This window comes from Zingiber officinale, chromosome 6B (assembly GCF_018446385.1).
Source record: "Zingiber officinale cultivar Zhangliang chromosome 6B, Zo_v1.1, whole genome shotgun sequence".
Lineage (NCBI taxonomy): Eukaryota > Viridiplantae > Streptophyta > Magnoliopsida > Zingiberales > Zingiberaceae > Zingiber > Zingiber officinale.
Genome location: NC_055996.1, coordinates 92,361,253 through 92,433,341, shown reverse-complemented (window position 1 = coordinate 92,433,341; position 72,089 = coordinate 92,361,253). Strand labels below are relative to the sequence as shown.

The 72,089-nt window shown below is 35.8% G+C and overlaps 4 protein-coding genes and 1 pseudogene across 6 annotated transcripts in view; 1 reads left to right on the top strand and 4 right to left on the bottom strand.

Annotated features, from left to right (window-relative positions):
* The window catches only part of LOC121991239 (U-box domain-containing protein 4-like), an 8,684-nt gene extending 8,397 nt beyond the window's left edge, over window positions 1–287 (bottom strand). The window contains exon 1 of the mRNA XM_042545250.1: window positions 48–287. Coding sequence (XP_042401184.1) covers window positions 48–287 — 240 coding nt within the window. The remainder of the gene's footprint in view (window positions 1–47) is intronic.
* LOC121993192 overlaps window positions 1–9,896 on the bottom strand; it is a 10,929-nt pseudogene extending 1,033 nt beyond the window's left edge.
* An 8,927-nt stretch (window positions 9,897–18,823) lies between these two features.
* On the top strand, window positions 18,824–20,753 carry LOC121990421 (zinc finger protein WIP2-like). The gene is made up of 2 exons (XM_042544555.1): window positions 18,824–19,365; window positions 20,127–20,753. The coding sequence occupies exons 1-2, from the start codon at window positions 18,910–18,912 to the stop codon at window positions 20,628–20,630; spliced, it is 960 nt and encodes a 319-aa protein (XP_042400489.1). The 5' UTR covers window positions 18,824–18,909; the 3' UTR covers window positions 20,631–20,753.
* An 8,653-nt stretch (window positions 20,754–29,406) lies between these two features.
* Window positions 29,407–53,375, bottom strand: LOC121993191 (separase-like). The gene is made up of 27 exons (XM_042547883.1): window positions 52,574–53,375; window positions 52,320–52,494; window positions 52,130–52,237; window positions 51,010–51,144; window positions 50,491–50,930; window positions 50,225–50,339; window positions 50,014–50,139; window positions 46,274–46,567; window positions 46,084–46,203; window positions 45,778–45,999; window positions 45,588–45,698; window positions 45,317–45,463; window positions 44,833–45,204; window positions 44,651–44,740; window positions 43,424–43,681; window positions 43,222–43,345; window positions 42,299–43,132; window positions 41,921–42,161; window positions 41,726–41,828; window positions 41,401–41,571; window positions 32,364–32,419; window positions 32,038–32,267; window positions 31,704–31,950; window positions 31,080–31,476; window positions 30,548–30,787; window positions 30,276–30,363; window positions 29,407–30,206 (listed from the first exon to the last, which is right to left on the bottom strand). Exons 1-27 carry the CDS (start codon window positions 53,329–53,331, stop codon window positions 29,683–29,685), a joined length of 6,726 nt encoding a protein of 2,241 aa, XP_042403817.1. The 5' UTR covers window positions 53,332–53,375; the 3' UTR covers window positions 29,407–29,682.
* A 10,523-nt stretch (window positions 53,376–63,898) lies between these two features.
* LOC121993189 (glycerophosphodiester phosphodiesterase GDPDL4-like) lies at window positions 63,899–69,962 on the bottom strand. Of its 3 annotated transcripts, none has more exons than XM_042547881.1 (10): window positions 69,833–69,962; window positions 69,505–69,773; window positions 67,703–67,996; window positions 67,508–67,617; window positions 66,900–67,401; window positions 66,561–66,599; window positions 66,180–66,467; window positions 65,190–65,329; window positions 64,543–65,023; window positions 63,899–64,400 (listed from the first exon to the last, which is right to left on the bottom strand). In XM_042547881.1, the coding sequence occupies exons 2-10, from the start codon at window positions 69,620–69,622 to the stop codon at window positions 64,123–64,125; spliced, it is 2,250 nt and encodes a 749-aa protein (XP_042403815.1). In that variant the 5' UTR covers window positions 69,623–69,773; window positions 69,833–69,962; the 3' UTR covers window positions 63,899–64,122. The 3 variants fall into 3 exon arrangements, with proteins under 3 accessions (XP_042403815.1, XP_042403816.1, XP_042403814.1); XM_042547882.1 differs by having other exon boundaries at window positions 69,849–69,949; XM_042547880.1 differs by having other exon boundaries at window positions 69,505–69,909.
* Between the last annotated feature and the right edge of the window lie 2,127 nt (window positions 69,963–72,089).

Here is a 72,089-nt window from a genome sequence, read left to right as displayed (position 1 = left end):
TCCAATACCATTATCTACATATTTAGAGAGGGAATGAGTAGGTTAACCACGTAGTTCCTTCGCAACTCTAAAGGAAGATTGAACAACACATCAATCTTGTCCTTATCTACAGTGAATATATTAGCTGCTTTGAATACATCACCACTAGGAAAACTAAGGTTCATTAGCTCAGCAAGCACATCTTTCATTCTTTCTGAAGTCATTTTTTCTCGTAAATTCTCTTCTACCATGACATTTGCAAAATTTGCATTGAAACCATCAACAAAAGTGCGAAATCCATTGTTCATGTCTTGTAGTTGTGTCCCAATATCTAAGTGTGTTGTTGATTTTTTTTTTTAACTTTATCTCCAGATGTTAATGGTTGCTTTTGTTTTGTAGCTGACTTTGTCACATCAGTGTTGTGCAAAGCAGTGGGGGTTGATTCTGATTCAAAATACACATTATTATCTTCTTCATACGCATTTGAAGAATGATAGAATGTGCCCAAATTTTCACCTCCACTTTATCATTTTGATTAACTTCCAAATTGTAAATAGCATCTACATAACCTTGAACAACAGCGCCAGTGGCTCTATCCCTTCCATAGACTAATTCAAGTTGGTTCAAGTATGGAAATTTAAAATCCCACATTCCTTTTCCCTCTTTGTGAGGTTGCAAAATATAAAATATACATGATTGAAAAAAAGCTAAAGGAAGTATGTAATGAAAGATTTGAGAGAGTAAAAAATGTCGTACACTAATATATAAAATTACCTGACAGTAGCTATCAAACCATTGCTTTTCACATGCTATTTTTTTCTCCACATCATTCCATTGACATCCACTTTGTCTACACATGTCATCAATAATATGAAATCTTATCTTTAATCACTTGATCTTTGATTCAATATGAGGTGTAACTTGTTTTGTAAGAGTAGGTATCTTGCTTAGCATTCTCTTATGCACCCTCAGCCATGTAATTGCTTTTAAAACCATCATCTGTCTTCCATGAAGGATCACAAGCCATATCTTGAAGAGTTGCAATTAATACTTGGACCTCATTTTCTGTCCAGAAGCATTTATTTCTTCCGCGTCATCAAACTATTTGATCTTGCTCCATCCTAACATATAATAACGATATCCCAAATTTTGCAAGTCAAATCATTAAAATTCACGAGTAATATATAAACCAAAATAAAACAATTATTGAAATAAATGAATAACAGTTACATTCACAGAACAGATGTCTTCTTAAACATGACAAACATGTTGAAACATTCATGAAAATGCAATAACAAAATCATTAACATATTCCCTTTCCCATAACAGTTGATGATGTGATCTTTCACTCCAATGATTAAACATTTCAAGTACCAATGTATTTTAAAGTTGGTCCATTCTTCTGTTGGGGTGATACTTGTCACATATTCATCATATTCGAAGTGTTCATCTTCCATGTCATATTCTTCAAGTGGTTCCAACTCTTGTGGATTAAAACTCATGTACTTTCGAATCAGATTGTGTAAAAGGAAGCACGCTAAAATAATGCGCACTTGAGTTTCAATTGGGAAAAATGAGGGGGAAGCTAATATTTTCCATCGCCCTTTTAGCAACCCAAAGCATCTCTCAATCACATTTCTAACCTTTGAATGTTTCATATTAAAATACTCTTCGGTTGTATGTGGTCGATGACCGTGAAACTCATTTAGATGGTACCATTGTCCTCGAAAAGGAGCTAAAAATTCATCCGCAATACAATATCTAGAATCCACCAAATAATAACAACCTTCAAGAATACAAAAAAAAATCACATTAATTATGAGTTTGAATGAAGTTTTATATTGAAAAGCTAACTAGCTAGTGCAAGACCGATTGTACCTTGAGGAACTTTAAGACAGTCAAACCTAATCATAGCATCTCTAAGCACACGACCATCATGTGCAGAACCCTCCCATCCAGGTAAAACATATATAAACTGCATGTTTGGGCAGCAAGCACCTAATACATTTGAAGCTATATTTGCGTTTCTAGTGTGATATCGAGGTTTTTGATCAGAAGGAGGTGTGACTTTGATTAATGTACCATCCAAAGCACCTAAACAATCATGTTATTTAAATATTTTGAAAAACATAATAAATAAGATGGTTTTTTTATTTCTAATAAATTATAATTTTAATAAATATAAATGCAAAGTACCTTGAAACACCGCCAACGATTGTCTTGATAATCTTCAATAATAGGAACTGGTTTTTTAAGCAAAATGGAATGCAATTTCAAGATAGCTAGAAGACAACTATTAAAGTGGAGACTGATAGTTTCTCCACTTCGTAAAAATAATAGACTCATTGTCCTATTTTTTTTGTGGTGAGCCAAAACATACACAAAAATAGCAATTACTTCTTGTAGAGACATATTTTTGGTGTCTTTTAAATCTCCAATATCTCTTACCATGTCACATAATATTCCAAAAGTCTATCTATCCATTCGAAGCTCGCTAATACAAGCAGTATCAGAGTCTTGAGTGAGTCTAAACACCCAATTCATCCTCTTAAGTATTTTCTCTTTTTGTGTTTTAAGTGGAGGCCTCATAATATGCAAATGTAACAACAACAATCGGTACCACATCACATATATAACACTGTACACGTTCACCATTGATGCTATAATTCGAATATTTCGAATGATTTTACGTCTTCTACTAGTAGTAGGAATACGGGTCATTATCTTCTACATAGCAATAAGAGAAATTAACATAAGGGGTTACATACAAAATAAGAAAACTCACTCAATTCTAATCTCACTTATCTTGAGCAACGAATCATAGGTAATGAATCAAGAATTAAAAAAAAAAAAATCCAAGGACTGTTTCTGGGAAGATTAAAATCATAAGCTTTTGTAAAGACTATTTCAAATCAACAAAGGATCTAGAATTAGGAAAGAACAGAAAAGAAGATGTGATTTTCTGTAGTTCAAGAGTAACTGATACAAAAAGGCACAGAAATATCATTGGAAATGTAGAACGAAATTGTAATTTACCTAATGCAAAACCATCTTCTTTTCAGTATTTCTATCACAATGACTTGAGGATTCAAATTCTAGTATGATTGCCCTAATTTGTTCGTGTTGGTAGAGAAGTTCAGAAGCAATTTAGGACAAGAAATATAAACTACATGTAAGGAATCAACAAGCGATTGCGTTCTGTTAAATTGCTTCTGATAAACATATTTGCTTATCATTCCAAATATAGTTCAGAAGCAATTTGCGTTCTGTTAACAGAATCAAGAATTAAAAAAAACGAAACAAACAACAAGCGATTCATCAAGGTTTAGGGTTAAGGATTACCTGCTTACTATGCAGTGCGACAGCAAGGGAGGGAGTCGAAGAGGTGGTGACGGCGAACCCACTCGAAGAGCCGACGATGACTTACGTCGGAGAGGACGCTGCTGTCGCACGAAGTTGGGAGCGTTGTTGTCGCGGGGCGCTGTTGTCACAGAAAGTCGAGGATGGTGGTGTCGCACGAAGCCGGTTAGGGGAAAATAAAGGAAAGAAAAAAAAACAAAAAAAAAAATATCAGGAACAAAACTCATCCACGGGAATGAATTCTAAACCCACCTAGTTAATTGGGTTTTGTTCATTCCCAAATATTTAGAAATGATTCCCAAATTTTTATTCCCAAACTCATTAACCAAACACCATATATTTCTATTATTCCATTCCCTCATTCCCAAACCCCTAAACCAAACACCTCCTTAATACACAAAAGATCACAATTCAATAATATTTGCGCGCCTTTTTCATTAAGACCAAGTGCATTATACCTAAATCTTATTCACAGAATAGACCATCTGCACGGATGAAACATCTTATTTCCCTATTGTTAGATTTTCAGTATACTGTTTCATGTATCCTTCAAATGACATCTGTTCCAAGCATTCTAGCTCAAATCTCAACAGAGCATAGACCTTTCCACTCTGTCGGTGGGTTCAAGTATCCATCTTGTTTCTTGCACTCTTAGTGTTCAAGTAGGATTGTCCAGCCTATTATATAACTGATTTGGCTTAATCGGGGCTAAATTTAGGCTTTGTTACTTCACAACGACTAGTCCTGCTTTGTGAGGACCACGGTGATTTGTGACCAACTCCATAAGGGTTTTCTTCAACTCGTAATCAGTTCCATGAACATTGCACGATCTCCATGAGTGTTTTCCTAAGGACCAAAGTTTGGAGCATCTTTCATCAACTGAGAAGAAGCAATGGAATAACTCCTCACCTCTTCTTTTATTTCTTCTTCTTCTTCTTCTGCATCCTGACAATCCTACCCTACCTGTATTTTGTCATTGACAATTGGCACCATGTGTTAAGTGCAGTGCCGAAACTGTCTTATCTGAGCTGAGCACCGAATCTCCAGAAGGAACGAAATCTTAAACTTTATTTATGACAGTATAATTTAAAAGACTTTGAAAATAATAGGGAGTGAAATTCGGCTGTTACAGAAATGAAGACTACCTTGATATTACTGTCCCAATGGCATGACAAATCTCTTACGGTGCTGATGGAGTCAGCACAACAAACTTCCTTGGAACACTAACATTTCCTACAGTGCAACGGGAATAGTCAGCTTATGAGGAAAGTTTTCAATAAAAAAGTATATAATAATATCAAATATGCAATACTATTCCACAGCTCCACCATTGATCATAAGAACCATGAAAGTTATAGCGAATAAGAAAAACACGAACGCTCCCTTGTAATTCAATGAAAAATTCTTCACAATAAATTCCATTAGAAAGGATGGATGAATATATGATCATGATTTTATCTGAAAACACAAACTACGGAAAAGAAATTACATTGAACTCTATGCTTACATTTTATTGTACACAAGCAATTGAATCTACAAACTTAAGTTGCAGAGGAAGTCAGATAGCCTGACAAAACAATTAAGATAAAGGTGACAACTAGAAATATATTTGTGCAACATAAACAGTTAAAAAAATTGGAAATCATTGTAAAAACCTTATATTCTTAGCGATGACGGTGCCGCCATCGTCAGCATCGAGATGGCGTAACACAACTTCTTCTAGACGACCATCTCTATAAGCGTGCTGTAAAGATAGGTGGCATTTGTGCAATGAGAAACTCAAAAGGAGTATCAAAAACTATATGATTTAAAATAATAATCTAATAATGACGTTTAGATTTTTCATCGCTGATTTATGAATGAACAAATAATGAAATACTGGAGATATCAATATTGATAGAGTTTGAGGGGGGAAAAAGGCAAATAATAGAATACTGGAGATAACAATATTGATAGACTTAAGGGGAAAAGGCTTCATAGATGAGATAATCATAATAAAATTGTACATTATGTTCCATCAAATATCATATCAATCACAATATAATAAATAGATAGTAAAAATTGAACTAATGAAGATAGATTAATAGTATATAAATACATTCTCACAATCTCATTTTTTTTTTTTTGATAATTCAAGTATCCGGCTCTTACAATCCAAATAATTCTGGAGGTAATCGGCTCAACTCTACGGAAATTTCCACTAGCCACCAGAGTAAATAGAATAGTGCAAATGGATCATGGCGCCCAGCGTCACAAAATTTTCAAACTCCCCATGTATTATGTATCATGGGTGAGATTTGAACCCTCGTTGTCTAGGGAGTCCGTCCCACCTCTTACCATCACCCATAGCCCCGGGGACAACAATACCATTATTTATAATCGAATAGGAAATAGTAGATCAATAACATTAAATGGATATGTATTAGATCATAAGTCGTTAATAAACCATAAGTATTAATATATAAAAAAAAAGGCAACCCAGTGCACGAAACTTCCGTCATGCGAGATCCCGGGGAAGGATCCATTGTACGCAGTCTTACCCTACTTTTTGCAAGAGGCTGTTTTCAGGATTCGAACTCATTACCTTTTGGTCACATGGCAACAACTTTACCGTTGCGCCAAGGCTCCCCTTCATAAGTATTAATATGAAAACAATAAATAGTAAAAATGTATTAAAAGCTGGTTGTTTGATGCATTTTTCAATAGAGTATAACACTCATATTTAGCAGGTATAAATTATGTTCATTATCTTAATATCCATTACAGTTTTTCCAGCTACAGAATTGCGGATGTATTCCTACATTCATTTTATAATGTATTAGCATGATCATGTTATTTTGTAAAAATGTAAGCTATCAACCACAAATAAAAAAAATGACTGAAGGATGCAATATATAAGCACGTAGAAGTCAGTCGATGTCTATAATCTTCAATGAGCAACATTCAACCTTGTAGAAGCGGCTTGTTCCAAAGGGGCATGTCCTATTTCCAAAATCAAAATATTTGCAATTAATTGACCTGCAAAATTAGAGTTATTAGGCTAGAGTAAGCTGTAAGCAAGTCCTAGACTAGAAGGAACGCAGGGGGGAAAAAATCAAAATGTAAAGCACTTGTGGGTTAACATTTTAAGAACGCTAGAAGATGGGTTCCTGAAGAATATTCTCCATATATAAACAATTCAAAATGTGAAGCATTATGGGTTATCATCCTAATTCAGGAAGAAAATTGTCCGTATATAAAGAACTTTGAATTTGCTTCAGTAAATAAAAATAGCTTATTACTGATACAAAAGGGAAATAAGAAATACAGATACATAGACCTAAGAACAAAGGTTCCATTTAAGAGCCAAAGGAAGGGAATAGAGTAGCTGAATCTAGCTTTAACCCTATTTAAGTATGTCCCCTATATCATGCGAAATAAATAATATTGCACCCACTGTATGCAAAAGAGAAACTTGACCCTGAATTTTGAAGCTTTGTACGATCCTAGACATGGAAATGGCAAGATAGAGGCAAGAAAGGCACCATACTTCAAACAATAATAGATGCAACTTCTGCACGAGGAATAATCACAAATCATAGAGATGCTTATGAGTGAAACTATAGCTGAAGAGTATAGGGCAGATTTACTTCAATGCTCTAATACAGTAATTTGACTACTGGACTTGCAAAAGCATGCCAATTGATTTGAACCTAGAGAATAAATATCTTGGTTGGGTCATATCACACCAAAATTCTCAAAACACGAGCAACTTATAAAAAAATTTTATTAAAAAAATGCATAACCTTGCATTGGGCCATCAATCTCCTAGCCTGACATATGTACTACTTAAATTAAGAAAAGATGATTAGCATGTAAGAGAGTCGTATAACCAGGAAAGCAAAAGTAGAGCTAGCTTTTGCCATCAATCATGAGCCATTAAACTAACTTTTCCAAGCTAAAACAAGGAACTAGGCACAACAAATTTTACAAAACGTTGCATAAGTTGCTATAATTCTCAGAATAACATACTTTAGTTTGATTTTATAGCTATCAATGATCTCCCGCTTTTCCTCCTTTGTGGAAAACCAGATGACGCCAGGGATGACAAAGTATGACAGCTTTCAGCATATAGGGCAGGCCCTTAATGCAGAGTTGATATCCATTCCAGATGTTGAAGAATTGTTACGCCAATTCCGGATACATTAAATACAGAATGGATGGTCACACTCTGAAAGCAACCCAAATTTTCTCGCAGCTGCAGTGGGTTTAGACAATACTCGATCAAGGCAAATACTGCATTCTATTTCTTGACTGTATTTCAAAGTTTCCAGGTGCTGGTTATTTTTTTGACACGTCTTTATATGATCTTCTCTTTCATCATCACGGAATGGATGCAAGCAATGCTTCCCACAAATGGTACACAAATCACCATGAAGGCGAGAGCACCTTTCCCCATAAGGGCATTGACCAGCAGCAGCAAACGAGCAGATGGGTCGGTCAGCATCTCTCAAAGATGTCTGATGGGCTCTGGGCTCATCATTTAAACAAGTACTAGATTCAGAATCACTTGTTGTCCAGGCAGATGTAACAAGAAATATGTCTGCTGACTTCATTGCCAATACATCTATGGATGTGCTTGATTGCAAATTATATTGTTTTGTTGAAGGGACTACAGAAGCATGACTGACTTGTTGAGAACCTGATGTTATGTAAGGATGAGGGTTTGTTGATAAAATTGCGCGGTAGGAGGATAGGCCAGATGCCCGGGCACGAGAAACTTTTACATGATCACATCTGCAGTGACTACCATAAGAGCAGACACCTTTCTGATAAAAAGTGCACATCTATGACAGGAATGACAATAAAAATCATTTGCACATCCTAAAATAAATACATTTCAACATGGATAACAAAGTAGAATTTACATTGTTGGCTTGATCTTGCCAATCATGGGAAAAATCGCAGTGATCCCCCTTCAAACATGCTCCATGCATATAAAACTTGCAAAGAGTCCTAGATTAACCAAAGGAATAAAGGTCGTATTAATTGTTAAAATCCTTTTAAAAAGAGAAAATACTAGGCATGTAGATGCAAAATTCATGCTAACTGTGACATACAAAATAAATGATATTTCTGAAATTCTCAAGGGATAAACAAATATGTTAAGTTTGGAAAAAAAATAATAATATATTCTATTGTATTATCGCGAGATAAACCTAGCACAAGTACACATATGGGACTCATCATAGAAGCTGAAATTTAATAGTACAAATGTGGGCCTAAACCCACAACACCTAATAACCTATTAACTTAAATGTTCTTAATTAAATACATAAGCCTTCGAGATATTCACTAGACCTAATTGGTATACAATTGATGAAGTACCAATTTTTCTTTTTTCAAAGTTATTAATATTTGGTTTAGAAGGGGAGCTTTGGCGCAACGGTAAAGTTGTTGCCATGTGACCAAAAGATCATGGGTTCGAATCCTGGAAACAGTCTCTTGCAAAAAGCAGGGTAAGGCTGCTTATAATGGATCCTTCCCCGGAACCTCGCATGGCGGGAGCTTCGTGCATCGGGCTGCCCTTTTTTTTATTAATATTTGGTTTATTGAAAGATGTTTTCATTTAGTGGGATTTGTGGGTAGTTTTAGTTCTTGCCAACTGTCTATTTTTTTAAAAAAAAAATCTTATATTATTTATGATTAAATTTTCCAGCCTGGTATATGATTGTAGTGCAATGTATGGGTTACATTCTATTTTATTTTTATTGAGGTATTGATTTTTTCAAAACCGTAAGTTTCATGGAATGAAATTCCGTAGCTATGACAATACCAAATTCCAGTGTCAGTGAGCAACCAGAATGGGAATTATGATTCTATTATCTGAATAATTCATTTAAAATCTCAGGAATTCATGAAACTAGAACACTCTACAATATTCATATAATAACAAACAGATTCATAATCTCTGCTACCGAAATGTAAGTCCCAACACAAAGAATCGAAATTGGAATTATTAGGGGTTCTTTTCAAACAGAAATGTGTTCCAATAAAATTACCGAAGTTCTTAATTACAAAAAGGTTATCTAACATGGCAAAAAGTTGGAAAAATAATCAGCGTCTAATGTACAAATGCTAGATCAGGGGGACAAACGTATTGACAGTTTGTATGAAAAATTAAATGAAATTCAGGTCTAATATTACTTATGCAATTTGAGTCATTTAGGAAATTTAAACAGAGCCACACTAAGTAGAATAGAAACAAGGAATCGGCCGATAGACCCAACATTGAAGATCCCTCATGTACTGCTAGTAAAATGTGTCATAAGTACCTCATTTCGGTCAGATTCCACCGAAATTGATTGATTATCGGTTGGATTGAGCGGCCAACTCGAGATCGCTAAGCTAGGGAGGTCGAACGACGAAGCTGGAGGGAGGTCGAACGACGAGAGCCTTCGGACGCGCGGTGGATGGCGGAGCACGAGGGGGATGGGGGCGGAGGAGGCGAGGGCAGCAGACGAGACGAGGATAGAAAAGGAGAAAATGGGGGTAAAAGGAAACAGCAGAGGCGGAGTTACAGCGGCGATAATTAGGCGATATCCTTTTAAATATCAAAGAGCCTAGAGAAAATTTTAAAATGCTTCTAAAAAATTGCCGTCTAAAACTTACTAATTATTTTTTTTAATGTCTCTAATATTTAATTAAGCATAGAGGAAAAATATCTTGGAAAAAAAAATTTAATGATAAATATAAAAAAAAAAGTCATGGCTCGTCATTTTTATATTTTTATAGGTCCATCACTTTATATGTCTATTTTAAATTTTTATCTGAGATTCTTTATCTCATATCATTTTTTTATTTATGATAATTTATCAAAAGATATATCTAAATTTTTAAATTTACTCAAAGGCGCATGTTATTTTATTATTTATCAAAAAATATACCGTTTTACAGTACTTTTTTCATTCTACCCTCCTGATTACTTTTCTTTTTATTTTCTCTGTCATTTCTCTCTCTTTTCTTTCCTCCTATGCATGCAATGTTTCTTCTCTTTCCTCTCTTCTTTTTTCCTCTCTTTTGTACGTTGATTCTTCTAAAAATATTTTAACACCTCTAAGAAGCCGAAATAAACAATGGATAGCATATTTGAATTTCTTGCAAGCCCAGAAATCCACAGGAACTAAAATGGATGCAATCGAAGTTCTCTAGATCCATCAGTGGGTTTTGGTTGAAATTCACTGATGGATCTAAATAATTCCGATGGTATCCATTTCAGTTCCTATGGATTTCTCTATGTCCATTAGTGGATTTCGACCAAAATCCACTGATAGACCTAGAGAGCTCCGATTGCACTCATTTCAATTCCTGTGAATTTCTGAGATTGCAATGAGTTCAAATATGCTATCCATTATTTATTTTGGCTTCTCAAATGTGTTAAAATATAATAAGAAAGAATCGTCAAAATTCTCCATGTTGGACTTGATATGGATTTATTATTATGGACCAAGCCCATACAACAAAAGAGAATCTGGAGCCCATCAAATATAAGAGATACACGCACGACAAATTTAGAAAGGATGGTGCAAATCAAGAAAATTGGTTCGGCTATAATTATTTATAGTAATCGATTTATTTAAGTCAAGTATCTTTTATTTTAAGTAGAATTGAGTCAAGTATCTTTTATTTTAAGTAGAATTGAGTCTAGTATCTTTTTATTTTTAGTAAGAATAAAACATTTCTTATTCAAGGGTTGTCTTCTTCCTTCGTTGAGAAAGAACTCCCTAGTTGTATTTAAATGGTTGCAATAATGCAATAAAAATCATTATTGAGTTTTACAAAAGAAAGAAATTAAATCCATAGATTGAGAGGTTTTCATTTGGCTCGGGGGATTCCAGCCGGTCGGTCGATGTCGGTCGGCCCTCTCAGTCCGGTCGGTCGGGTCTCAGGGTTGCATCTCTTAACCTTTGACCTCCACGTGTCGTTGACCTTCCGCCAACGAGGGTCCCCCGACCTTATCACAACAAATTAGAAAATGTCCCATTACGCGATCCATAGCCAAGGGTCTCAACAAATTGGTATCAGAGCCCATCGTAATGGGTGACTCACAAGCACTTCAACAACGTTTTGATGCGTTTCTTAAAATCTACCAGGAGGATAAAGCTTCCAATGAAAAACGACAGCAACTTATCCATGCTCAACTAGAGGAATTGTCAAAAAGCTTTTCTAATCTACACTCGCACAACAGCCATCGAGGTGAAGAAAGTAGCAATCATGCCGATCCACAAAGGCACCGCTCAAAAGGGTATCATAACCATGAGGAGGGATCCTCATATATACCACGATATTCGAAACTGTATTTCCCACGTTATGATGGTGAGTTTGATCCTTTGGGATGGCTCAATCGATGCGACCATTTTTTTCGCCATCAACGCACTTTGAGGAAGAAAATATGGGCCTAACCTCGTTCCATCTTGAGGGAGATGCCCAACTATGGTTCATCAAACTCGAACGTGATCAACCTCATATTCAATGGGAGGAATTCAAAGATCAATGTAATTTGAGGTTTGGGCCATTTATTCGTAACAACAAATTGGGCGAGCTTGCAAAACTTCAACAATCAGGATCCGTGGAAGACTACCAGCGAAAGTTCGAACAATTGGCGGCACGGGCGAGTTCCTTAACCTCAGAACAAGAAGTGCAAATATTCATTAGTGGCCTCCAAGATCACATTACTGTGGAAGTCGAGCTTCACCACCCAGAAGATCTCCCTTCGACTATGAGTTTTGCTCGTCTTTATGAACGCCACTCCAAACGATCTGAATCAACGGTCACACCGCGGCGCACCCCCGTCCTGCCACTGAAGCAACCATTTATCAAACGATTAAATCGAACGGAAATGGAAGAACGGCGTACCAAGGGCCTTTGTTTTAATTGTGACGAACTTTACATTCCCGGTCACCGTTGCAAACGTCTTTTTTAGCTTGAGGGATTAGAAGATTATGATGAACAGAATCACGTCGAGGATGTTGAAATTTCCCTCAATGCGATCACTGGCACCCGTGCTCCTCAAACCATGCAAATTCAAGGACGAATTAACCACACCCCCTTGCTGGTCCTCATCGACTCGGGAAGTACTCATTGCTTTTTAAATTCAGCATTTGCATCAATCTTGGACTTATCTATTGACAAAAGTCTTGCGCTCTGGGTGGCAGTAGCTAATGGGCGACGACTACAATGCCTTGGGGTCTGGTGCAATGTATTAATCCATTTGGGTGATCACAAATTTAATGTAGAATTCTTCATTCTACCATTGGGGGCATTGGAGCAGTGTTGGGAGTCAATTGGCTTCGCACCCTTAGTCCCATCCTTTGGGATTTCTCCCAGATGCGCATGAGCTTTCAACATACCGGCAACACCAATTATTTACAAGGATTGGGTGCTACTCTAACAGCAGAAGTGGCCTCTCTCGCAACAACTATCCTTCCAAAAGTTCATGAAAAATAACTACGACGTATTCTGGAAAAGTATGCTACAATTTTTGAGGAACCCAACGGCCTTCCACCTTTTCGTAAGTGCTGCCATAAAATTTTACTTGAACAAGGAATCAATCCTATCGTGGTGCGTCCTTATAGATACCCCCATACGTAAAAAGATGAAATCGAGCGTCAATGCAATGACATGATTGCCAAGGGCCTGATTAGACAAAGCACATCTCCTTTCTCTTCGCCAGTTTTACTGGTAAAAAAAGCAGATGACACATGGTGCTTTTGTGTGGATTATAGGGCTCTCAATGAAAAGACAATTAAAGATAAGTTTCCTATCCCTGTGATCGATGAATTGCTTGATGAATTACATGGATCCTTTTATTTTGCTAAGTTGGACCTCATATCCGGATATCACCAAATCCGAATGGAACCGGACAGCATTTCCATGACGGCTTTTCGCACTCACCATGACCATTTTGAATTTGTAGTAATGTCATTCGGGCTCACCAATGCCCTCTCAACTTTTCAAGCTCTTATGAATAATATCTTTGGCAATTTTCTGAGAAAATTTATACTAGTTTTCTTTGATGATATACTAATTTACAGTGCTTCTTGGGAGGAACATCTCCACTATTTGCAGCTCATTTTTAGAATATTACAGCAGCAACACCTATTCCTAAAAAATTCTAAGTGTTTATTTGCTCGGACGGAAATTGCCTATCTTGGTCACATCATTTCTCATTCAGGGTGGCCGTCGATAATGGAAAAATTGAAGCAATTCTCCATTGGCCACAACCCACTACTCTTCGTGCCCTTCGTGGTTTTCTGGGGCTCACAGGGTACTATCGTAAATTTGTCCAAGGATATGGAGTGTTGGCGTCCCCTCTAACTAGCCTCTTGTGAAGGAACTCTTTTGAATGAAATGAGGTGGCGGAATTGGCATTCCAAAATCTAAAGGTTGCCCTTACTTCCACACCGGTACTTGCCTTGCTCGATTTCTCAAAGTCATTTGTGGTGGATTGTGATGCTTCAGATATGGGGATTGGTGCAATTCTGCAACAAGAAGGATGCCCTATTGCTTTTTTTAGTCGTCCCTTGGCCCAAGGACACATGAAACTCTCTGCTTATGAGAAAGAACTCATTGGATTGGCCAAAGCCATACGTCATTGGCGTGCTTATCTTTGGGGACACAAGTTCCTGGTTCGAACTGACCATTATAGTCTAAAATTTTTATTGGAACAACGGATTACCAACTCGCCTCAACAACACTGATTAGTAAGCTGCTGGGTTTTGATTTTCTCATTGAATATCGAACAAGCCGAAACAATGTGGCAGTAGATGCACTTTCATGTCGTGACAACAATATTGGACAGTTGACCGCTATCTCCATGCCTAAATTAAATTTAACAGAGGACATTCAATCTGAATATTCTACTTCCCCATAAATTCAGCACCTTATTCAGGTGTCACAGCGAGGCGAAGGTCGCATGGAGTACAAGGAAGGGCTTTTATTCTTCAAAGGCAGAATCTAACTCCTTGCTACATCTCGTCTAACTTCTAAAATAATATCCATGATATATAATGAGTTTCACGAAGGATATCAGAAGACATTATATCGAATTACACGAGATTTCTATTGGTCCGGGATGAAACAGCAAGTTCACATATTTGTGCGTGAATGTCCAATCTGCCAACACAATAAAGTGGAGCATTTGAAGCCCGCGGGATTACTACAACCCTTGCCTGTTCCTCACCAAGTGTGGTCGGACATTTCCATGGATTTTATTGACGGGTTGCCTCTATCTCAAGGTAAAACTGTATTGTTTGTGGTTGTGGATCGCTTCTCTAAGTATGCCCATTTCATACCTTTATCACACTCATGAACAACTGTAAAGGTGGCTCGAGTTTTCTTTGATAACATTTTTAAGCTTCACGGTCTTCCAGAAACCATCGTCTGCAACTGTGATACAACCTTCACTAGTTCTTTTTGGAAGGAGCTATTTCGCCTTAGTGGGACGTAACTTTGTTTCTCGTCCGCTTACCATCCCCAATCGGATGGCCAGACCGAAGCCGTGAACAAGGTTATTGAGATGTATTTGCGTTGCTTTACGGGAGAATTTCTAAAGAAATAGGTAAATTAGATCTCTTGGGGATAATTTTGTTACAATACCGGTTATCACACGTGGTTCGAACTGACCATTATAGTCTAAAATTTTTATTGGAACAACGGATTACCAACTCGCCTCAACAACACTGGATTAGTAAGCTGCTAGGTTTTGATTTTCTCATCGAATATCGAGCAGGCCGAAACAATGTGGCAGCAGATGCACTATCACGTCGTGACAACAATATTGTACAGTTGACCGCTATCTCCATGCCGAAATTAAATTTAACAGAGGACATCCAATCTGAATATTCTACTTCTCCATAAATTCAGCACCTTATTCAGGTGTCACAGCGAGGCGAAGGTCGCATGGAGTACAAGGAAGGGCTTTTATTCTTCAAAGGCAGAATCTATCTCCTTGCTACATCTCGTCTCACTTCTAAAATAATATTCATGATATATAATGAGTTTCACGAAGGATATCAGAAGACATTATATCGAATTACATGAGATTTCTATTGGCCCGGGATGAAACAGCAGGTTCACATATTTGTGTGTGAATGTCCAATCTGCCAACACAATAAAGTGGAACATTTGAAGCCCGCGGGATTACTACAACCCTTGCATGTTCCTCACCAAGTGTGGTCGGACATTTCCATGGATTTTATTGTCGGGTTGCCTCTATCTCAGGGTAAAACTGTATTGTTTGTGGTTGTGGATCGCTTCTCTAAGTATGCCTATTTCATACCTTTATCACACTCATGCACAGCTGTAAAGGTGGTTCGAGTTTTCTTTGATAACATTTTTAAGCTTCACGGTCTTCCAGAAACCATCGTCTGCGACCGTGATGCAACCTTCACTAGTTCTTTCTGGAAGGAGCTATTTCGCCTTAGTGGGACTCAACTTTGTTTCTCGTCCACTTACCATCCCCAATCGGATGGCCAGACCGAAGCCGTGAATAAGGTTATTGAGATGTATTTGCGTTGCTTTACGAGAGAATTTCCAAAGAAATGGGTAAATTGGATCTCTTGGGGAGAATTTTGTTACAATACCGGTTATCACACGTCCCTCAAGGCCACCCCGTTCGAGGTCGTGTATGGGTGATCGCCTCCATGCCTATTATCATATTTGGCTGGTACTTCTCATATTGAATCAGTAGATCAGGAGCTACAAACTCGGGAACAACTTCTGAAGCATCTACGAGGAAACCTTCTTGTTGCCCAAAATCGCATGAAACTTCAATATGATTCATCCCATCGGGAGGTATAGTTTGAGATAGGAGATATGGTGTTGTTAAAGCTTCAGTTTTATCGTCAAGTAAGTTTAGCGTCCAAGAAGCATTCAAAACTGTCTCCTCACTTTTATGGGCCTTTTAAAATCATTGATCGTGTGGGTCATATCACTTACAAACTCCAATTTCCGGACCACACCAAGCTCCACCCAGTTTTTCATGTGTCCTCTTTAAAGAAATATCATGGCGGCATCCCTAGCGACCCCACTCTTCCCCCGATACATCAGGAAGATTACATTCCTTCTCCTCTAGTAGTTCTTGACTATCGCTCACATCGTGGACGCTCTCAAATTCTGGTTCATTGGGAGGGCTTATCCCCTGCCAAGGCTTCATGTGAAGATACAGTGGCTATCATGGAACATTACCCATCATTCGTGTTTGCAGACAAACCCGTTTCTAAGGGAGGGAGTAATGTTAATTATGGACCGAGCCCATACAACAAAAGAGAATCTAGAGCCCATCGAATATAAGAGATACACGCACGACAGATTTAGAAAGGATGGTGCAAATCAAGAGAAGCAGATTTAGAAAGGATGGTGCAAATCAAGAAAATTGATTCAGTTATAATTATTTATAGTAATTGATTTATTTGAGTCAAGTATCTTTTATTTTAAGTAAAATTGAGTCTAGTATCTTTTTATTTTTAGTAAGAATAAAAAATTTCTTATTCAGGGGTTGTCTTCTTCCTTCGTTGAGAAGGAACGTCCTAGTTGTATTTAAATGGTTGAAATAATGCAAGAAAAATTATCATTGAGTTTTACAAAAGAAAGAAATTAAATTCATAGATCGAGAGGTTCTCTAATTTCCTCGAGCCTCAAATCCCTCCTACCACCATAGGCCGTCAAGGTCGTAAAACCAAGAAGACGAAGATTGATCCTGCCGACCAGCCGGTAAACCGTCCCATTATACGATCCATAGCCAAGGGTCTCAACATACTGATATTGCTAACATGCGAGAATTTTGAAGTAATTCGGATTATTAATTTAACAACTAGTTTAGTCGAAATACCGAAGATAGTACCAATTCATCTTCAGGATGGATTGAGTATTCTTCTCATTTAAGAGAGATTCAAATGATAGATCTCGAGAGCTTTGCTTGCACCCATTTCAATTCTCGTGAGTTTTTGGGGTTGCAAGAAGTTCAAATATGCTATCCATTGTTTATTTTGGCTTCTCAGAAGTGTTAAAATGTAATAAGGAAAAATCATCAAAATTCTCCATGTTGAGCCTGATATGAAATCATATCAGGCTTAATGTGGGTCTGATATAGAATGATATCGTGCTCACGTTGGACTTGATATAGAATCATATCATACCCAACGTGAGCCTGATATCATTCCATATCGGGCCCAACGTGGAGAATTTTGATGATTCTTCCTTATTACATTTTAACACATCTGCGAAGTCGAAATATATTGATATTGATCAACATAAATTCACAAGACAAATCAAAACAACGATTCTCAGATCCATCCATTTTGACCAAATTACTAATAAACACATGCCTGTTCGTTTATTTCAAATATAAATCAAGATGTTGAACACATTTGTAAGTGACTCTGATAGAAAGAGAGCATAGCGAAAAAAAAAAAAAACATTGCGAAATTGATCAGAGAAAGAGAAGAGAGAGAGAAATAATAGAGAAAATAAAAAAGAAAAGTAATCCAGGTGATATAATAGGAAAAATATATAAAAAGATATATTCTTTGATAAATAATAAAGTAGTATGTATTTTTGATAAATTTAAAAATCTGAATATGTCTTTTTAGTAAATTACCGTTTTATTTAATTAATTTATTTTTCTAATAAAATTATAATATAACAAATCTTATCCATAAATAACTTAGAAATATAGAAAATCACTAAAATAAATTTTTAAATTTTTTTAAACTTTTGTAATCTTATATTTAATTATTATTACAGTTAAGTCATCTAACAACATAAATAACAAAAACAATACATTACACCTCATCCGTAAAATACTAAATAATAAAATGTTAGCACTTAGTAATTATAACGGGCCCCGGTAACGAACCATCTATCAGTTCAGTATTTTTAATCATCGTTTATTAAGAAAAAATTATATATTAATTGACTTATCGATGGATGTTTGAAAAAAAAAAATAGGAATGATTTTTTAAATATATATATGTGTATATACATTTAAAAGTAGAAGAAAAAACAAACTTCATGCTTTCTTTTTTATACAAAATCATTAAATTTTACCGTTTTACACAATGAAGAAAGCAATCAGCGGTTAGGGATGTGCAACCTGCTCTCTTGGTCCACACGCTTTCAGACCGTCCGGCTCGACCGCCCACGCCATTTCCCCCGTGAACCCCAACATCATCCCCACCACACACATCATATTTTAATCATTCCAACGCAATATTACAAGACGAAGAAGAAGAAGAAATGAAACAATTTAAATTAAACATTATGAAACACAATTAATATTCTGAATTAATATCTACACAGACAACATATCTAACCCAAGTCTCTCAGTATTAGACTACTGTTCCAGCCAGTTACCTTCAATTATTTCTCTACTATTGACTCAAAAATCACCATCCTTCTTTTTCTTCCTTTATTACGACCTTTCTTTTCTCTCTCTTTAGAAAAAAGAGATTAAAAGGCCTCCTCCTCTCGTTTCTAGCTTTGCCTTGCCCTTGCCTTGCCTTGCCTTGCCTTGCTTTCCTTTTGCATGCCATGGCAGATCACTTCACTGATTTCTTCACTCCTTATTATCTGCAGTGCGCCCGCTGTCCTCCTCTCCGGGAGGAGGCCCTCCCCCTGCTCAGCCTCCGCCCGCCCGACCCCGACGCGGAGGGAGCAGGCTGCTGCGCGGAGAGCGATCGGAGCCGCGAGAAAGCACTCGCAGTGACTCTTCACATCGGCCTTCCGAGTGGCAGTAGCACTGCGTCTACAACGACTATTACTGCTGCTGCTGCTGCAGATCGAGTGGAGGTAGATCTTAATGATAAGCATAGTTGTGACAGTGAAGACGAGAAGGAATTAGGGCACCCTAATTCGATCCAGATAGGGATAGGGAGGCTGAACAAGGGGCAGTACTGGATCCCTACCCCTGCGCAGATTCTTATTGGACCTACGCAGTTCTCCTGCCCTGTCTGTTACAAGACTTTCAATAGATACAACAACATGCAGGTGTGCTTCATCTTATACATGTTATATATATGGGTGTCCATGAAAGATCCTTCTTATATGTCACTATATATTTCTGTTTATATCTTAATTATTTTCTGTGTTTCTTTAAGGGCAAATTGCTTAACCTTGAAAGACTCATCATGTCAGGAATATTTCTTTATTGATTCGATGAGATCAGTGGCCGGTGTGCCATTCATAGGATTATATATATATCATATGAATCGATTAATGGATAGCATGTTAATTTGTTTCCCAAATCATAGAGAAGGAAAAAGAAATCGATATATAAACCCTAAATCCCACAAGTTTTTTCATATTTCTCTAATCCTTCTTTCTGTTGATTCTTTAAAATTTTGGCGACCTTAATAATTAACAAGTTGATGGAATTTTTCTGTCTTAAAAAATAGTTGTAATAATTTTTAACGCAAAATTATCTATTAAATTTCAAATATGTATTGGGGTATATGTATATATTTGTTAATTAATATCGATCTTGATCAATTCTCCCAGATTTTATCTGTTTTTTCCTTTTCAAGATATTCTCAAAACTTTCAAAATGTCATCGTCTATTCTCAAGGATTGTATAACAGTACTGCAATATGAGAATTAAGGGTAAAAGGATAGCGAGTTGAAAAATTAGAGGGGGTTTTCTAAATTTTTCCCAGTAATATCGCTTGGAGTATAAGACATTACCTTAATTACACAAAAGCACCTTATTTTTCCTTAATTAATTAATGATTGACGGCATGTAATATATATAGATGCATATGTGGGGTCACGGATCGCAGTACCGGCGGGGCCCGGAGTCGCTGCGGGGGGTTCAACCGACGGCGATGCTCCGGCTACCATGCTACTGCTGCTCGGCCGGATGCCGGAACCACATCGACCACCCGCGCGCGAAGCCGCTCAAGGACTTCCGCACCCTTCAAACCCACTACAAGCGCAAGCACGGCGCCAAACCCTTCGTCTGCCGGCGCCGTCCCAACGACTGCCGCAAGGCCTTCGCCGTCAAGGGCGACTGGCGCACCCACGAGAAGAACTGCGGCAAGCTCTGGTACTGCGCCTGCGGCTCCGACTTCAAGCACAAGCGCTCGCTCAAGGACCACGTCAAGGCCTTCGGCCACGGCCACGCCGCCGTCGAAGGCGCAGCTCCTTTCAATCCTCTGGAGGCGCCGCCGCCACTGCCGGAGGAGGAGGAGGAGATGGAGGAAGAAGAGGAGGAGGAGAGAGAGCCATCGTCAGGGGTCGAACATGCACCGTTTTGATTGGTTAATTAATCAGTTAATTCTAATTAATAATTAATAATTAGAAGCATGCTATATATGATTAATTAGTTTGCTTGGTTTTGTAATTGTATGTCTTAATTAATGTTGCACTGAAATCAAATATGCATGCATGATCATGTTTTATAATCAACTATATATAAATTGATAGCTTGAAAAGATATATAACTTTTGTATATGTTACAACAATAAGTTTAGGCAAGATTAATATTGGATATGGCTCATCTACCCTAAATTAACCTTAGCAAACACAATTAATGCATGCAGAGGAATTGAGTAAAGATAGTTTAAAGTATGGGCAACTGCAAAAACTCAGTATACACAGCAATGCTTCGTTGAACATGAAAGCAGTCAAGTCGAGAGGAGGCATGTCATATCAGTCCAAAATGAGTCCATAATTATATCAGAAGCCCTAGGAGTATGTGTATATCAATAATATAGTTGTATATATAAGCTAAGTGACCAGTAGGAGTCGTACTGTAGCACTACTGGGAATGCCACTGCCATAGATGTGGCATATATATCAACGTGAGAGAGGCTCCACCATGCAGATCATGCAGAGGTCAGATGAGGTTACACCAAACTTGATCCTTACGCTTTGTCCACTTGTCCTTTTCAATACTTCCTCTCAGTCTCTGCAACATTAATTATTTATATATATTTATATTTATGTTCTCCGTTCTCTATACGACTATACCCATATCCGATTTGTGTGGCCACGGGCTTTTAAGTATGTTAAATGTATATAATATATAAAAATATTATATTATAGGATGTATGTAGTTTAATTTATTTATACATTAGATTTTCATGTGTGAATAGAGTCTGGAAGTTAATGTTGCATGATAGAGTGAAGGCTATAAAATTTGTTACTGGATGTATGATTTGATAGTAAATATGTAAATTTTAAAAAATAACATGTTAAATGATGATATTTTTTTAAAACAACCTTCGCACCTTGACATTTGAAATTATAATTTTTTATCGAATCACATAATTAAGTTTCTAAATATTTAAATTATATACTAACTTTCAAATGACTAAATAATGTACCTATACTTATTTTACGCCTCTCATTTACACTTGCAGTCGATTGTTATAACTTTATTAAATAAATAGATTTTTTAAAAATCTATTTGGATTAATACGAATTAGATTTTTTCTAATTCCTATTAATTCTCGTGATTTATGTATTTCTACCTAGAAATCTCGAAATGACATGAAACTAAATCTTATATGTTTTTTTAATTCTCCTAATTTATTATATCCATGATGTTAAATATCAAATTGACACAATTATTGAGAGTAATAATTTTTTTAATACGAATTAGATTTTTCAGACACATTCATGTTCAAAAAATTATTGCTCTGAATATATTATGTCAAATTGATATTTAAGAATATGAATATAATCAAGAAATCTAAACGAACACATATGATCTGGTTTCATAAAATTCTAAGCTCCCTAAGTCTATCAGTTGATTTCGATCAAAATCAGCTAATGAACCTAGAAAACTCAAAATTACATAAAACGAGGTCTTATGTGTTCGTCTAGTTCTCTTGATTATATTTATGTCCTCAAACATCAATTTGGCACAATATATTGAGAATAGTGATTTTGTTAACATGAATTAGATTTTTTTTTAGACACATTCATGTTAAAAATTTATTTCAATTTTTTGACCGAAACTCTGTAAAAATCAGCTAATGGATCTAGAGAGAGTTTAAAATAATATGAAATTAGGTCATCTGTATTCTTCTAATTTTCCTGATTATATTCATATCTTTAAACATCAATTTGACATAATATATTGAAAATAATGATTTTTAAATATGAATAAATCTTAAAAAAATCTATATTTTTTTAAAAAATATTACACCAATCAACTGTTATACCGTAGAGTAGACTGGTGTAAATGAGAGGCGTCAAATGAGTATAGGGAACATAATTTTTTTCATTTTACAAGTTGGATACTTGATTTAAATATTTAGAAAACTTAACTACGTGGTTCGGTAAAAAATAATTAAAAATGTATGAGTATATATATAATCTTCCAAAACTTATAATATATTAATTGATACTAAAGTTATATTATTAATTTGGATAATAAAATTTTGAATTTCGAAAATAGTTAGCAAAATCAGTATATAATTATTAAGTAATTTGAATTATAATATATTGAAGATCATGTCTCCATTTTTGAACGTGGAAGAATTCAATCTGGTGCAGTTTAGGAGACACTCAAACCCAAGTGCCCCCTTGGAAACTTTACCATTAATTAACTATTTATTTACAAAGCAAAGAATGAATCAAGAATAAAATCCTCAGGCAAAGGTGGAAAGCATATATATCCATAGTACAATTGACAGACATGGCAATTTACTGCCTTAATTCCCTGGGTAGTTGAAGTGTCAAGATCCCAAGAGCTAAAGCCTTTCTCATTCTTGTCTTCTACCTGCAGCATCTGCATATACATATCTTGTACACATTCCATGACTGCAAGTGAAACTCACAAAAACAAAACTTGGCCATGCAAAGAGACATGAATGAAGACCCCACAGGAGAATATATATTTGTGCCTTCTGAAAAAAAAACAAATCCAAATGGAGTTCCTTGTTTAGTAGTAGCATTTACCTTTTTTTAATTAATATCCCCTTGTTAACTGTCAAAGTTCTCTAAATTAATTAGGCATGCATGAAGCTAGCCATTACTTATACTTAGATTTGAGGTATTATGTCCTCTTGATATATTACATACATCTTCATTCTTCAGTAACATAGTAAACCAAAATACATATATGATGATAATGCTTCGATCAAGAATTCACTCAACAAAATGAACAATCCATTGGAATTAATTAACAAGCTCATGATGGTTAAAAGATATATGACACAAAAAGAGCAATCATCGATCTCCTTCCTTAGCCTTCTTTTTGACAAGAACAAGGTTCCCCTCATTATGACATGAATGAGAAGAATGGTGGTGTGGGAACAGCTCCAAACAGTGCGATCGAGAAGCTCTATTTGATGAACACAACAGCAAAAGGGAAGAAGAATCTTTACTTTCTTTACTAATTTTTCCCTTTTCTGAGAGAAAGATGGCCATTTCTTCAAAAGCAGATCCACTACATGTTACCTGAACAGCTTTGGAGAGCTCATAAACTGCAGCAAGAAAAACCCAGCTATATATAATCACTGTTTCATATCAGATTGACCAAAAGAGACTACTCTAGTTAATTAGTATTAAATTTTTAATATGTAAATCTATTAGACTTTTTCTTAAATCTAGCACAACCTTTTTAATATATTGTGTGCTCATTTAATTGACAACTCTATCTAGCTAGATTAAGAAGACTTTTAGTTGCAACACAAGGTAGTTTGTTCCTTGGCAATTAATAAACTATGAAATGCACCATCACATCACTTTGTCTTTTGTTCACCTAACTAAAGGGCAACTCTCTCTCCTTAGCTTGCTCATGAGTTTAATTACTTGTTTTGAAAAATTCTCTTCAATTGCAAAGATGGATCATATGTTCATCCTTCCCTGCCCCTTTGCTTTTGTTTTAGGGCATGCAAAAGTGTGGTCCGTGCTCTTTGTCCATGAACAAAGAGAGGAATTTAGCACTGCACCAAACAGTAGTAGTCACCTGATGATTGCCTTGCTGTGGTCCTCTGCTCAAACTCTGGTTAACTGCAGTGGGAGTTCAAGAACATTGATGGATATGAGCAATTTTATAAGGGCCTAAATAAAGACCCACATTTTTTAAAATTTTGCCTTTATTAGTTTTTTTTTAAATAATTCAGACTTCTTTTCTGATTCATCTAACGGATAAATTTGAAATATAATTTATACACACTTCACTTAGAGATCAACCTTTCAAATATTAGTCCCTATTAAGATTTAAAATTTGATAATCTTTTTATAGTTTTACCTTTGTTGTAAGAAGCTATAGTAGCTTGCCAAGGGAATAGCACATCACCTTAGCTAAGTCCAATTGCCCCTTTGGACACTTCCAATACAGCACTTCTACCTTGCGGATCCCAAATTTAATTTAGTGGAACTGGAGTCTACTTTAGACAAGTTACATTTGGTTTGATCTTCACAAAGTTTGATCCCTACTCATTTAGTACAAACTAGATTAGTATAAAGTATGTTGTTTAAATCCAATAAGATGGATGAAATCTATAGGTAACTAATTAACTAACTAGAGAAATTTCAAAAAAAACTTAATTCTTTATTATGGACAAAAGATAAAGAAAAGACACACCCTAATCATAAAGTAGACTTAATTGTTGTTCTTTTTTTTTTCCTTTAATTAACTTTTCCTCCCTTCCCTTTCACTTTTAAATTAAAGTGATAATATGTCATCACCTTTACCCTACCATCAATTCCATCAGAAAAGCCTAAAGGACATGATAGGTCAGAAACATTCATCTACTGAAATCTCATCTCATTCATGCATAGGACTAAGTCTTTGTTTTGTTGCATGAAATTCTAACAATTTTAATAATATAAATATATACTAAACTTCTGTATATACAAAAATCTACCTGAATTATTTTCTAAAATTTATTGATTCAAAACCAATTTTCAAATAGATTTACATTAAGTATGAAAGCTTCTCCTCTCTTTCTCTATTTCTCTTGTGGTTAGAGCTCTCAATGAATTTTTTTATAATCTCAATATGTCACATCAATAATGTGAAAATTTATTAAAACATCTCCGAGCTCTAAATGTACTTTTTTATAATCCAATTCATAACATGAAGTTACATGGCTCCATGCATACTACATTAATTTTAAGACAAAAAGGTAAGTTTGAGTTTTCACTACTACTCTTAAATTAAAAATCTCAAATCTCACATCTACAATGGTTCAAGGTTTTTTATTCAACTTTTTGATTCTACAAAACTCTCATAAACCTTGCATTAGATATGCCCTTAGAACATCTCCAATGATTAAAGCTCTAAATGATTTTTTTATGATCCCAATATATCACATCAATAATATGAAAACTTAGAGCATCCACAGTGGAAGCTCCGAAGAAGCTCCCACTGTGAGCTGACATCTCTTAAAAACCTCCCTCCCATAGTGGAGGCCGGAGGGAGGTTTTTCAATTTAATCGAAGAAGCAGCTCCGTAGTTACGGAGACACTTCTTCAACATTTGTCTTTTTTATATTAAAATATTTTTTTAATAATTGCAAAAAAAATATAGAGAACACACAATGGCTAAATTTTTAGCTATTGTCTACCATTGAACAATGGCTAACTTTTAGTCGTTGTTCAACGGTTAAAATTTAATTTTTAAATTTTTTTACAAATATCTATAAATACAGGATCGATTTCATTTTTTTTTTATTCATTCCATTGTTATCTTTGCTCTCTACTTATTTCTTCCTTTCATTCCCTATTTGTATTCGAGATGGATGAAAATCTCAATATTTCATTTACAAATCTTTTGAATTCTTCAAATACAGAAGGAAATACATCTTCTCAAAATACTCGTATTCCTCCAAATATCCAATATCCTCATATTTTCTCTCACACACAATATCCTCTAAATTTTTAAAATATTTCATGTTCCACAATATCCTCCAAATTTCTCAAATTTCTAAAGTTCTCAAAATTTTTTGACAAATCCAAGTAACGTCGCTCCAGCTCCATTTGGTATGTATCCACCCCAAAATTGATCAGTCATGGGTAGCCAACTTGGGATGCCTTATCTTTACGTATTTTCTCCCACTCAACCACCGATCATACTTTTGAATGAATCAAGAAAGGCTATTATTGATCCATCTATCAGAGACAGAATCTCTAACACCAGCATCTGTTCCAGCAACTCAGTTGCCACCACACTCATCACAAGAAGAGCGTGAAGTTGAGCTGGAGAAAAATGAATCGAAACGAAGATTTTGGTCTCTCGATGAAGACATAGTCCTTACAAATTCATGGACAACTATCAACACCGATGCAATTATTGGTAATGACTAGAAGGATCAAGGTTTTTGGAAACATATAGCTGATTACTACAACTAGCATCGTCCCACTGGATCTATAACGAGAAGCTATATCAACGACTGAAATCATATTATTATAGGTTTGTACAAATAGTAAATGAATTTTCTGTAACCTATAATATTTTTTATACTCATTATCAAAAATGGTTAGAGTGACGAGAATGTGTTGGCAAATGCATTGAATATGTGGAAAGCCAACAACAATAACAAGGATTTTAAGTATATGTATGTGTGGAGGGTTCTCAAAGAGTATGAGAAATATACTACAATCAGTTGCTCATTACTCTAATAAGAAGGCAAAGACATCCGAATCAGGAAGAAACACTTCAACATCAAATCCACATACGAGTGTTGATTTGGATGACTCTGAAGTTCGCATTCGTCCGATAGGAACAAAAGGCAACGAAGTGGAAGGGCAAATCTAAAGTCGGAGAGAGTGACACAATGGAACATAACATCGACAAAGAATGACAAGATATTAAAGAATATCACATACAAAAGATACTAGTGAGATGACATAAGGATAACTTTATTTACCTGAGAAAATGGTTGAAAAATTAAACAAAGACATGGTCTAGTATAGATGTGTTTAAGTTTATTTTTATAAATTATTAGAATTTATATCTTTTTATTTGATACACTATAATATTTATGTATTTTTTAAAATTATTAATGTTAATTAATGTTAGGAATTTATGAATTTAAATTTTATAAAAATTTAATGGCATATAATGTAAAATATAAAGGAGAGATAAGAATTATACATAATGAAAAATGTGGGACTCATGAAGGAGTTGTTGAGAGGTTTTTTGATACTGGAGAGCGATGTGAGATTTTTTACTTTTGATGTGGCGCAGATGTGGTAACAAAGGAACTCTCAATAAGCTCTAACAACTGTGGATGCCCTTATTGAAACATGTCCAATGGTTAAAGCTCTAAATAAATTTTTTTATTATCCAATTCATAGCATATAGTTACATTGCTGCATGCATATTACATCAATTTCGAGACAAAAGAACAAGTTTGAATTTTACACTATTGTTCTTAAACTACAAATCTCAAATCTCACCTTTCCAATGATTCAAGGTTTTTTTTTTTTCATCTTATTCGCCCTTACACTAGCATTGTGAGTTCATCGTACACCTTGTTTCCATGTCTACTATTCTCAAGCTCATTGCGTATAAGGTGCATACATATTTCTTTAGGCCCACCTCTACCAAGAAGCCATTTACAGAGGAAGAAAAAAACAACATATAACACATTATCAAACAACCTTTCTGATGATCGACGTAAGTAAACAACAAATATTTGTGCCAAAATCTTTGGCATAACTCAAAGAATATGCCTTGGCTGGAATCTTATGCATCAATGAGTAGTACTGCCCTGCATATATACATTCAAGCCCACTCACGGGTGCATGTCTTCCTAGCTCAGAACCCTGCAGGGCTCCACCATTAACACACACCAATTCTCAGCTGATTCAATTAAACTTCACATGCACACAATCCAAACCTTGTGCGAATGCTCCGGACGTACGTGACAGAGTATATAGATATATACAGCCATTAGTGAACAGGGAACTGATCGAGCAAGCTGCCATGACAAACAAGTAGATTTATCTCAAATTTTTTTTATTGCTTTCCTTTTAATGATTAAAGCTGGGAAAAGGCAAACAGTGAGAAAACATCAAGTTCGTCTCGAGGCTTTGTACTTTTGGCCTGCTGGCAATCACTAAAAATTAACGTGGAATAATTCCATATGTTTGTCATGACTGAATGAGATATAATATATCTTTGCATGGCTTGAAGATTGAGAGAAATTTTTTAAATTTGTTTGGGGAATTAACTGTCTGTCCCTTGCACATGAACTGTATGAAGAATGTAGGACATTTTCAGAAGGATTTCTGAGCTATATAAAACGGTAAGGTCTTGTGTGATTTGAACAAGTTGTGCTTATTATTTCATCTGATGAGTCCTTGTCAAAAGGACATAATAAACCAAGAATGATTTGAGGGTTAATTAATTCCCGGAAAGATTGTTGTTTCTTGCAGTTTGTTGCTGTGCATGAAAAAAACTAGAGCACTGTCAAACTCATCTCGATCGTTCTTCGTTTAAATAAAGCGATTTTATAAACAATCGATTGATAATTTTAAAAAATAAATTCGAGATAAAGTATCATTTTTATTTTAATATAGTTTAATAATAGACACATTAAAAATTAAAAATATAGATTTAATATAACATATAAATTCATTATTCTAGTTTTACATCAACGTGAAATACGTTTAATTTAATTTGTACTGTTTTGCTTTTTATTATTATAAATAAATTTAGAATAATGTAATAAAAGATAAATATATATTTCTTATGATGTGAAATTTATTTATGTAGAATAATTTATAAAATTTTTATCATTTAAATTTATAGTTCAGAAATAAAATTAACAATTATTCAATGTGAATCTGAACCGAAGTCACGTAACTGATTAAATGTATCGACATTCACATGAGATTCAAATAACTAATCCATCAACTCGTAGCTTTCTGTATTGCAATATAAATTAAATATATCCCTCTTCGTTGAAATGAGCGCTTACTTTCTTGATATACAGCGTTGAAAGAAAAAGAATAGATCACAAATCCACTGAAGGAAATACAACTAATTTGGATTTCACAAAACCAGTAAAGTAGTAATAATAATGGATTCACTAATGCATGAACAAAGATACAAGGCAAGGCTTGCATTTGTTAGCAATTTATATATATGTGAAGAAAAAAAAAAACTCAATCCCACATCCTTTGACATTTATGGGAAGAGGCATCGGCACATTCTGTACAACTCGATAAACGATGATAAAAATACAACAGACGTTTGAAAAATTCAAAGCGTACATAAAAAATTTTAGGATCTGCCTAACTATCAAAACCAAGGTGACTCGAGAAATAAGCCCTTGTTTAGAATTGGGAGCATTCATGAAAGAACTCCATGCAGCTGAAATCATACCTCATGATGGTTAGTTAACTTTCTGGCTGCAATTTCTTCCAAATGACTGTGGGTACTCCATAACAAACAGGAGCTGCTCCAATTAGCATCGGGAGTCGGCATGACTCTCGTGCTTGGCTCATGAAGGACACTATCCTGTTCCTCCTGCAACCTTGCTTACTAGCTGATAAATTCTGCAAATTTTCATTGGCCTGTTTCCTTCTAGTCTTTACAGAGGTGGTGGTCACCTCTTTGTTTATGTTCATGCAACTCAACCCTTTCACTAATTGGCCATCCCTTGTGCAATTGTCAAGAGGTTCTGAATCTTTGAGCAGCCATGAATTCAGCAAGGCCTTCCCAAACCGATCAATATCTTTATCCGTTACATCCCAAAGGTTTGCAATGACACAAGGGGAACCGCCTAACAGGTAGGATAGGGGCGCACCTTGCGGAGCATAACACCCTTTATGAACGAGTGCCCCACTGCTGCAGCCCATAAGAACAGAGGCAGCACAATGATCTAACTTCCGAATTTCTTTTTCAGGCATATATTGTGTTCCTGCACCATACATAAATGTTTTAGACTCAAGTTGTTAAAAAGATTGAAAATAGTCTCAAGTCAACTTACCACTTCCATGACCAAAATACAGGAAGAGATCACGATTTTGCAAGGCGAAACTCAGTTCTTTAACAGTAGGAGTTACTCCAGCTTTACCCTGTAGGAATTTAGTTGGATAAGAAAATTATCATATGAACAAATCATAAGGTGGTAGTAATGAAAGCAATTTAGGTGAGGTCATCAAGACCTTTAGTAATGCAATTCCATTTTACAAGATAAGTTTCACATTGTAGATTCATATACAATTACCAAAAAAACTGATATAAGATTTCAAGAGTCACCTCCCATTCTTGGCTTTTGAACCATTGCTCAAATTCCACTTGTGTATCATTTAGATCTCCACTTGGGTTTAACAAATAGTAAGCATTAACAGGGTCGACAGCAGGGATGATGGTGCCAAATGCCTCATCCTTTTTGTGATGAGAACAGCTTTTGTCAAGTGTTGCAAAGATACTGCCAATGGATGGCATGCGATAAACCTCCTGGTTCCTTAAAATTGGTATGTTCTCCCATGGCAGCATCTGTGGTAATAATAAACAAACGATGATAAGATAAAATAATTAGTTCTTCAATGAATCATATGATGAAAAAGGTTGAATTTAAAAGTCTACTGAAGAGTGTTAAAATAGTAACCTTTCATGAATGGCAAATGAAGACAATGGGCATCTAAAATGCATGTATTCAACACAAGACTGCAAATTGAACTAAGATTCGGAAGTTGAATTTGGCAAATTTTCATAACATTGCAGAGTAATATTCAGATTAACTTGAAAATAATTTCAAGTTGGAAATAACATGACTGAGATGCCTCACCTGAACATCAGAATCCAGCACTAGAATCACTGGTTCTCTGTCAACATGTTCTCCATATTCAGTAAGCATCTCCCTAACCAAATCATGAATGAAATTGATTGCAGTTTCTGTCTCAGGAGCTGCAGGAAATACTCTAAATCTCTCTTGACCACAGCAGGCACCTCGGCCAAAATAGCCATTGTATAATAATAACTGATGGATGCATGATTCTGCATCAATTATTGACTTTGAACCACCAATGATAGAGCTAATCAAACTATAATTTATTCCATGTTTACTATGGGATTTTAGAGCATTGATTAATTTGTTAATCCTTCTGTCAGTATTCCAAAAAATTGATGAATGCTCACCCAGAAGCAAGCAACCCCAGGGTCCCAACCATGATGTTTCGATGTTTCTGTTCAAAATTAAATAAAAAAAGATCAGTTTAGTTTGAATTTTGATAAATATAGAAATGCAAATCCTGATATCTCATAAAAACTAAATTAAAATGTAAAAAAAAAAAAAAATCCGAACTAATCTTGCAAGATGTGAAAGAATATAATGCACAGGATGCACGATAATCAACCCCAATAAAAAAGTAGCAAATAGAATTAGGCAAACCATATCATATCAGCATCTTACCTAAGCAATTTGTTTAAACAGTTGTCAAGTCTGATTCTCTGAGACCACCAAGTAGCAAATTTTGTTTGTGTATCAGCTGGTGAAAAGGTTGAATTAAATAGAAAAAGAAAGTTCTCTTCCAAAAGCTTTCTAAAAGATGGTAATACACAATCTACAACAGAGTAATCCCATGGGCAACTCCATTGTTTGGCAGATTCTATATCAGCACCACTGAATTTTTGGCATGAAATGCCAACATCAAGTTGGTCTGATGGAAGAAAAATAAGATGATTCAGCATTTAAAAAATAAATAAAAGAACTGTTAATGTTAGTAGTTTCATTTGAAAAATATTACCTTCTTCAATGAGATTCACAGGCAGTAACATAACAACAGGTTGATTGTTAGCAACTAGTCTTGATACAAGTATCCAAGCAGGAAAAAAAGAAGGCAGAAGTAGCATTTCACCAATGAGGTTAGTATAATCTCCTCCAAGCATGCTTATACAAATTATAGGAATATTAGGGAGGCTCTTGAAGAAACCACATACATGTTCTTCAAGATCTTCAAGACATTCTGGAAAAAGTCTAAAAGCAAAAGAGATATATCAAAGAGAGAAGATATTATAACCATGTCAGTGTTGGTGTAGATGCATAATAGGTTGTTGCAAAAATATCACAAACCTGAGGACTTTGGATAATTCTGCAGTATCATCCATCATATTAGCATCAGAAAACACCTAAAAACATACAATATGCATTTATAATAGTTAATCCATAAGTAGTAAAAAACCATTACTATCCTGTAGTGAACTGGCAAAGGAACAGGTTTACTATGTTTACACATTTAATTAATTTAGTTCACTGAGTTGTCATGCCTGAAAATGTGATGGATTAAAAAGGTTGTCCTTGGAAATACAAATTTGGAAATTAAATTCTGATCTCCATGTGTCTGTATAATTTGAGATAGTTCCTTAAAGATCTTTCACAAATTATATCTAATTCTAGCAATAGGTGTGAAACATGTAGATCAGAAGTAAAAACAATCATATCTTTCTATGTATGGATGTCTTAGATTAGATAGAGAAAGCAATCCACAATTATCCTTGAAATGATATTGCCACCTCACAAAACATGAGTATAGCGTTGTGCACTTGTGTATGAAAAAAAAAATATCTCTTCGAGAAACAAAAAAAAAAATGGTAAATGTCCTAGTCCAATCTGTTAGAAATAATTCTTTATTTCTTATTAATGCACATATGTATGATTTATTTCTCTAATCAATTGCTCATCTGTCTTGATTTATAACATGATTAAATAACCACAATTATTATTAATGGTTGCATTTATATTGGTCAATGAAGAGACAATTCCCTTCATATTCATGCAAATGAATTTAAAGAAGATGAAAAGATTATTCTCATATTCATGCAATATGAGAATAAACATATTGCATTAAGAGACAATTGAATGTATACATTGATGGAATGTGTAAATTAAAGGTCACAAAATGGTCCTCCCTCTACTCTATATATAGACCTTTGCTCCATCAAAGAGGCTATGAAAGTAGAGAGGTCAAGAGGGAGAAACACAATTGTCTAAGGGGTTCTAGTTTCTTCATACTTGAAGGTCATCATGAGCCAAGGTATGTTTTACTTTTAAGTATCATATTGTGAATATCATCTAGTTCAAAACCTTGGGCATTAAGGAATATGCAATAACTTAATTTACATATGCATATTCACATTCATGAAGATATATATTAGACTTACATGTGGTATTAGAGCACAAGTTAAGAACTTATGATTTTCCATTAAAGAATATTTTTCTCTCTTGATCGATTATGTGTTAAAAATATTTTATGTTTTCTTCTTGATTTACATGTACAAATATGAACATGTAATTATGAATGTTCTTGACATGTATGATAACTTTAATTGAGAAAGCTTATATGATTGCACATGTCGAGTAATTATGCAAAAAGAATTTTGAGACTAAAAGTTATGTATGTTTTGATATCTCAACTTTCTAATGGACATAATGTATTAAGCATGTTACACTTATTGTGTTTGATTAGATCTTTGTATACTTTCTAATGTATTCATTCATTAGAAATAAATGACTATGATCATCACATATTTAGTTACGAATGTTTTCTTCCTTTGAGTTTGATTATGTTTAGATCTCTATACACATGATTATTATGTTTACTGATGTTTTATGTTTGAGTTTGATGGATCATAAAGTTAAAATTAAACAAATATGAACTTTTAAATGATTATTGTCATTATTATTTAATTTAATATCTATATTATGCATAATTTGTTAGTCACCAAAGTGGCCAAATTAAAAAGTTTTAGACATTAATTAAATAATGTTAAATTATTCATGAGTATGTGATGCTATAAGATGATATGATGAAATTACTCAACTCTTATCATGAATAATCTAAAGTTCACTGATTATAAAATAATTAAGAATCACCCAAAGGTTGATTACTTTATTTTATGATCATGGATATAATTGTGGTTAATTTATATGTTTTATTAGATATGTTTAGTATATCCAAAGATAATAAACATGTTTGATTAGAGCATATATAATTACCTCTTATATAAAATTTTATTTAAGCATCGATTATGTGTGTGTATTGTAGCATCACTCAAAGGAGAACTTCAATATGCATTTAAAGTTCATATGAATGCTATCTGAATTTTATATTATGATTTATGAATCAAAGCATTGAAGTATGAGCATTCTATATAATTTTGCAGCATCAACAACTGTTGCTCTTCATTCGCAAGCCTCGTCTATTACAAAGTTCAATGGACTTAATTTTTCTGAATGGAGTGAACAAATCTAGTTCCATTTAGGTGTTTTGGATCTTGATTTGACACTTCTTACAGATAAGCGGATAAGCCTATTGCACTTACTAATACTAGTAGCACTGAACAAGTATCTTTCCATAAAGTTTGGGAAAGATCAAATAGATTTAACTTGATGTTTATACGAATGACTGTAGCAGACATCATTAAGCCAACAATCCTTAAAAATGATGATGCTAAAGAATTTATAAAATTTGTAGAAAATTTATCTCAATCTGAGTCTACTGATAAGTCACTTTGTGGGACATTAATGGGTATGTTGACCACCATGAAGTTTGATGGCTCTCGTACCATGCACGATCATATCACTCAAATGATGAATACTGCAACAAGACTGAATTCCATGGGAATGAAATTGAGCGAGAGCTTCTTTGTGCAATTTATTATAAACTCCTTGCCTCTTGAGTATGGCCCATTCCAAATCGATTATAATACTATAAAGGATAAATGGAATGTGGCAGAATAGCAAACTATGCTTATTCAAGAGGAAGCAAGACTTAAGAAACAAAGAGTTCACTCAATTAATTTCATGAGCCATTTTAATACCAGAAAGAAGTTGGGGAAGAAAAATACAAAGGACAATAATGAACACTTAAAGTTAAATGTGTCATCTGTCCAAAACCAAAAGAAGGGACAAAAGAATGAAAAGTGTCATTTTTGTCACAAGCCTGTATACTTTCAGAAAGATTGCCAAAAACGAAAGGCTTAGTTCGAAAAGAAAGGTAAGCCCAGTGCTTTTGTATGTTTTGAATCAAATTTGGCAAAAGTTTCTTATAATACATGGTGGATTGATTATGGTTGTACTACTCATGTTTCAAATACGATGCAAAGATTCCTTACGATCCAAACCATAAAGCCAAATGAAAAGTTTATCTTAATGGGAAATCGAGTTAAAGCACTGGTTAAAGTTGTTGGAACTTATGGTTTGATCGTTTGATTTTAGACACTGATATCATTTAGATCTTTTTCAAACTCTTTATGTTCCTTCTGTTAGTAGAAATTTAATTTCTTTATCAAAACTTTATATAGTTGGATACTTTGAAAATGGATATTTCAGTTTGTTTAAGAATAACCACTCATTGGTTCCGGTGTTCTTTGTAATGGCTTATACAAATTAAAGCTTAATAATTTGTTTGTTGAGACTCTATTGACCTTGCATCATAATGTTGGAACAAAACATGATCTAGTGGATGAAAGCTTAGCTTACTTGTGGCATAAACGTTTGGGCTATATATCCAAAGAACGGTTACAAAGATTAATAAAGAATGAAATCCTTCATGATTTGAATTTTACTGATCTTGATATCTGTGCGGATTGTATTAAGGGAAAACATACAAAGCACACAATTAAGAAAATAGCTACAAGAAGCACACAACTTTTAGAAATTATACATAACGATATATGTGGACCTTTTGATGTTCCATCTCTTTGTGGAGACAAATATTTCATGACCTTTATCGATGTTTATTTACATTATGGTTATGTCTATTTGTTGCATGAAAAATTTCAATCAATGAATATCTTAGATGTATTTATTAATGAGGTTGAGAGATAATTAGACAAAAAAAGTAAAGATTATCAAATCTAATAGGGATGGTGAATATTATGATAAGTATGATAACTCAGGACAGTATCTTAGTCCATTTGCTAAATATTTAGAACATGACATTTGTGCTCAATACACAATGCCTGAGACATCACAACAAAATGGTGTTGTAGAAAGGCGTAATCATACTCTAATGGATATGGCTAGGAGCAGTGTTGCACGGATACGGATACGGGTATCGTATTGGATACGACACGGATACGGGGATACGAAAAATTTTAAAAATATAGGACACGATACGGCTAGGATACGACGATTATTTAAAAATAAAAAATATTATATATATATATATATATATATTGTATTAAAAATTAAAAATCCTATAATAGAAAATCATGTTCATATTAAATCAACCATAATATCCATTACAAACAAAAAGTAAACATAACAAAATGCAATACACCAAATACATCTTAAATAAACAAGTAAAACTGTAAAAAAAAATCAAACATCCATATCGGGCAGAAATAACAATTAAGAAATAAGAAGCAACGCAGGGGACTGGGGAGCCTATTGTTAAACTTACCAGAAATCGTACCAAAATCAAAAACAAATTCGTGATCTCAACAGAAAAAACTAAAAACTAAACTTACCACTTTACCAGAAAGAGGGCACTGGGCAGAAAGAGGGCAGCGACGGGAGACAGTGGGCTGTTGCGAGCAACGACGGGAGACAGTGAGCAGCGTCGGGCTGCTGCTGGCTTCTGCGAGGGCAGCTGTTGAGCAGGCGACGGCGCGACGCCTGCCTTTTGCAAGCAGCGGCGGCGACGCTGGCTTCTGTTGAGCAGAGAGGCGACGCTGGCTGCTGGGCTTCTGCGAGCAGCGGCGAATTGCTGCTGGTTCTGCGAGCAGTGGAGCTGTGGCGGACTTCTTCGAGCAGCAACAGGCGACGCGGCGAAAGCACAGGGGAGATGGTCGCGTCTCGCGGCGTGAAACAATTTGTCGCGATGGAGAAAAGGAATCGGGAGTGGGGAGAGTTCCTCATAATTTTATTATTTTTCATTTTTACCTTCGAAATTTTTAATTTTGTTACAATTGTGCCCAAACATGTCCGGAAACGTGTCTCATCTGTGTCCTAGCCGTGTCTGGCTGGTCAAACTTGAAAAAAGTCAACGACACGGTTTTTGCCGTGTCCGACACGCGTATTTGCGTGTCGTGTCCGTGTCCGACACACCCAAAAATTTTTTTTTTAGGGGTATCCGTGCTACATAGGCTAGGAGTATGTTAAGTTATTCTCCTTTACCCTTATCATTGTGGATGTATGCTTTGAAAACTGCTATGTCTTTGTTAAATAAGGTTCCTAGTAAGGCAGTTCCAAAAACTCCTTTTGAACCGGAAGGAACCTACTTTAAAACACCTACATATTTGGGATTGCCCAGTGAAAGTAAGAATTTACAATACACATGAAAAGAAACTGGACTAAAAACAACTAGTGGATTTTACATTGGTTATTTAGAAAAGTCTAAAGGGTATAGATTTTATTGTCCTAATCATTCTACGAAAATTGTTGAAACTGAGAATGCTAGGTTCATTGAGAATGGAGAAACTAGTAGGAGTGTTAAACCACATGATGTGAAAATTCAAGAAGTTAGGGTACAAATACCTTTCCCCATTACTTCTTCTCAAGTTGTTGTTCTTATGGTTGTTGGACATTTTAACAACCTACAAGAACAACAAATGAATGATCAAATATTCCATGTTGTTGTTCACAATGAACCTAATATTGATGAACCACAACCAATACCATTAAGAAGGTCTGAAAGCGAAAGAAGATAAGCTATTCCGAATGATTATGTAGTTTATCTACAAGAATCAGAATTTGACTCAAGTATTGAATAAGATTCAATTTCATTTTCACAAGCCATGGAAAGTGTTAATTTTTCGATGTGGTTTGACGCCATGATTGAAGAATTGAAATCAATGGGTCACAATAAAGTTTGGGATCTTGTTGAATATCCTGAAGGGTCAAAGACAGTTGGATGTAAATGGGTTTTTAAGACCAAACATGACTCTAATGGCAATATTGAACAATACAAGGCTAGACTTGTTGACAAAAATTTTACTTAGAAAAATAGTGTCGACTATAAAGAGACCTTTTCTCCTGTCTCAAAAAAGGACTCACAAAGAATTATTATGGCAATGATAGCTCATTATGATTTAGAGCTACATCAAATGGATGTGAAAACTGTCTTTTTGAATGGGGATTTAGATGAAATTGTTTATATGGACCAACATAAAGGAAAAGGATACATAGTATGTAAGCTTAAGAAGTCAATATACGGACTTAAACAAGCTTCCCAACAATAGTATCTTAAGTCCAATGATACTATAGTTTCCTTTGGATTTAAGGAAAACACCGTAGATCAGTGTATATATCTAAAGGTAAGTGGGAGTAAGTTTATTTTTGTGATTCTATATATTGATGATATCTTGTTTGCTTCTAATGATCTTGGTTTAGTACATGAGACCAAGAAATTTCTATAGGAGAACTTTGAAATGAAAGATATAGGTGAGGCATCCTATGTGATAGGAATTGAAATATTCCGTGATAGATCACAAGGAATGTTAGGGTTGTCTCAAAAATCATATATTACTAAAATTCTAGAGAAATTTAGAATGGAAAAATGTTCTTCAAGTATTGTACCAATTCAGAAAGGTGATAAATTGAAACTTATGCAATGCCTAAAGAATGAATTAGAACGCAAACAAATAAAACAAATTCCTTATGCATCTATCGTTGGAAGCTTAATGTATGCTCAAACTTGTACCAGACCAACCATCAATTTTGTTGTTGGAATGATGGGCAAGTATCAAAGTAATCTAGGACTGGATCATTAGAAAGTTGCAAAAAAAGTTTTGCGATATTTACAAGGGACGAAAGAATACATGCTCACTTATAGGAGATCCGATCATCTTGAGGTGATAGGATACTTAGATTTAGATTTTGCTAGATGATTGGATGCTACAAAATCCACATTTGGCTATTTGTTCCTATATTAGCTAGAGGAGCAATTTCATGGAAAAGTGTGAAGCAGTCAATCATTGCTGCTTCAACTATCGAAGCTAAGTTTGTGGCATGCTTTGAGGCCACCATTCATGGATTATGGTCGCGGAACTTCATTTTAGGACTTGGAATAGTCGATAGTATTGGCAAGCCTAGGGTTGTGCAAAAAAATCGGAAAATAAAAAATCGGACCAGAACCGGTAGCTTACCTATTCTGGTTTAACAGTTAACCGATTTTAACTGATTTCGGTTAACTGGTTTTTACCGATTTACTGGTCCGGTTTTCGATTTAGGATTTTTTTTTTTTTTTTTACCAATAAACTAGTTAACCGATAGACCGGTTAACCAATAAACTAGTCCTATTATTATTTATAAAATTAATTATATATAATATATTATATATATTGGGAAATTTTTAAAAAGGTAGTGAAAATCTTATAATAAATAAAGATTGTGTAACTTTTGTAAAGTTTTAATATGGGCATAAGCATTTAAAATCAAAGGACTAATAAGTATTTTATTAAACTTTAGAGTTAACTACTAGTATTAGTTAATTTGAGTGAAGAATTATTTTTTTATGTGAAAAAAAGCCCACTAACCTACTTACCTAGGCCCGCCCTTTTCTATTACCGGTTCTCGATTGGAACTGGTTAATCGACCGGAACCGGTTCAACGGGAACAGGTTCAACCGAAACTAGTAGAACTGATAAGAATATCGATCAGTTAACCGATTCTATACAAAATATGGTAAACCAGAATTAAGTGGAACCGATTAATCGATTAACTGACCAGTTGAACATGCCTAGACAAGCAGCTGAAAATTTATTGTGATAATGCGACGACAGTCTTCTTTTCTAAGAACGACAAGTATTCAAAAGGTACTAAACACATGGAAATAAAATACTTTGTCGTTAAAGATGTTCAGAAACAAAGAGTGTCAATTGAGCACATTAACACCAACCTTATGATTGTGGATCCATTAACGAAAGGATTGCCACCAAAGACATTTAATGAACATGTCATAAGGATGAGCATTATGGAAAATTGTTAATAACTCCATAATTAAATTTATGCTCTTTTGTATTTGACTCTCTGAGCTCTTTGAATGTTGTTTTTGATACATTAATACATCCTGTTTTTCTATGTTAGTGTATATACATGAATGAATTATGTAATTATTAACAGAATTTGTCTCTAATAAGAATATTATGGATGGATCATTATGTTATGCCTCATTTTAGTTCATGTTAAGCATAGAACTAATATTGTGATACATGGAAGGAAGTATGTCGAACTAATGATGTACAACCACTATGATCCTTATTAGTTTTTGCTTAATGATGATTTATAATTTTGACCAATTTAAGAAAGAATTTAACTTACATATTGTGCATTATATTCAAAGTGAATAAAGTCATATAGGCAAGTGAGAAAATGTTAGAAATAATTCTTTATTTCTTATTAATGCCCATATGTTTGATTTATTTCTCTAATCAATTGCTCATATGTCTTGATTTTATTACATGATTAAATAGCCACAATTATTATTAATGGTTACATTTATATTGGTCAATGAAGAGAGAATTCTCTTCATATTCATGCAAATGAATTTAAAAGAAGATGAAAAGATTATAGACCTTTGCTCTATCAAAAAGGCTAAGAAAGTACAGAGGTCAAGAGGGAGAAACACAATTGTCTAAGGGGTTCTAGTTTCTTCATACTTGAAGGTCATCATGAGCCTAGATATGTTTTACTTTTAAGTATCATATTGTGAAAATCATCTAGTTCAAAAGCTTGGGCATTAAGGAATATGAAATAACTTAATTTACATATGCATATTCACATTCATGAAGATATATGTTAGACTTACACAATCATCCAATCCACAGACAGGATAACCTATATAAGATGTACTAATCTTGAACTAGAGGGAACCTTTTAATGGGATGGCCAATATGACTTCACACCTGAGTCAAGACACATGGCAACATGCTATGGTACTCTGCAATTAAGTAACATTATGCAATAGTGAAGCCACAGTCCTACAATGACATGAAAATTTGGTAGTTAAACCAAGAATAAATTATGCATACAAAACGTTATCGTTAAAAATTAAGTTTACATAAATGATTGGCAAAATGTTGTGTTTGTAATTTGATAACAAAGAAGATTACTAGAAAAGCAAGCAGATAGAAATGTTAGGAATTACAAAGAATTAACAACAGACCTTGAGAGGCTGACTGCCGAAATATTGACTGTCCACATTTGTACCAATTGAAGCTTGGTGGAAATATGCAGCCCAATGGTTTAAAGAGAGAGATTTTTCAGTTTGCACAGGTAATGAAACAGAGCAATCGATTGTGGAGAATAGAAACATCAAAGACAGCAGACGAGAGACCTGCATTATAAATGGGAACCAAAAGAAATGCTGCTAAGTAACTGCTTGATCAGTGATGAGCTGCTTATTGCCTATGCAAAATTGGAAATGTCACAGAAATCAATGAATAGAATATCAAAATTTATTCATATTAGAAAGAAGTATGATTTGTAACCTTGTGAAAAAGCAAGGGATTTTCACGGCAGAGTATGAAAGCATTAAGTAACCAAGTACATATAGTTGTCATCTGGATCTTGGAGAAACTGCAACAATTGGTCCTGCAAAGAAGAAAATGACAATCATGTCATCTTCTCAAGTAATTAATTATATCAAATAAGGAAACTTATATACTTTTGTAGGGCCAAATGACCTGGGATTCTCTGATGTACAATTCTTCAAACAAAACCAACTCATGTTGTACAACACTGCTGCACGTTCCATGCGAAAGAAATCACCAAAAGTCTCATCCATAAGAAGGTGAATTAAGCTGGGATCAGATGTTCCATAGAACCTAAGAGATTTCCAATTGAACATCACAGAAATGCAACGACCAAAGACTTCATGCACTTCATTATTTTCATGCTTTCCAGAGTGAGTACCAAGACATTTTGCTAAACAAAAAAGACAAACAAATAAGGGAGTTAGTTACATCAATACCTGATAGAAAAATTAGCATCATGGAAACCTTAGAAGAATATCTTAAGACGGAACAGTATTTTAGTCATGACATAATACCAAAGTCCAATACCTATCTTGATGAGAAGTATTGTTGTGAGATGCCGACTATAAGATTCCCACTTCAGATAAAGAATATCCTGCATGAATCCAGTTTCCACTACTTGGAGAATGAGGCACCTCCAACATTTTATTTGGTTGCATCCACATTCTTCACTTCCACAAGCAGCTTCAGAACTCTTATAGTGTCCTTTTGATAGTTTAAGCCCAAGAGTAACAGACTCATTGCAATTGGTAGATGTATTCACAACATTAATAGTTTGGGCAGTAGAACGGTTTCTTCTTGGTTTAGTATGATGGCTGAGATCCTTCTCTGAGGATTTAAATGACTTTTTAGAAGTTTTCTTGACTTCTTTGGCATGCGATTTTAACCCTGAATTGTCCAAAAGCCTTAGCTTATCAGATTCCTCTCTACCTTGTCCTGAATTGGGAACATTTGTATGGCTACTCAGTGAAAGGCAGATACTGCAAACAGGTAGTTTTACTCCCTTGTTAGTTGAGCACATTTTAGTGTGATGTTGAGCTGAATTTCTGGCTTCTCCAATTATATAAGTTCCTGGCTTCTGATAGATGTTAATATAAGTCCTAACAGAAGCCTGTTCCAGTTTTTCAATAGCTGATCTATACAAGCCTAGTGCATCAGGCAAACTTCCAGAGTACTCGGTTTGCATTCTTTTGGAGATGTTGTTTCTAGATAAATCACCAGCTTGCATGTCAATCATAACCTCAAAAGTCATTTTACAACGCTCGCATGAGATCATGTGGTGATAGTCCACAACTAGTTTTTTGGCATAGTTAATCTCATTTGCAGCCATGTCCCAGCACTGTTTCCTACAGTATAATTGACCTGGCAAATACAGGATCAAGAAATTTGCTTCAGCCAGTAAAAAAATGATAAATTCAAGCAATAATAGGGAAGATAATTAAGTAAAATACCTAAATATATTGTGAAAGTAATTGCAAGGACTGGGAAGCCTCTTAAATAGGATATTTCTTTTCCTATTCGAAAAAGATGTTCTGCCTCAGCACCATTTCCGGTTGATTCACAGATAATGCCAACCTGAGGATGCAAGTTTATGAAGCATGACCACTAAAAATGAATAATAAAATATCATTAACAGAATAACAAATTATGAACCTGCAATGTGCTTTCAAGGTAGCACCTAAGAACACCCCATACACTAGGAAAAGAATCAATTGAATTGCCTGACTTATTAGCACCCGGCCAAGCATCTGTAATAGCATTGCCCACTGCCTCAAGGCATATACGATCATTTGTAGACTGAGTAGCTTGATCAAGCTTGGTTTTTGCAGACTGTTCAGTAACTTTATAAATAAATTTCCTCCTAAATAATTTGTCCCTCAGACATAATGCCTTTCTCGCGTACAAAAGAGCCTAAGCATCACAACATCATAAGATATTTAAGGATATACAACAACAACCGAACCTTATCCCACTAGGTGGGATCGGTTATATGGATATTTAAGGATATAGCAAAACAAAATAAAGTGCGATACAAAATGAAGAATTCTATTATGTACGGGTGAATTATGGCATCCTAGTAAAATAGAAAAAGGAAAACTATTAGACTACAGGAAAATGAGAGCTTTACTCAATGCTTAGCTGTGAATAGAAAATACTTAAGATAGATTATCACTTCTATCTGCAACCAACTCATCCATTAAAGGAATTATCTACAAATCACTTTTTGTGTTGTAATGTATCATTAAAGTTCTGATCGAGGGTCAAGACCTCAATCCAGTGGCGTGACTGGAATGGTCAGTATTTGTGCATGGACGAACAGTACATTGTGTCTGTGTTAACTCATGATGATGTAGGTACAAAGAAAAAGAAAGAGTATATGAGGTGCTAGAGGGTGGTGAGAAGAAAGACAAGGGAGCCTTTCTGTCATCGTCCAGCATGCTTGGACAATGATGATCTGGAGAAATTGACAAACACTTGAGTCAACCACCCTGCCAAATGCCTATTCAACTCCATATTGAGGAAACTGACTCGTCAAAATAGCTAACAGAAGCACCTCAAGGACTCATCCATTTTCAGCTTATAAAGTTGCATCCATGACCCAACTTGAACCCAGTACAAGCAGCACATAGTGAAACCTCAATGGCTCAATCTATGATTCAAGTTACAAAACCATCTCTAAAATTGAACTCTTCAGTAGACCGCACACTCTGGCATCGTCATTTCAAGTCAACACGCAAGACCCCTATTGATCATATTTAAAAAAATTAAGAAACAACAAATTTCAAACACAGATCTGCACCATGTTAGATATTCATATCCTAGTCTGACTATCACTACAAGACATGAAGAGTTAAGTAAGAAAGACAACGTGTATATTACCTGAATGAATCTTCCATTGGAGAAAAGCCTTTCAGACAAGTCATAGTAAAGATATGAAGCCATGAAAGTAGATTCACTGGTCAAAGGAACCTAAAAGGCAAAAAAGGATCAATTGATGGTAAAGAGTTTATCAATAATAATAACCAAAATACAGTTTCAGTCATTTCAAAAATGTAACTCACCTTTGAGATTAGAGATGATGCAACCTTTTCAACCTCTTGAATGCTCATTGTAGCACCAAAAGGCATGGAGATAGAACTCCCTCTTGGTTCAGAGAAATGAGAATCTGTTGGCAATAACTTCTGCAGAAATGTGCAGAGTGTTGGCTGATCACCTTTCATGCAACTTATCCAATAATCCAAAGAGTTGGCATTTGAATCATACATCTCTGAGATACTGAAAACAAACCCTTCATGAATTGGACAGCGACAAAGAGAATGGTTTAGCCTTCTGTTAGTCCATAGCATGGTAATACACTGCTCCAATGGTACATTCTTCGACAAGCAGAATTTGATTATCAATTTGCATATCTCAATTTGGAATTTCAGGCAACCCTGAAGAGTAATGTGAACATAGTAAAATATGCTGTTCATAAAATATACCAGAAAATTGAAAGGAAAGACAGTTGGGAAGGAATAAATTCATCAAAATGTTTTAGTAGTTTACCTTTAATGAAAGCAAATCAACTATAGAGCATAAGATAGGTAAACTATCAGCTAATGGACACTCATAATTGTTGCCTGTTGAAGGAGAACCTTCAATATTGATGCCCGACCACAAACTCAATGCACACTGAACATTATCAAGAATTACCTGCCTCAGACAAAGAAGAGTCAGAAAGAAAAAATAAAGAAATAAATTTCCAATTATTATTGCTTTTGCACAAATAATAGAACTACAACTATTGCTTAATTCAAAGGAAAGTTGGAACTCTTACATCCGAGTCTTGATTGGCCTCCTGAGCACATTGTGCATACAAGAGGTATGTGAGAGCCAACTGATGAGCAACTAAAGCAGCAACTTGAGAAGCTTCACCATATGTGAATCTCTTTTACAATGAGATGACACACTTTAATTAATTTAACATATTAAAACTAGATGATGAAAATTGTAACCAAGAAACTTACAAGTAATGACACTGCTTCAGAAAGGCATTCAAGACATTTGTTTATGCCTTCTGTTCCAAGAGCTCTTAAACCCTTTCCTTTCCTAACTAGAATTCTTGATTTTTGCAAGTTGTAATCTTTTGATGTATACACATAATTCAACAAAAGGTCCATAATCTTCAATTCCATTTTTTGGCACAGATTTGGATTGTGAGATTTGAACAGTTCATAAGCAATAAGTTCCTACAAGAATGCAAACCACAAGATCATAAAATTTTGTTAAAGGAAAACAAAGCATCAACTTAAAAGGAAACTAGGTGTGCCAACCTGTTCAAGGATTTTGCCTATTATTTTCTTTGACCAATTCAAGTCACAGTCGAGAAGCAAGTAATAGAGAATTGGAGCATTATCCACTTCATGTACCTCCTTAAATTCTTCACAAAGGATCTGAACTTAAAAGGTCAATATTTAAGTAAATTATAAAAAGATAAGAATTATCCAATAACCCTGTTGTTACCTTAACCCATTGATGCATCAAGTTTGATAAGCCAGTGTCATTTAGAGCCTCATCAGCAGCAGAGAATTCATATAAACTCTTAACAATAATGCCTTTTATGTTTACTCTACCATATTTATGAAGAAATCCAATTATCTTCGAAATACGTGCCAATGCATCATTAATGGCATCTTTATAACCATCTTCATCAATATTATCACTATGGAGTTTCTTTGAATTCAACGAGTGCAAACTACAAGTAAACCTCACATATTTCCATATAATTTCAAGGCACAGCTGAAATGCTTTAGATGCCTGAAAAGAAAAGAAGACTTGTGAACAGAACATGTTTGAATCACTATCAGAAGCATTGAATATATCAATAACAAAAGCAGAAAGAAAAATGACAAAATGGCAACAATAAAGCAGAAAAAAAAATATTTCAAAAGCTAAGAAATGTTTCAATTACTATCAAGTAATTGCTAATTAAACATACCAAAAATAGAAACAGAATAGAAAATAGAAACAATATAGTGGAAAACCTTTTGTTTAGCTTGATCTCGTGTTGTGCCCTGCAATTAGAGGGTTTCCATATGGACATATCTTTCATGATTACTAAGGTATACAGTTGATCTACTCTTTTAAATAATTCAATGCTTAATGTTGCTATCCTGCAAGGAAAAATGGATGTGAAGTATGCTAACGGCTCTGCATGGCAATTTCCTCCTAATCCAATGGAGGATCCAATATCCGATCCAAATGGAGGTGGGTAAGCAAGGACTATCGATATCCGATCTGAATACTCGATTAAATAATACATATATTAAAGAAAATTTTCTTTTCTCAAAATTCACTAACTATTTTTGTTGATGTTAGGAGTAGGCTATATAGATATTTAATTTATTATATATATATATATATATATATATATGGATATGAGAACATTGGATATGGAATCCAACCCAAACCTGATCTGTTATCATCCCTGATCCAATACTTAGTGTAAGTACCCCAAATTGATTTTGATGTGAGCAACCAAGTCAAGTTAGACCCTATTGTGTTTGATGTCTTCTGTCTAAGTGTGCAGAAACTTAAAAACACAAGAAGTCGAACGGAAGACGCGGCTAGCGAGGAGGATAATACAGGAAACGAGTCGACGAGCTTGGTGCATTCGAGGGGCGAGGTGCTGCGGAAAAGAACACTGATGGATGAGAAGGACATGCGCGATGTTAGAGGGATGAGAAGCCGGGGAGGAAGCCTACTCGAAGAGAAGGTCGGAGTTGGATTCAAGTGAGCTCAACTCCAATTGACCTAAGCATCACCCATGCAAAGAAAGGACTTTGGAGCTGCCAGCCCAGAGTGAAGGCGCCTCCAAGGGTTTTGAAGGCGCCTCAATCGCCAACAGTGGGATTGCTACTTTCGGGACCCGAGGCACCTCGAAAGAACACGAAGGCTCCTTAGAGGAACACGAAGGCGCCTAGGAGGAACATGAAGACGCCCTCGCGCATGTTCGAAGGAAGGCGCCCTCCTCCTTAGAGGTGCCTCTGAGTGATGAATATCAACAGATACTTTATCCCATGAGGTTATAAAAAGCCCCCGATGCTAAGAATGAAAACAACAATCACTGTATTTAATTACCTAGCTATTCCTATGCTTTTAAAGTGTGTAAAAGGCTTCTCTACCTTCAACGAAGGAGATCTTTAGTAGGACTGTAAACGAGCGGAGCCGAGCCGAGCTTAAAATGAACCAAGCTTTTGAAATGAGTGTTCAAGCTTGGCTTGGTTTATTTTTTATAAGCTTGAACTTGTTTGAAACTTGGCTTGATCTTGGTTCATTTAGATGTTATCAAGCTCTCAATTCAAGCTTGGCTTGAGCTTGGTTCGAGCTTAGCTTGAGCTTGGTTCGAGCTTAGTTCGTTTAGATGTTATCAAGCTCTCAATTCAAGGTTGTTTGATTGTTTGAAACTTTTAGTTGTTTGATTGGTTATTGAGCTTGATAATTTAAATTTATTTATTTTATTTTATTTTATTTTATTGTTTATTTATCATATTGAAAAGAGTTTTATTAATGAATATGGTTCGTGAACATTGTTCATGAACGTTGTTCACGAACGTTAACGAGCTGAACACATATATGTTCAAGCTTGTTTGTTTAGCCTAACGAGTTGTTCAAGTTTGTTTGTTTAATTAATCTTATGTATATTGAACGAACATAAACAAGCTCTTACTAAGCCGAATACCAAGCTTGTTCACAAACGCTTAATTCATTTACAACCCTAATCTTTAGTAAGCTTTCAACCGCCTTGAATTATCAACCTCCTCAGTTGTAAACCAAGTAAAATTTTTGAGCCTCTTTATTTTATATTGATTATTTTAATTGTTTAATTAATTTAATTATCCTTGCTAAACAAAAACAAGAGATTTGACTAACTTATTTTTAGGAATATTCACCCTCCCTCTAGCCGGCCTAATGCAGACCTACACTTAGTTGCTACGGTTTTGTCTAATTGATCAATTGATTATCTGATGAATAATTTGTATGACCGTATATGGCTGACTTGAGCAAAGTGAATAGACGGAGTGCCTAATTATCGATGCTAGACCCTAAACACAATCACAAATACATGTTTGCATGTCTTCAGTCTTCTTCAAAATTCAAACTAGCTGCCTTGTGCAATTTTGATTTGGATCACCTACCTTTGAGTCCTCTCAATCTGAGCTATCCAATCTCAAGTCCAATCATCTCGATCTAAGCAACCTACCCTCAAGCTCGATCACCAAATCAAGTCAGCATAACTAACCTTGTGTGTACTTAATGCACTAATCATAAAATATAACCCAATAATGCAATCCTTTGTCAAACATCAAATCCTATAATCAACCTTGATCACAAGAGAGGAAACAACACAATCACTATTGGAACAAACCCTTCCTAATGGTATTTTGTAATCTAAATTAATTACTACGATATTATAGTTTCAATCTCTTTAATAAAAACACCAAACCTCAATCAAGTCTAGAATTTCAAACAAAACAATTATAAGAAAATAACTACTGTGACAATTAAGCTTTCAAGAATTCGTGACCATTGTTGTGCCACTAAATTGTTTGTTAAAGACTTCACATAAAATAGCCATATAGTATACATGGGTTGAAATGTCATTCCGTGCCGTCCGGCACGGACAATTTTTACTCTTCCGTCGGATGGCCAAAATCGGCACAGGAGACGTCCCTGTCTCGGCGATACCGGAGGAAACGCAGGACGCCTTCGACACTAAAGACGTCGCGCGCGATGCCTTCTACGGCGCCTAAAGCATCTGGCGACCTTATCGACGTCGCCAGATGCTTCCGACGTCGCTGGATGCCAAATATCAACAAATAACATTTAGTCAACAAATAACATTTAGTCAACAAATAACATGTAGTCAATTCCACTTCATGCTTTGCCACATCTTCAATCAAATGAAAAGAAGTACAAGACAACACAATAAGGAGAATTAGAAATTACGATGGTGTTTGATTAAATGACTGGAATGACTATGGATATAGGTCTGATAATAAGGTGGAATGAGAATGGAAATTGAAATGAAACCTCCTAGTTATATGGGTTTAGTTGATTCCCATAAATCTATAAATCATTCCTAAATTGTCATTTCCAAACTCACAATCCAAACACTATCTTTTACTATCATTCCATTCCCTCTTCCCAAACCCATCAACCAAACAACCCCTACATAAATAAAGATACTAAAGACGTAATACCTTCTCCAGCAATCCACTATTGTAGCATACAGCTCCAACATTATTTATTGATGAAATAAGAAACTTCAGCTCTTGCATTTCTATCCTTGTACTTGAAATGATATCATTTATAACTAGTAAACTTTTCTGAAATTAACATAAAGTGTGAATTAGTAAATAACAAGAAAAAAACAAAAAACCTCAAATTTGGCATCTAATTATCAAAAATAACCTCGTAACTTTTGTCAGCTATAAGGGAGATTTTGAAAGCTGATAATGCAATTTGAAGTAGTGTTCCTTGGCTTTCCACTAACCTCTGTTCAATGCTCTTAAACATGACACTGCATCTACAAGTTCATTAGCCAATATCAAAACCCAAAAAAGGATTTCATAAATAAAGCATGCTTAACAAACAATCAAATGAATTGCTTGGAATAGCATCCATAAATAATATGAATGCAGATTGAACACCTGAGAAATTTTTCTTCATAACCATACCTAGTAGAATCAAGGAACAAATCACAAATTTGATGTAATGCCTTCTGGAGATAATTTAATCCATCAGAATCCAGAAGAGGTTCTTGTGCAGAAGCAATTCTTTTCCAAACTATGCTCACAAATTCCACCATTTGCTTGCAAGGAAACTCTAAAGCATCAATGTATGAAATGAATGAGACTTTTCCATGTGTTTGCATACAAGAATTACTCAGGCCAGATTTTGAAGAAGACAAAAAACCATTACTTGTGTCTTCTATCTCACTACTAAAGTCCATCCCATCTTTATGGTTTATAATATCAAAGTTGGCTAATTTTTCCAATATAAAAGACAAGTTTTGCAAATCAACTCCATTTGCACTTTGATTAGCCTGAATACAACTAAACTTGAAGTGCAAACCAATAGCATAAAGAGTTAAAATTGATGTGAGAGGAAGTGACACCTGAGAAAAGCAAATACATCATTTCACTAAGCAAAGGATGAATTGACGACTACAAAAAAAATAAACAAAGTGTATGTACCTGACATATATCTCCACCTCCTTGACATAATAATTCTGCAACACTTCTGCACGTATCTAAATTGGAAATGCAAATTCGGCGAGCAAAATGTGATACAAATTCAAGAAACTCATCTGAAGCATTCAGTAAATTAACCTAAACAAGGTGTGAAAAGTGAATGCACATAGAATAGTTTTGAAGGAAACAAAATACTAAAAAGCTACTGGAAGAATATAGGTTACAAAATACCTATGATTCTGCAAAAAGTTCTATAGTAATTTCTCAATATGTTACTTGTGTATAAAATTCTCTTTTGACAAGAAGATGATTGACATCAAGTGGATGTTATCATTTAAGCAACAGGAGCTATGGCAAGCACTGATGTGCAGTAGCTAGACTGTCTCTAAAGGAGTAAGCATTATCAACTTTACTAATGTACTTGCAATCAGCAGATAATATGGCAAAGAATCATTGACGATTTACTTGCTAATTATTTCCCCTCTCTTGTTCTTTGTATTGATTGGTACCAACCTATTTTAGCACATGTCAACTACGACTAGCATAGTATGCACGGCACCTCACAAGTATCAATGTAACAGTAGCTAAAACCACAATGTTCTTTTCTATATTCTAGGACACTATCTCAAACTACTACCATATTAAAAGATTGATACTGCAGAACCATAGAGGATTGCGACTATGCATGATTTTCAAAATCAGTCAATTAGGATAAGAATTTCCAACTATCTGATCTTTTTCAAGAAATCAAGCCTCCAACACAAATGAGTCCAATTAAAATTTAGAGTCAAACTGATATTGACTGAAAGTTAGTAGTAATTCATGAGCAAATACAATAGAAAATAGTAGAATAAATGCTAAATTCAGGATGCACAAGAGTTACAGAAACAGATTCAAATTTGGCATTTAAAGATAAATAATTTGTTTTTCATAGAAATAAGACCTAAGACAATTTTATTTAATCAAAAATTGATGTGTAATAGCATTAGCAAATGAACATAACACAGTTAGGCAGCTTTGGTTGGCTTAATATGATTTTTTTTCACAATGATTCCAAACAGATTGGTTTTACGAAGACAATAGTTGGTCAATCAAATAAGTCAAAAGGATTAAAGAAAACCACCTTGCAGCTGCATAAAATGGATTGCAATGCTAATCTAAGAATATCGAGCAAAAGAGAGCTTCCATCATCCCATTGCAAGTCAACAGATGAAGATACTTTTCCCATTCTCTGTTAATTAAATATCCAAAAGATCAGCATCCATTAAAACTAGCTACTGTTGCACATATTTAGACTTCATATTACAGCATACTTTATAAAAGTGATCTATCGGGGAAGACTTTGCACATTCCTTCAATGTCCTCAGGCAGAAATGACGCACCATGTCTCCTTTAAAGAGTCTGTATTCTTCGAGTAAAAAAAGTGAACACCTGCACATAATGTCAAGCAAATTCTGGAATCTCCGGAGTCCTTCTGGATTTAAAAACCTGCATGTGTCACTTTTCATTTTATTTGATTATTGTTTGGATAGGTAATCAGTGATAAGCAATTGTCCAGAACAAGTACCGAAGCCAAGGCTGAACTTGATCAATCAAGGCTAAAATCCTATCATATGTCACCTCCTTCAGATTTTTACTCTTGTACGATGAGCCCACAAGAACGGTAATGACTGTGATAACCAGTGTGGTGACATCCGGATCATCAGTTCCAACGAGGGCCGGATCAGGTAAATAGCAACCAGGACTGGAAAATTTTCCTTTGCGCGATTTGGGAACCGGTGCAGCCTCAACAAGAACCGACCTTAGGTTCTCTAGAAGCGCTAAAGCTTCTTCTTCAGCTTCGGCGTACCTCTCCCATGCTTCCAACGAGAAGACTAGATGGCCTTTCTGGAGGTGAATTGAGTAAGCTTTGCCGGCAAGGCAAGGACCAATGCAAGCCAAGCAGTCGAACAGAAGGCGGTACACTCCGAGCAGCTCGGCCGCAATCTGATCGTCGACAGTAGAACTTAGCGTTTTGGGGCTCTTTCGGAGTAACGATGGCAGGATTTTGAGGGCTTGGCAGAGGAAGGGGAGGAATCGTTTCGCAAGGAGGCGGATCGCCATGGGGTCGGGCACTGACGCTTTCTTCTTACCGCCTCTCTTCTTGGGAGCGGCGGCGGTGGCACCGGCCTTCGTGGGTGCAGCTGCGTTAGGGTTTTGGGAATGGAGAGGGATGAAGTCGCCGAAGGGGAGGAGGAATGAGGCGAACCGATCGTAGATTCCAGCGCGGACGAGGCCATGAAGAGACTCGAGAAGAACGGAAGCGGCGTCCGCATCGGCGGCCATCGGCGATGCGAATCGAGTGTGGCCGGGATGGGGAGCAGAGCGGAGTGAGGAGGAAGCCTCGAGGAAAAGGGAATAGGAATTTCAATTATACGCGGGAAAATTAGACCGCCATTTTAGAAACTTTTCGACTAACTCGGGTCGGTTCAATTATCGGACCGTCTGACACAAACTTCTCAATTAAGGCGGTTTGGCTAAGTATTGAACCGGGCACGGTTGAGAATAGGACAATATATAAAGATTAAAAAGATAAAATTAAACTCGGTTTTTTACCCAAAGAAGCGGACATGTTTTCATATTTCCCAAAATAAATATCTTAATTTTTAAATTAACAAAAAGAGCACCAAGATATTCTCTTTCTATCTCTCCCGCCAACCTCCTAAATCTCCTCCCCTTCGATGCCATTTTCCAATACATCCGAACCACAATTTAAGATTTATAAATCAAAAGCCGCTCCTTTTGGTTTGAATGCACGTCGCCTCATCATAGGTCTCATTTTAACTCTCTCTTTCATCTTTATATTTTTATATTGACAACTTCAACACGAACATCTTCTTGCTTTCTCATATTTTCCCTTGCATTTATGAGTCAGATTGCAATAGAGTAACTAGAGAGCTTGTGTTTTGTCATAAGGCATTAAAGAAATATTAAAGAGTGTTACTTCAAAGGATTACTGTTTTGAATAAAATCAGCATTCTAGGTCAAATTTCAAATAAGACTACATTTGGTAGAATAAGAGAGATACAGTTTAATTATGTACGTATAGTATTTCCTAAAAATTTGTTTGTAATATCAAGAAAGACTAGCATGTTATTCTTTAATCAAATCCATAAAAGTTTGACATCATAAATACCTTCACCTCGTTCAACCATTCCTATTATTATAAATTGTAATTTTGTTGATATCCAAAAACCCGAGTAAGTCTATCAGTGGTTTTCGGTCAAAATTCACTGATGAACCTAGAGATGTCAGATTGCACCCAAATTAATTCCCGTGGCTTTTTCATGCACTAAGGACTCTAACAGTGCCGTCTATTATTGATTTAGATCTCTCCGGAGTTGATATAATGTTACGATAAATTTCAGTCATAACGTGAGTCTAATATTTTCCATATCAGACCCAACGTGGGCTTGATCTCATATCAAGCCCACGGTGGGTTTGATATGAGAATATATCAGGCCCGCGATGAGCCTGATATGAGAAAATATATCATGTTAGGACCTTCAGATGGCTAGAGAGGGGGGGTGTGAATAGCCTCCACTAAAAACTCAATTAATTCCTCACAAAAATTTGTTAGCACAGTGGAAATAAGCAAAAGGAAAACTGATGCAAGGAAAAGAAATAACCCACCACTAACACAGCAAGGATGTACGAGGTTCGGGGATAACTTGCCCCTACTCCTCGGCGTGTCCGTAAGGTGGACGATCCCTTGATCTTTCGGTAGATCACACCCCGGACAAATTCCGGCTAAGTATTTCTCCTTCTCGGTGGAGTAACATCTCCACAAAGTCTCAGACAAGATTTGAAATGAAGCACAAGACTTACAGAGTTTAGTGGCTAAAAGGAATGAACAATAAACTTACGAGGGCAGATCCTCTGGACCGCAAAAAGCGGTCCAGGGGATGGTCCCTTGATCTGGATTGGTTCAGGGGATGGTCCCCATTCATAAAATAGATGGGGACCATTCATCCCCACCAATCCAGATCAAGGGACCATCCCCTGGACCGCTTTTTGCGGTCCAGAGGATCTGGGCTCTAAACTTACAGCCACGATGAAAGCAAAGCGCAAAGACAGAAGAAGTTCCTCAGCCAAGAGCTCAAACACACAGCACTCTTGCTTGATCGACAGAGAGTTTTTCAAAATCCTTCTTACAAAACCTCTCTTCTTCCTTCTTCTTATCCCTCTGCTTTCTCACTGTCTTCAGCCAGAGCCGAATCACTGTCACCTGTATCGAATCACTGGGACCAACTCAGGCGTCGCCAATCACTCTTCCTCCTCATCTGGTTCTCTGAACTCACACCAATACCATCCATGGTCTTCACTGGTGTCTCTGAGCTCGAACCAATAAGCAAGAGTCAAGCTGTTGCCAACTGATCGCAGCCAGTGAACGTTGACGCTCCAATTGCACAATTTACAGTGAAACACAGCAAAAAGAGCACTTGGTCTTATTCTTTTGATGGAGCTTAATTTGAATTCAAGCATTAGCACGACACCTGCAATCTGTAACTCAAAAAGCTTACAGTAGATGGTTAGATCAGATGAATCATAAATCACAGAGAAACAGCAGAAGACAAACGACATCATTGTGGATCGGTCAACAGACCGATCCATAGCCCTCTGGACCGATCAGGACATATCCTGATCGGTCTGGGAGGCTTCTGATCGGTCTGTGGACCGATCAGCCTATAGGTGGATCGGTCCACAGACCGATCCATATCCTCAACCGAACTATCGGTCTATTTCGAAAATTGGACCGGTGATAAACTCATCAGTTCGATCGGTCACCGCGAACCGACAAATAACACATAGTTTTGAGATGCCATCGTTCGGCAAACCGACCGATTCAAAAAAGCAATCGATTACTGAACCACCCAACTTCACTGGATCGGTCAACAGACCGATCCAATGCCTCTGTTGGTTTTAGAGCTTCCCAGCCCTAAACCCTAACGTCTTCCTGGTCCAGAGAACGAGCTACTGAGCCCTCTCTGACCTAGTCTGGAGAACAAGCTACCGAGCCCTCTCCGATTTCCACGTCCGGGTCAGAGAACGAGCTACCGAGCCCTCTCTGACCTAGTCCGGAGAACGAGCTGCCGAGCCCTCTCCGACTTCGTCCGGTCCAGAGAACGAGCTACCGAGCCCTCTCTGACCTAGTCCGGAGAACGAGCTACCGATCCCTCTCCGACTTCGTCCGGTCCAGAGAACGAGCTACCGAGCCCTCTCTGACCTAGTCCGGAGAACGAGCTGTCGAGCCCTCTCCGACTTCATCCGGTCCAGAGAACGAGCTACCGAGCCCTCTCTGACCTAGTCCGGAGAACGAGCTGCCGAGCCCTCTCCGACTTCGTCCGGTCCAGAGAACGAGCTACCGAGCCCTCTCTGACCTAGTCCGGAGAACGAGCTACCGAGCCCTCTCCGACTTCGCATGCCAAGTATCCGTACTTGGACTTTTCCTCTCCACATGATCAACCTTGATCATTAATCAGTCTGAGTTTAATTAATATCTGATACAAACTTAAATCAGTGTCAACATCAAAACAACAATCAGGTCAGACTGTATTAACATATCAGACCCTTTTTAATTGCCTCGCTCAACCCTTTCTAATAATTTCTATTTTGCTCAAATCCAAATACCACTGATTTTTACATTGTAACTTTGCTAACTTAGTTTAGAATTATTTTTCAGGGATGATCATATTGCTGAAGAAATTCTCTCTGAAATATGGAATACATTTGATGCAAATTCTGTTGTGGAATAGGAAGTTAATACTCAATCTACTTCTGAGTATACTGGTGTGGGTAACACAAATAGAAATACAAGCAATTCAGCCTTTGATTTAAACGAAGAAGGAAGTCACCTAGAAGATGAGGTTCAAAATCCTGGTACAATAACACTTGTCAAATTCTTTGATTCTACTTGGAGTGAGGAGGAAGAACATTATATCCGGATTTTAGAGGAATTAGAATGCAATATAGATAGACAGAAGTTTTTAGCTGATGATATACAATATGAATTTCCCCTAGAGCAATACAGTGACTTAGAGGAGGAGTTCCCAATTGCTAATAATCCATATATTTTGAATTCTTGATTGCTGCAAAGGCCTATTGGAGAGGCAAGAGATGTAGATGAATTTTATGTTGGACGGATTTTTCCTTCTTGACAATAGTTCAAAAATACACTTGTGAATAATGTCATGAATAAAAATATAAGATATAACCCAGTTGAAACCTAGATAAATAAAGTGAAAGTAGTCTACTTTAACCAACCATGTACATGGAGAGTGGTTAGGTGGGGTGATTTGGAGTTTAGAGTTACAAATATGTAAAGGAACATCAATGGAGCACCGTAAGGGAAAGTGCTGATCATCAAGCTTGCTTTTCCTCATTTGTAACATCTTTTATTAAAGGGTAATTTGTTTCTAACGAACAATACAAACCAAGTATGATTATATCTGATATAAAAGCTAGGTTTGGCGTCACCATATCGTATAGAAAAGCATACATACTCCGGGAGAAAGTGATGAAAAAGGTATTTGGAGATTATGATCAAGCATATAAAGATCTTCCACTATATCTGTGTGAGTTGAGAGTCAGGAATCCTGAAACTTATATGACACTACACATGAATGGTAACAATTAGTTCCAGCGATGTTTTTGGGCTTTTGGCGCATGTCGAAGAGTATTCAGGTCGTATCTACGCAAATTGATCGGAATTGATGCCACATATCTAAGAGGTAAGTATCCGAGTGTGTTGTTGATGGCTACAGTGATCGATGGTAATGGGAATGCCCTCCTAGTTACCTTTAGAATCGCTGAAGTGGAATGTGCGTCTACATGGGAGTGGTTTTTGGATCATACAAATATATTCTTAGTTGTCGATGCATAGTCAATGAGCATAGTATCAGATAGACATCGTGACATTATATCAGCAGCTAGGAAAGTCTACCCGACTGCCCATCATGTTTTTTGTTGCTACCACATGTCTTACAACATGATAACAGATACTGGCAGTAGGTCATATTTAGGTTTATTTTGGGCAGTAGCACGAGTAAACACAACACTCCAGTATGATCTCATAATACAATCTGTGCTTGAAAAATATTCAGATGTCCATAAGTGGCTTCAGAACATTGACCCTAAAAGATTTACTAATGCACACTTTAGTGGGAGAAGACACACAATGCTAACCACTAACCGTGTAGAGAGTGTAATGCTTTGTTTAAGTATACATGTGAACTTCCCATAAACATATTAATTGATAATACCAGAAGAAAAGTAGCTCAATGGTTCTATAATCGGAGGGAAGAAGGCTCGAATAGAAGGGTGCTTTGACTCCTAATGCTACTATAGAAATGGATTCAAGGAGAGAAAAATCTAGACCATATAGAGTCCATCCCTACTCTCAATCTGATATGAAAGTAGAGACCCGGGGTGCTTCATACATTGTTGATTTGGAAATAAAATATTACAACTGTGGAGAGTTTCAACATTGTGGATTGCCTTGCTCACGTATTATTGTTGTAATTATTCATCGAAACATGGATACACTCCTATATTATGAGCATTATTTTTATTCACAAAATTGGAAGACCACTTACATAGATCGTATTTATCCTTGTCGAAACAAGGAATTTGGGCCTTGTGGTGTAAACAGCTTTATAGTTCTATGTCCCCGTAGTCTTGTGTAGCCCAGTAAACGAAAAAAGGCACGAATTAAGTCGAAACATAACGAAAAGGTAAAAATCAAATGCAACCGCTGCAAACAACTTGGTTATAATCGAACGACTTGTAGAATGCTACCAACCCCTGCTGATTGACTTATTGGTATATATATGCAGGAATATTATGGTTGATTTATATATTTTGTATGAAGGCATAATGGATCTATATCTTTTGTATGTAGATAATCCTGGAAAATGTTGTATGTAGTACATCCGTAGATTTTTTTTGACTGGTGTATGTTTGCATGAATTCGAAAAAAAAACAGTTGTGTTGAGTTTTGTAAATTTTATATCTCTGATATGAGAATGTCAATTGTCTAGATATTTCAAAGTGGGTGCTTGTAAATTAGGTTTTATTTGTAAGTTCTGACTAAATTATGATAAGTTGAATTGGGTTTCATCTGTATTTTCCTAACGATGTGCCTGATATGGGAAAATATTAGGTCTACCGGTGGGCCTGATATATTTTCATATTAGGCCCAACTTAGGTCTGATATATTTCTATATCAGGTTAACTGCGATTCTTGGTGTGAGAATTGTATAGGTGAATATCAGATAGGGTTGTAAATTGAGTTTCAACTCTAAGTTAGGACATAAAAATAAAGAATCTCGTTGTGCTTGTAAGTTAAAACATGAAAGTATGCAGTGTTCATTGAATTCCAGCCAGTGCACTATTCCGTGCCAAATAGCACAACACAATAACTTCAATGGCAGTGGTTAGAACCTAGGTTTGACACTATATCTTGTTGGTGTCGGAAGCATCCGACGATCGAACCTAAGTTTTGATAATGACAAAGGGTTCAAAGTTAAGGTTATTTGTGATCTAACATATTTGAATGAGTTTGTAGGAAAGTCCTAGGTGTACTTAGGCAAAAGTCCTAGCTGCGGTTAGGCAAGTGGAAAACCCTAGGGGGTGGTAACCCTAGGTCCTAGGGGTGGTAACCCTAGGCGGAAAGTCTTGGCGGGTCGAGGGCTTCAAGCAAAAACCCTAGAATCGGGGACTCTAGGTGGAAAGTCCTAGTGTCACGAACTGGGTGGAAGACTGGACGGGTCGTGGAGCGAACGTCTAGCAGAAAGTCCTGGAGCCTCGAGCGTTGAGCAAAAGTCCAGTCGGTCTGGGGGACAGGTCTGGTAATAGGTAAACTCTCCTGAGTGGAGTAGGTGAAGACGCATTCCCCGGTGAGGGAATAGTAGGCGTCGGTTCGACCTAGGGTTTCCGTATGAAAATTCGAAGTCAAATCTGATAGTCCGGTGGCTGTCAAATATTTATCTTAATCCTATTTTATTGTGTTTAACTCTGTTTTGCAATATATGGTTTATATTTTGGACTAACATGTCTTGCAGGGAGTGAAAAAGTCTTAAAGCTTCAGATGAACAGTACCCGAGGCGCCTCGGGTGCAATGCTTGAAAACTCCGCGCAGCAGAATAGGAGGCGCCCTCCATAGAGCTGGAGGGGCCCTGGACGCTGGGTGGAGGGCACCCTCCATAGGCTTGGAGACGCCCCTCGGGCAGATAGGCTACGGGCGAAGTGGAGCTTATCCACGCTGCGGATCTGGCGGTGTTGGAGGCACCCTCTATTCTGTTGAGGGCGCCCTCAACGGGCTATATAAGCCTGTCTCGAGCAGCAACAAAGAACAACTGGAAATCGTAATCCGTCTTCCGTGTGCTGCTCAGAGAACAATCCGATAAAGTTACAACTCGACTCCAACGACTAGAAACTTCAAGTTTACTAATTCCTTGTTTGTCGGTATAAGTTTTTTTTATTTATATTGTACTTCAAATTGTAACTTCCGAATTGATAGTGATTGCCCGAAGTAAACGCTCAACGCGCGTGGACCTTGGAGTAAGAATCGTCACATGCTCCGAACCAAGTAAAACTCTTGGTGTTAGCGATTGTTTTTCATTTACTTCTATTCCGCTGCATATTTCTGAAACGAACATGAAAGCCACGAGCGATATTCACCCCCCTCTCTAGCGCTTTCGATCCTACATATCTACCTACTCCTCACTCAACCCTTCTCATTCATTTATAGTTTGGTAAAATCAGACCTCTCTAGGTCCATCAGTGGATTTTGATCAAAATCCACTGATGGACCTAGAGAGATCAGATTGCACCCAAATCAATTTCTGTGGCTTTCGCATGCATTAAGAACTCCAACGGTACCATCTATTATTGATTTTGATCTCTCCGAAGGCGATCTAATTTTACGATAATTTTTAGCCAGAGCGTGGGCCTAATATTTTCCATATTAGGCCCAACTCGGGCCTGATATATTTCTATATTAGGTCCATTGTGATTCTTGGTGTGAGAATTGTATAGGTGAATAATATATAGGGTTATAAATTGAGTTTTAACTCTAAGTTATGACATAAAAATGAAGAATCTCGTTGTGCTTGTAAGTTAAAACTTGAAAGTGTGCAGTGTTCATTGAATTCCAGCTAGTGCATTATTCCGTGCCAAATGGCATGACACAATAACTTCAATGACAGTGGTTAGAACCTAGGTTTGACACCATATCTACCTTCTCCTCACTCAACTCTTCTTATTCATTGATAGTTTGGTGAAATCAGACCTCTTTAGGTCTATCAGTGGATTTTGGTCAAAACCCACTGATGGACCTAGAGAGGTCAGATTACACTCAAATCAATTATTGTGGCTTTTGCATGCATTAAGGACTCCGACAATGTCGTCTACTGTTGATTTTGATCTCTCTGAAAGTGATCTAATCTTATGATAATTTTTAGCCAGAGTGTGGGCCTGATATGGTGCCATATCAGGCCCACTGTGATTCCTGGTGTGAGAATTGTATATGTGTATAACAGATAGGGTAGTAAATTGAGTTTCAACTCTAAATTACAACATAAAAATGAAGAATTTCGTTGTGCTTGTAAGTTAAAACTCAAAAGTGTGTAGGAAGTTTATACCTACTAGAAGAAAATAAAACACAACAAATATATACAAAATAATAAAACATCAGCATGTGTTTCCACTTTATTGGAATAAAATTTCAACAACTTCTCAATTGTTGATATGGTAATGGGTTTGTTATTTGAGAAGTGAGAAAGAAATATGTCACCCGATGCTTGATTTGAATGAATAGGAATCGAAGCATCTTGGTCTGTAAAACCAAGCAATAAAGATACATCTCTTCATGTAAATGCAACAGGTATATCTGAAAATCACAAATTAATAGTTATATTCTAAGATATTTTTTTGCATACCAAAATGAAAAAATAAAACATTAAATTTATAAAACTATTTGGTGCTTAAGATTTTAAAATAGGAGTTGTACTTGAGAATCTAAAGGTTTGAAATGTTAAATCCCAATTTTGAAATATATTGATCAGTATACAACAGATATGTTGGATTTCTTGTATGTCAAATAAAACACAAAAGGAGGTATGTTTGATCATCGCTATGTGTCAATCATGTAAAATAACATCTCCCTGATGTCTTCCTTTGATTATGGATGGTCGAAAAAATTGTTAAAGTGACTTAACACACTGTTCCAATGTAATTTCTATCTAAAATCAACTACAACCTACAATTTTTATAAATTTAATTTATTAACAGCAAAAACAAAACTGGTGGAATGTTTCCCAAATCGAGATGCACATTGTTCTGGAGGGCCTGATATGAGAACATATCAGGGTCACATTGGGTCTGATATTTTATCATATCAGACCCAACGTGATGATACCATATCATGCGCTTTCTAGATATATTCTATGAGTTTCTAAGATGAACAAGTTCATGATATTTACCTTTGCTGTTGCAGTTTCTTGCTTCATTCTGAAGGGAGAGTATTTACGGCAAACAAAACCCTAAACACTTGAACGGATAGACCTCTGTGTGGATTTCGTCGGAGACCCTTAGCGTCTGTTGCTTTAGCTATATTGATTTCGTCGGAAAGCCTTGACGGCGCCTTAGAAGGACACACTGTGTGGATTCTATTGGAAAAACCTTGGGCGTCGAGACATAAAAAGCTAAAGTTTTGGTGGGTGTGATGACAATGTATTTCCACGATGTAAGAAAGAGGGGAATGAGTATTGCATGTATCATAATCATTTTATTAATTTTAAATTTAAACCTAAGCTAATGTGGCTCGGATGCATTGGAAAATGACGTCGGAGGGGGAGGAGATTTAGGAGGTTGACAAAAGAGGTAGGAAGAGAATATCACTATTTTTAATACTCTTTTGGATAATTTAAAAATTAGAGTACTTATTTTAGTAAATCCGCTTCTTTTAGTAAAAAGTCGAATTAAACTGACAAGTAAATTCTTTATTTTTAATAATCACGCTCCGTCCTTAAATTCTATTAGGATTTGATTCATATTATATTAATATAAATCTATCCTCTTTTAATTAACTGAACACCCATAAAAATAAATAAATGGAGCAAATTAACTCTACATTTGTTAGGAAATCGTATGTTATCATGTAAAAGTTTTGTACGAAATGAAAGTTATTAAATTAACAAGGTTATATTCTCATTAAATTTAATAAAGAGAAAGTTACTTTTTTAGTCTTGTAATCTACATTTTTTTTTCAATTTTAGTTTTATTATGAATCAATTTATATTTTTAGTCCTGTAATTTATAATATTTTCTAATTTAAGTCATTTTCCTCTAAAATTGAAATTTTTCAAAGAAAAATGATGAGTTGTAAATTGAATTTGGGAATTTTGATTTTTTATGATCCATATGTTTTTTATATTCCAACCACAAATTAGACATTTTTATTAAAAAATTTCAATTTTGAAAGAAAAAAAGAGGATAGAAATTGAAAAATATTACAAATTATAGGACTAAGAACATAAATTAACTTATAACATGACTAAAATTAAAAAAAATATAAATTACAGAACTGAAAATATAATTTTATCATTTAATAAATGTTTGAACATTTATTTATTATTTAGTACGTTAAATAAAGATTACGAGTGATCATGAATAAACATCCAAAAGTCATATTAAATTTATAAAAATAATTAAGTATTTCTCAAAATAAATAAATAAATATATGGTAAATTTTCACTTCACTCCCTAAATAAAAAGGCTTTTTTCAATTTACCCCTCAGAGTTGAAAAATTATATTGACCAATTGTTTTTCCAATATAAAACATTTACTGAATACGTGGAAAGAACAAAACAGATTCAATACCATGAAATGCTACATCGAAATGTTTACAGTGGTTTTGATAGCTTAGAATAGGGTAGAATAAACAATAGAAGGATGAAGAACCATCAAAAAAGGAACATAATCAAATAAAAAAGAATAGTAAAAGGGACCAGATGATCATCACAGTAGCTTGCTTACTCGCCGCGACAAATTTCATAAAAGCATTTCGGTTTGAGTCAGATAAGAAGATAGACGCAGATCATCAACAATGTAAAGAACAGTGGTGCAACGTTATGATGCCCGCTCGATGGCCTTGGAGAAGGCGGTGCAGCACCGGGAGCCACAGTGGCAGAGGCAGAAGGTAGAGGTGGCTCTACCACATCGGCAATCGTCAAGGGTGGCATTGGCGATAAGGCGGGCGGCAACTCAATCGGAGCCATCAGCTGTAATAGTTGGCCAGCTTGGATAGGTTGCATGAAGTTTGGTGTATTGCCCATGTTCCTGCATGAACTCCCTGCAGAATATGCAGAACCATTTGTGTCAAAAGCCAATATTCTACATTTTCAGTCGTCTTCTAAGAAAATGTAATCTTACATGTCTTACGAATGCAAAACAACTATAAATTGACATCATGTCAGAGAGTAGAGTATCCATACTTTTGTATCGCCAAGCTGTCCCAGGGAAGTCCGTAATTACCCCATCAACTCCAATTCCATTGACATATGCATTGATCTCAACAGTTGCATCTGAAAGGAAGTCCCATGGTTGCGATATAAACTCATTACGAAACACGTAAGCATACACGTCAAGGCCTGCCGCATGAAACTGAGAAACCAAACCCGTTTCGCCTGTAGTGAACAGCATGGATGACGGATAAATGGATTGTTTCTGAAGTGCCACGGCATTGGCAAATCTCTTGATATCCACCACTGAGGAACTGATAGCATCATCAATGGACTTATCAATTTGATAGAGAAGCTTATAATTTGTTAGCTGCTTGAACTTCACTAGAACAGCGCTGTCGGATGACTGAATCATGACTTCTAAAGCTGTCTTGTTATAACCGGCATCATTTAGGGTAGAAATGACTGAATCTACTATGCTAAAGCCTAATTGCTGAGCCATAAAAGCAGCATGCTGTAACCATCGAGGCATTAGTATCTACTAAAGGCTTAAACCTATAAAACATTCTTATTTGCAAATTAGATAACGTCTAGATTGCCGTCTTAAGAACTATATAATTGGAAGAATTTTGATGATATTCATTTGGATTGGAGATATGAATGATTGTTTCTTTACTCACCTCTATGGAGATTAAGACCCCAGACAGAGGCTTGTTTTTAGCAAATGTTAGAAAATCAGATAGTGTCATGAAAGCTCCACTATTCTTGTAAAGTGGATTCCGCACCATAGTGGATGAAGCAAACGGCTGCGAAATTAATGCTGCAGAATGCAAAAATAAATGTTAATATTTGATATTTAAGAGCTGGGAATAAGGAGAAGAATGTGTCATTGCTGCATGTTGATTAAAAGAATGATTAGAGCAGCAAATAAGGATAATTGCAAGCAATCCTACAAGAAACATAGAGGAAAGAAATGCTAACTGTCTATAAAGATTAAATTAGTACTTTGAATCTTTTAGCATATAGAATTCTATATGGGATGCCTTGAAGTGGAGGAGGGGAAGGAGAGGATCTGAAAAACTCCATCTCCACCCTTATTCAGCCTCTTTTCCATTCAATTAAAAAAGGCCAAGGCTGTCTACCACCAATCGGCAGGCAGTGATTGATGATCATATCAGGCACATGATGATGGCCCATCAACAATCAATGGCCAGTGACAGCAACAACTAGCAATGGTCTGATGATGACTGGTGATACACAGATGGTGGTCTAACGTCTAGTAGCAATTAGCAGTTAGTAATGATATTGGCCCTTTATCATTTTCTTCTTGCTCTCCTTCCTATTTGTCCATATTTGGGTACATAAATTATGGAGGAGAAGAGAGGCAAAGGAATCTCTCTTACTCTCTGTAGTTCCATCCAAGCAAACAATTGCTCTTCATCCTTTCCTTCTCCATCTCCTATTTCAGCTCCTTCCCACCAAGTAGACATTATCACAGATCCAAAACTACCGTTGATTATGCATACCAATAGGACTATGAAATTTAAAGAATTATTGATTTTACAGAAGAAACAACAATTTCTGAATACTTAACTATATATCAAGCTATCAAATTCTTCCATGCCAAGTTACCGACTACAAGAAAATATCAGGAAAGCAAATGAACTCACGTTTTAAATTCTTCTGGATTTGGTCCAATGAGAGATTGAAAGTAAATATTCCAAGAGTACTCTTAAGTTCAGGAATCCTGGAGAATTGAGAACTGAACTGTGATCTTGTGACAGTGGTAGAGTCAGTAAGGTCTATAGAACTCATGCAAATTAGATGTCCATCTTTTGTAACTTGAACAGGACAATCAATAACATCTGCACCGTCGTCGACTGCTTTCTGGTAAGCCAAATCAGTGCAATCTGGATAATCTCCACTGGCTCCTTTGTGTGAGATGATTAAGGGTTTCCCTGTATTATAATTTTACAGGAAAATATTGAGAAAAAACTATCATAAACGGCAATTTTGTCTAAAGCTGAGTGCTATAAAGGAAATCAGCATACCATGATCGACACTGCTTTTGTTTAACTGAGAGAAACAACCTGCAACAATTACAACTATGTCAAAAGTAGTAGAAGGAAATTCTAATGTGCGATTAGCTATTGGACTGTCAAAAAATAGTCATCTCAGCGATAAAAATGATGGCTGAATGCATTTAATTCTTGTTTGCATTTATCAAACTAAAAGAACATGGAAGATAGTTTGAACTTTGAAGCAAGAAGCAGAACACTTTATATGAAGCTTAGTTGCACAGCTGGTGTTTTGGAGGGAAGAAATTAATTTTTCTTACAAGAAAATAACAATTTGATTAAATCTTCAGGGCAAAAGAAAGAAAGATTTACCTATTGCTTCTGATGGAGTTATAGGGAAGTCTGTCAGTACCCCATCAACTGAGAAAACTCCATTGTTAATGTACATGAGATACTCTGCTAGTGGATCATAGCTGTAGTTAAAGCTCAAAATGTTATCATTTGAAAAGTCTGCTGCGTAAATCTCCAACCCAGCTTTATGAGCATCATTCACAATGGATGTGTGAGGTAGCAGATAATTATCACTCGAAACTGGCCAAATGTAGTTCTTTGGAACAAGAATTCCAGAAGCAAACGTCTTAATAAATGTGAGATTGCTCAACAGAAAACCATACGTCCGGTTTGTAGATGGTTCACTGATGCTTTTGTCAAGAAAACGGAAAATAAGTTTTGTTCTGGTGTTTCGAAGTCTCGGTGCTATGCCACTAAGGAAAGCCACCTCCGGAGAGGACACATAGTCCACAATGATTCGCCTCACTTCAGAAAGAAGAAAGTTCCTCATGCTCAGGTTGTGTTGTGTGTAGAAAGCATTATGCTGCATTATGAACATGACCAAAGAAGTTATATAAATAAGTGCTATTGTGATACAAAATTGTATCAATATTGATAGAAGTAGTATGGAAAAGGATAATTAGGTTTACCTGTATATTTAACCAAAGAGCACTGTGGTTGATTTGTGTCCCCAAAACATCAACAGGAAGAATGGGGTAGCCATCAAATTTAGGTGTTCGAGAATAAATTGCTTGCTTTACTGATCAAGATGTAATCAATGATGAGTATAACATCCTTCACGCTTGTTTTAAAACAATGCATATGCAAACATATTTTGTACTTACAGTAAACTTGTGACAAATCATTTATGGTGAAGTCCACAGAGAACCAGCCCGATGTGTTTACGCCATTAACCACATATGATGTCCTGCTCTGAGGATAAGAGGATACAATATCAGTGCAATTGTCTAAATTGATGTCGGGAAGACAAACCCCAATGCCATCTTTTGTCAATTGCACATTACACCATAAAGTTGTGTCATTTGAACTGGCAAGTGACACAAAATTATAGGCAATGGGACTGGAATCAGGAAACAACCCAGAAAATCCTCCTTTAGCTATTACTGCAGGGGCTCTACCTGAAATATGACAACCTTGGTTGAGGCAGAGCACAAAGCTAATAGATGTAGTAAATCAGAAATAGACTGAAAATTATGCATTATGAAATTAAATAAGGTAATTAACTGTGCATATCATAATTGCGTCATCAGGCTATGTACAACAATAAGTCTGTTGTACACTTGTCAAATAAATCAATAAGTCACCATATTAGTTCATGGCCAAAGTACTGTGTTTTAGGCGTCAATTTTCTACATGTTAATTCACTTTGCCAGTCTTTTTCCCTGATTGAAAATCAAACTTGAACAGAGCATCATTATAATAACTAACGTTTTGTCATGTGATGAAATAATTACCCTAACTGTATGTGATTCATGGCTAAAGTGGCCAAATAATGATTGTAATTTTTCAGGAAACACGATTCAGCTTCATATTAGCCAATGGAATAGCAGTGACTGATTTAACCATGGTGCACATCATTCTGTATTTCCTAATTCCTAACAGCATTGTATGAGAAGTTCAAATTGCAAAACCGAGTAAATGTAACAATTTTCTTCCACACACACTGCCAGTCTTGTTAACCTGTTTGCTTCAGAACCCTTGATAAATTTCCATCGGTCACTAGTCACAACACGCTTAGAGAACTAGCCCATCTTCTCATCAGATTAAACAACTAGGCCAAAACACTTAAGTTAATAATAGCTCCTTCATTTGAGCTAATAATGAGAAACTAAATTAGGGTGTCACCATCTCCCCACTTAAGGCTTGACATTCCGATCAAGACTCAAGTCCAACTTATATCTATAGTTATCCCTTAATGGTAGCATCTTCCATATTTCATGCCATAGGAGTGAACATGCATCAAATGTTCACAAGCTCACACCGCTAGCTCAGCACGAATAGAAATTTCTATAAGAAAAAATAGGAAGTAGACATTTCTTCAAAAACCAACTGTAACAGTGTACATTGTCATCTGGAAGCAGAAAACTGAAGGATCCACTTAACATATAACCTAGCACTTGAATAAACGCACAAGAAAAAATAAAATAAAATAAATGTAGATAGAAGACGAAAACTTTCGAAGACTCTGGGCATTAACCATAATCAAGACTGCTGGAGGCTCTTAAATCTTTCTTGCCAAATTTCCATTTTCCACAGAATCAAATTCCTAAAAAGGCTTCCTGTGGCTGTGGGTGAACTCGCTTCAAATGTTCACAACCTCATAGCACACTAGCTTTGCATGAAATAAAAATTTCTACGAGAAAACAGCAACTAGACATTTCTGTAAACACCAACTGTATCGGTTATATCTTCATCAGGAAGTAAAAAAGAAAACTTGAAGGATCCGCTATAACCCTGGAGGAATAAATAAATAAATAACAAGGTAGATGACTGGCGATAAGGAAATCAAAGAAAAAAAAAAAAACCCCCGCCTGCTCAAGAATCAAAAACTCACAATAGATCTACAAAAAAAACCACCTTTACCAAGCAAGAAAGACAGTAATCGCTAGCGAGAGGGAGAGCGCACCGCTCAAGGTCAGCCATGGCGAGGTATTCTGGGCAGCGGTGAAACCCACTCGCAGAAACAGCAGCAGGAACCCCACAAGGAAGCCGGCGAGGACGCCCACGCCAGACCTCTTCGCCATCGCCCGCCCGCTCGCACGCGAAGAGACTGATCAAAAACTGGCTCCTCCGCAGTCCAGAGGAGCAAGGGAAGGTGGAACTGGGAAGTGGTGGTGGTGGAAGGACAGCAGTGCGATGGGGGTGGTTGTACGCTTTTTTATTTTGCGAATTTTCCTACATGAAAAAGTAAAAAATCGGCACCATAACCACAATTTGCAGCGTAATCAACGTACGGAGTTAAGCTCAAACGCTGGAACAAAGTGGAAATCTCGGCTTCAATTTGTGTTTACGCGGCGGGGGATACTGCGAGATGATGGCGAGAGCGAGGAGTTGTTCCCAGCTCAGCTCCCATTATTGAGTGAAGCAGATAGGCGAAGGCGGCGGCTCGACAAGTCCCCACCCTTCTCACGTGCACAGCTTGCGCTAAGTCAGATTTAAAATTTAAAATTCGTTATTTTTTTTACCCCTCGCAATTATTAACTTTATAATAACGTAACAAACATATACGGAACAAAAAATAATGAATAAGATACCATCAGGTGATCGATCCTAATAGTCCATTTTTAGATCTAACTCTTGACGATCTATCAATCTAACCATCTAACCATGACATCATGTACGTATTAATATCGCCCCCGCGGGCTGGATCAACCGGTTAAGATGTGACATCCTTGCACAATGAGTTGTAGGGTCGAAGGTTCACGGACGCGCACTGGATGAATAATCTGGACCGACTGTGTTAAATTCCGGAGATACCACGCTTTACAGGCCTAGGGGGCCGCTGGGCGGCGGGACCCACCTTTTTGCACAATGTACGTATTAATATCATATCATTTATCAATTAAAAAAAAAAAATATCTTTTAACCCCTTCTATTTTTTATCCAATAGTATTTTGATTCTCTAACCAAAGTTAAATATGAAGAAATTATAAAAAATAATTATTTCCTTATTTTTTGTACATATTAAATTTATCCATAATTTACATCTATTTTTTATTTTTATTTTCTTTATTGATATTTGAAGTAATTCTAAATAATTCAAATTCCTAATATTAACTTTCAACCGTATATAAAGATTAATAAGTTAATTATATAAATAAAATAAAATTAACTAGTTTAAAATGTATATTTTTTTTACTCGGTATAATTATTTTCTTTACTTTCTCCTAAATTTAAAATTTTAGATCTATCATTATTCATGATTATATAAGATTCCAAAAAATAGATAAATGTATAATTTTCTCTTCATATGCGAAGGATTTTACCTTCTTCATCTTTTTTTAGCTTTTTTGTTTTCTCATACATACACACAAACCTCACATCTCAGCTCATAATTGATTTGATCGTCAAAGAGGATAACACCGATTTGATCGTCAAAGAGGATAACACCGATAATGTCAACCCTATTTGATAAGTTTTGTTTTACAAGACACTGAGAGCAGATGCATCGATAAATTCCATAACTGAATACTTATTTTTTTCTTTTATGTATATTTTTATTATTATGTACACTATCGATCTAACTAATTAATAATTAAAGAATGGACCCGATGATAAATGTAATTAGTTTCCATATCAATTGAATATGTTTTTTTTTGTCTTAAAATTATTTTAAAAATAAAAAATATAAGGATATAATTATCTTTTATAATTTTTTCATATTTGAATTTGATAAAAAAAGAGATTAAGTATTATTTTTTAAATATGACGGGATAAAATGTTACTAGATAAAACACCGAGGGAGGTTAAAAGTATATTTTCCTAAAAAAATAATATTAACGATAATTAAGAGCCTAAAAATAATAAAAATATTATTAAAATATATATATATTTTTCAAAAATTGTTAACTCGAACTCCACCGCTTCTGTCCTTCACGTGATTGTGGACCACGAGTTCATTGGCTTATTTAATAATGGCATTAAATTTTTCCATTAAAAAAAAAATTATTTCATGGTAAAAAAATTCAGTAATTTTCATTTTTCGTCCGAATATAAAATGTCAGTCTCCGAACAAATTGAATTCGAGTGAATTTAATAATGGTTTTTTTTATTGTAGCCTATTAAAAGGACGACAGCAACAGGTGTCAGGTTCTGAGTGGAACCTACCAGCTATGAAATAGTGGGACCAGGGCAATGACGAATGGGCCCTTCACCCGTGGCTCGTGAATTAGTTATATCAGTTTTTGTCAAGAAAACCGTGAGCTATATACATTTTCTTTTAGTTGCCATGATTAAAGATTTTTTTTTTTCAAAACGTTTATTTGAGTATCATTAATTTCATAATAAAATATAAATATATAAATCATGAAAAATATTTTATTCTAGCATAGCAATCTACCAGCTGAAAATTAATCTCAAATCTAATAGAGCATTAGACATAGTAAAGATGAATGTAAGATAAAAATAGGAAATATTTAATTAAAAGTAATTTTTTATAGGTATAATCTATCCTTTTTTTTCCACTTAAAATGAATTAAAAGAATTAAACAT

Bases quoted from the DNA above. Each gene is read 5' to 3' on its own strand.
- LOC121990421 (XM_042544555.1), top strand. From the start codon at position 18,910: ATGGCAGATCACTTCACTGATTTCTTCACTCCTTATTATCTGCAGTGC. The intron at 19,366-20,126 runs GTGTGCTTCATC...TAATATATATAG, and splicing joins ATAGATACAACAACATGCAG to ATGCATATGTGGGGTCACGG.
- LOC121993191 (XM_042547883.1), bottom strand. From the start codon at position 53,331: ATGGCCGCCGATGCGGACGCCGCTTCCGTTCTTCTCGAGTCTCTTCAT. The intron at 46,568-50,013 runs GTATTACGTCTT...TTTTCTTTTCAG, and splicing joins ATAGTGGATTGCTGGAGAAG to GCATCTAAAGCATTTCAGCT. The intron at 41,572-41,725 runs GTTACAAATCAT...TTTATAATGCAG, and splicing joins ATCCCTTGCTTTTTCACAAG to GTCTCTCGTCTGCTGTCTTT.
- LOC121993189 (XM_042547881.1), bottom strand. From the start codon at position 69,622: ATGGCGAAGAGGTCTGGCGTGGGCGTCCTCGCCGGCTTCCTTGTGGGG. The intron at 67,618-67,702 runs GTAAGTACAAAA...CATCTTGATCAG, and splicing joins TGATTTGTCACAAGTTTACT to TAAAGCAAGCAATTTATTCT. The intron at 64,401-64,542 runs GTATGGATACTC...CATATTCTGCAG, and splicing joins GACAGCTTGGCGATACAAAA to GGAGTTCATGCAGGAACATG.